This window comes from Ascaphus truei, unplaced genomic scaffold, assembly GCF_040206685.1.
Source record: "Ascaphus truei isolate aAscTru1 unplaced genomic scaffold, aAscTru1.hap1 HAP1_SCAFFOLD_432, whole genome shotgun sequence".
Classification (NCBI taxonomy): Eukaryota; Metazoa; Chordata; class Amphibia; order Anura; family Ascaphidae; genus Ascaphus; species Ascaphus truei.
The window spans coordinates 271604-343335 of record NW_027456763.1 but is presented as its reverse complement, the minus strand read 5'-3'; the positions used below and the strand labels follow the sequence as shown (position 1 = coordinate 343335).

At 45.9% G+C, this 71732-nt stretch overlaps 1 long non-coding RNA gene across 1 annotated transcript; it reads left to right on the top strand.

The window, feature by feature from the left end:
- The first annotated feature begins 24025 nt into the window (after positions 1-24025).
- LOC142484033 (uncharacterized) lies at positions 24026-32787 on the top strand. Its single transcript, XR_012797539.1, has 3 exons — positions 24026-24922; positions 26489-26599; positions 30316-32787. It is a non-coding gene; the product is annotated as an uncharacterized LOC142484033 (long non-coding RNA).
- Positions 32788-71732: the final 38945 nt, after the last annotated feature.

The following is a 71732-nucleotide window of genomic DNA, read 5'->3' as shown; positions in this document are numbered from 1 at the left end:
GATTAAAAATCCCTTTTTGTGGCTGATATGTAAATAGGATGAGGATTATTTGGATCTATTGCCATATATCATCATATCATGACTCTCAGAGTAATAACAGCAGGTCTGTAATTGATTTGTATGTGGCTAGCTAGCAAACAAATTGGTCTTGCAGTATATTACTGCAGATCTGTCAGGTTGGCCAGAATCACTGCGGATATCAGAAAATAATAAAATTTTATTAATTCTACATAGATAATTAAAAACACATATACATTATTAAAAATCCCTTTTTGTGGCTGATATGTAAATAGGATGAGGATTATTTGAATCTATTGCCATATATCATCATATCATGACTCTCAGAGTAATAACAGCAGGTCTGTAATTGATTTGCATGTGGCTAGCTAGCAAACAAATTGGTCTTGCAGTATATTACTGCAGATCTGTCAGGTTGGCCAGAATCACTGCGGATATCAGAAAATAATAACATTTTATTAATTCTACATAGATAATTAAAAACACATATACATTATTAAAAATCCCTTTTTGTGGCTGATATGTAAATAGGATGAGGATTATTTGGATCTCTTGCCATATATCATCATATCATGACTCTCAGAGTAATAACAGCAGGTCTGTAATTGATTTGTATGTGGCTAGCTAGCAAACAAATGTTGGCAAAAATCACAGTTTGAGATCATATCATAACTCACAGAGTAATAACAGCAGGTCTGTAAATGTTTTGTATGTTATTAACTCGCAGATAGATACTTGCAAAATTCACCATTCAAACCACAATCACTGTCTAACATATATACTGGTATTGCTGCTCTGAATAGATAATTTACAGGGCAACTCTTCTGATCAAATCTTTTTTGATCAACTGATAAACATTTACAGTATTTACAATCTTTATCAGAACTCTTATAGAGACAATAAAAAGTGGATATATATACACACACACACACACACACACACACACACACACACACACACACACACATTACAGTATGTGGGTGTGTATGTGTGTATATTATCTCTAGGGGTAGTTGCTCTGGGCTATTTCATACACAAGAGCCCCACAAACAGGGGTGGTTGAGCCTTTCAGGTACAGACACATCTCAAATAAACACTGATACCTTATGAATATTTCTCTATTAAACAGAAAGTAATCAGCAGCTTTGTGCTTTTTCAGTAACAGACCCTCTTTAATCACAGAAGATTCCCAGAGATAAAAAAATAAAGCAACTTACTGTATTTGAGACACACACCACTCGGTTAAACACTTTGAATTAAAGCCCAGGCCCATCTGACATCACATGATCAGTGACCAATTAGAGAATTTGTAGCAGACAAAAAAACTACAGTGCCCATGAAGCTTTGCTGCAAACTCATCCTGGAGTTCAAGAGTTTACAATGATTGATGTCTTACAACTGGGAGTGAGACAAATTGTAACAAAAACTAAATGTATCTATTCTGCTTATTGTAATGTCAGTGTGTGTGTCTGAGGTCCAGGGATATGTCATTTAATTGTGTGTGTGTGTGTGTGTGTGTATGTGTGTGTGTCATCTTAAATCAATCTATTCTTAACAAATAAAAATATTTTACATGTACTAATTCTCTAATTTCTTTTAATTCACTATGAATTGACTGAATTATTTTAGTATTTTTCTCTCCGCTCTTAATTATTGCTTAATTATATATTTTTTCATGTTTGTGGTTATGAATCCACACATTAGGAAGTATAGACAGTTGCTTTCTTTCTTTCTTGCTTTCTTGCTCTCTTGCACTCTTGCACTCTTGCACTCTTGCACTCTTGCACTCTTGCACTCTTGCACTCTTGTGGAGAGGGAGTGGCTCAGTGAGTAAAAGACACTGAGTGGCACTGAGAGTTTGAAGCCTGGGGCCTGGTTCAATTCCTGGTGTCAGATCCTTGTGACCTTGGGCAAGTCACTTTATCTCCCTGTGCCTCAGGCACCAAAAACATAGATTGTAAGCTCCATGGGGCAGGGACCTATATTATATTATTATAAATTATATTATTATATTATTGAGCATTTCCCATTTTAAATGCAAAATTACTAACTAATATGTTTTTCTCCTTGTGCTATGAAATGCCTTATTTGAATCCAAAACTCATTGTATGAGGATAGACGCCATTGATTTTTCTTTCATTATTGCACATATGAATGTACAGCTGCAGCAGCAGCGGCCTTTATTCGAACACTTCACGCTGTGTATACTTCAGAATACCCATGTAGTGGCACGTGAGCTCTTCCAACCTTCCCGCCTTATCACCCACTATCACTGCTTACTGAATAGCAGTAGGCATTAAGTGCTTGATAAGTGGCTTATGAACGCTTACTGCATAGGCGTGTGTGTGTGTCTGTGTCTATCTGAGGTACTGAGATACAGTAGGTCATTTAATTGTGTGTGTGTGCATGTACAAACTAAAAAAAAGTAACAGTGTTATTATAGCAATTACCAGTGTTACAAATATAGAAGTGCAAATAGCTAAAATGTAAGGAATCTACCGTTTTTTTTAAAAAAGGGGGGGACTATTCCATTGTGCATTTCACTTAATGTGACTTATTACCTTGCAATTAGATTTCTAGATATCTCTTGTATTTTCTAGGGTTACTCTTTGGGAGTATGTGTGAGAGCAAGAGACGGGTTGAGTGAAAGAAATAGAGTGGGAGTCAGGGTGAAAAAATGGAGAGAAGGGAAAGTGAGAGAGAAGGGAATGTGAGATAGAAGGGAAAATGAGAGAGAAGGGAGAGGGAGAGAGAAGGGAGAGGGAGAGAGAGCAGAGGTAAAGAGTGGTGTTTAAAGCGGGGGCAGTTTTAGTCGGGGAAGTAAGGCAAGGGTCATATCGAGAGAGATAAAGGGGGAGTGAGTGATAAAGGGAGAGAGAAAGGGGGAGAGAATGAGCTCTTAAAACAGGACTGCTTTAATGTTTTTAAAGCCTAAGAAATCAGATCAACATACACTGAAAATGAAGGATTTTTTAAAACCGATCGAATTGGCAGAACCAGACTGAAACAGCTTCGTACAAAGCCTTTTTAGATACAGATTGGACATGCGAGAAGGGCTTGCAGCATAGCAAACCATGCCAATTCGCATCTACTGTAGAGTGCTCTTTCGAAGTGATTTGTCTCACTTCAGAGTTTCTAGACTAGGCCGCAAAATCCTTTACGGTGTACAGGAAAAAAGAGACATAAAATACCAAGTCTATTTCAAAACAATGAATGCAACTTAAAGACTCAACATATCTGGCTGATGAATGCAAGGGTTAAACCTGGGAATACTATATTTTCAGTGTGACATGACCCTATTAAGATGCATTTCTCAAGGTTTACAAGTTACTGTATGGTTATTTTGCTGTTTAAAGTTTTTCTACCTTTTTTTGTTTAATTTCTTGAAATTACCTATGTACTGGTAGGAAGATAAATGTTTGAACAGGGGTTCTCAACTCCAGTACTCAAGCCTGTCCAACAGGTCAGGTTTTCAGGATATCCCACCTTAAGCACATGTGGTTCCATCAGGGGCTCAGTTTTCAACCAAGCCTCTGATTGAGCCAAGATATATGACACATATTACTAATGCAGGAATAAGTCATCAGAAATAGGCCCCTTGTTCAAAACAATATAACCATTTTCTCCTGGGATGTTGGAAGCATTAATATGCCTGATGACGCCATATGCTGGGCACAATGACCGAGATAGCAGCTGAGAGAAAGAGCAGAGAATGTAATAGTGTTTAAAATTGTTTCCCAATAGCTCAGATATAGCGATCAGTGAAAGAACAGTGTCCCATCAGCCGTGGCTGGACTGGATGTCTTGCTCACAAGTGCTATGTAATGTGGAAAAATGTTGCACACCAAAAATCAAAATAAATCTGAGATACTAATACCAGTGGGAGTCCGAGTGAAAAAATGGAGAGAAGGGAGAGTGAGAGAGAAGGGAGCGAGAAGGGAGTGGGAGAGGGAGAAGAGGTAGAGAGAGGTGATTAAAGATTGATTAGTTTGAGTCAGGGGAAGTGAGGCAAGGGTCATATAGAAGGAGATAAAGGGGGAGTGAGTGATAAAGGGAGAGAGAAAAGTTGAGAGATAAAGGGGGAGAGAATGAGCACTAAAAACAGGACTGCTATAACGTCTTGAAAGCCTAAGAAATCAGATCAACATACATAGACCTGAAAATGGAGGATTTTTTAAACCGATCGAATTGGCAGAACCAGACTGAAACAGCTTCTTATCAGCCGTCTACCACTGAGATGTATATTCTTTCAGTGGTAGAGAATGTATCATACCCTCCATTAGCAGTGTCTGATTACAATGGCTGCAGTGAAAGAAGTTAGGGTTAGGGTATCCTGAAAACCTGGCCTGTTTGCGGCTCTCGAGGACTGGAACTGTGCAGGCCTGGCTTACAGCATAGCAAAGTAGGCCAATTCACATAAAGAGAGCTATTTAGAAGTGGTTTGCCTCACTTCAGAGTTACTAGAATAGGCCACAAAATCCTTTGCGGTGTACAGGAAAAAAGAGGCATAACATACCAAGGCTGCCATCTTTTAATATTACAAGGTTACTAGATGCTCTGCAGAATTTTATAAATGCAGTAATTAATTGAAGCCAACTAAAGTGTCACTAATTTTAAATATCTTGGCATTTGGTTTCACTCCCATTTAAAATTTGAGTTGCATATTGATAATCTGACATCCAAAATCATTGCCAAACTGGGTGTACTTTATAGGAACAAATCCTCCCTAGGCCAAGGTGCATGATGGGTTAACTTTTGTATCTTACAGACATGCTTAAATGTAGTTAGTACTGCATTGCTGTGAACAGGACACATAGTGGAAAGTTACCTTAATTAAGAGAAACTCTCCAGAGTTGTATGGGAGTCTCCTGGGCCCTCCCCTAGGTCATGCTTATAGTGCCAGCAACGCGACTGGCGAAGTGACGGGTGACGTCACCTGCGAAAGTTATAATTTAACTTTCGGGGATGTCGCTGGCGACATGGGCATTGATTGGTTCAGAGGCTGTCACATGTGGCGACAGCCTCTGAAAAATCTGATTTCCCCAGCTCCAAATTTTGAGTCGCCAGCGTTACTCCCGTCGCGTCGCACTTACTATAAGCGCTGCCTAACTGGGATGTATACTGAATGCCTGGATGTGTTCTCTGACACATTTGTACAGCAGAGAAATGTGCCAGACTCAACTGTGGCAAAGCTGATAGTATACTCAGGACTGCGTGCAGTAAAAATTGATCACATAATAGCAACTATTGGGAGTCCCCTGGTTGTTGATGACATCATGAGCGCTATCCTGAGTGTCATAGAATGCTGAAATATATCCAAAGCTATGTATCCAATAAATTGAGCAGAAAGAGATAGGGGAAACTGTCCAAGCATTGCTGGAGTCAGAGGTAATATGGACCGCAGCCAGTTTGTTCAACTATCTGGGCTGTGGAAATACCAGATGGGTAGTGTAGGGTGGCTGTGCACTGTAGAACCCTAAACACAGTAGTGCCACTGTTGGTCGCTGTCATCGCTGACGTAGTTACTTTGGTGGAACATATGCTGTGAAGTATGTATATACAATTATACCAAGGTACAAAAATAGGAGAATGAGAAAAGGAACATAGAGTAGTACGTCTTTGGCTAAGAGAAGAAGAAACCACTTGATTGTCTCTCTCTCTCTCTCTCTCTTTTTATATATATATAAAAATATAAAAAAGTGTAAAATGGGGGGGTTTGCGAGGTGTGAAATAGGCCTTGCAACACTACCATTTGAGTAAAAGTTGTGCCCTAAAAAAAATGTCATGGTAGGTGTGCTATGGGGTAGGGAGGGGGGCCTGATCCTTGCATTTGTCCTGGGCCCCAAGATTTCTGCTGGCGGCCCTACTGACAAGGGATTCCTCAAATTGGGCCCAGCAGAAGCTACTTCCCAAGCAAGCAATTGCCTTTTTATATTATTTGTTCTGCTTTTTACTATTATCAGTATATATATGTAACATCGCCAAAAGAAGGGTCGTGCGGTCACTGCTGTATTTCATCTCCTGTCTGCACCGCTGATAAGAGGCATAGAGGAATTTGTGAGGGCGGACCCTCGCTCTCGCAGAGGGGAGGGGTTTGATGTCTGTCTGTCTGTGTGTGTGTGTGTGTGAGAGGGAGAGAGAGAGTGTGTGTGTAAGAGGGAGAGTGTGTGTGTGTGTGTGTGTGTGTGTGTGTGTGTGTGTGTGTGTGTGTGTGTGTGTGTGTGTGTGTGTGTGTGTGTGTCACCCACCCTGTTTCCCTCTGTCTCACTTTCTGTCGCCCTCTGTCTCACTTTCTGTCACCCTCTGTCTCACTTTCTGTCACCCTCTGTTTCCCCCTGTCACCCTCTGTCTCACCCTGTCACCCTCTGTCTCACCCTGTCACCCTGTGTCACACCATGTCACCCATTTTCTCCCTGTCAACCTCTGTATCTCTCGGTATCACCCTGTCATTCTCTGTCTCACCCTGTCACCCTCTGCCTCACCCTGTCACCCTCTGCCTCACCCTATCTCACACACTCTCTGTGTCTCACACACTCTCTGTGTCTCACACACTCTCTGTGTCTCACACACTCTCTGTGTCACACACACACGCACACTCTCTCTGTGTCACACACACACTCTTAACAAGGACTAATTGTAGTATAATGTAATACAATAAATAAACATGTCAAAAACGAATGTTGTTCTTACTAGGAATTTATTCAATTTTTTTTAAAGCGGGCCTGGGGCGGGGCTAGGTGATGAGTAGATTTTTTTGTTCAGCGAGTAGATTTTTGGGTGATTTGTCAACCACAATATATATATATATATATGTAAGGGGGCCACTCCCGGCTTCCCTGATGTTCCTTTGCCCCTTGCCTTACCCCTGTGGCAGTGGGGGAAGGGGATGGCGACTTTTCCCAGTTGGCGCTGCTATCTGTGCCGGCGCCGTCGGGGGCCCTGATGCTCGAGCATGCGCAGATAGCCACAGCGGCCATGTTGTGTTTGGTGCGAGGTTCGCGCAATACGCAGAGGTTGGCAAGGGTAGTGGTGGCCATTACAAGTGTACAGGAGATCTGGTAGGTTGCGCAGGTGCAGTTATGTGTAGCGGTGGCCACTACAGCTTTGCACAGGTGCAGTAGAGACCGCGCACACAGTCCCCATAGGAAAGAGGTTCTGAGTGGACTACATCCCCCAGCAGCCTCTGGTGAATGCCCTATGTTCCCTGTCACCTGCAACCAACCAGCCACTGAGACTTGCAGATTCTCTGCAGCAGGGAATTTGATACATTGTTTTGTGCAGTCAGGAAGCAGACTGGGAAGCACGTGAGTGAGTGAGACTTAGGGGACAAAGGGGGAAAGAAGGTGGGCAGAGAGCTGCGAGATTCTGCCCTAGGCCAGAAATCCCCAGGCTAGAGTTGAGGCCCTGACTTCCCACTAGTGAGGGTGGGTGGTCACAGGGACAGGCCCTAGTACAGGAACCTGTCACTTTAGAGAGAGAGAGAAGTGAAGGAAGCAGAGACTGTCGCAGCACCATTACAGAGGTTTAGGATCAGACCTCTTCAAGCACAGCAGCAACCAACCGGGTGGGATCGCCCTGGAAGGTAACCCTGACGTATCTTCACCGTCGGATCCTTTGCGAAGTCTGTTTGCAGGTCCTAGCGCTGGAGCGCTCGGCAGGTAACATCCATAAGTGCACCAACTATAAATCAGTACATAGTGGCTGTGCAGTCACACACACACATACCTTATTTTGGGGGTGGGGTTGTGGTGTGGGGAGTTGGACATGGTGTGGGTACACGGTGAGGGGTTGCATCCTGCGAGACACGTGAGTTACTGTGTCTCCTAGAAGAGAGACACTTAATGTATGACATGCATAGTTATGTTACTGTTAGAAAAGTCACTGTTCTTTTATATGCTGTGTGCGTGATATTATATTATTGTCCTGTGAGGAACAACTCCCGCTCTGCTTGGAGCCATCACAGGTGGAGGCGCTGCACCATATAGTATTGTTCAGGAGGATACACCCCAGGCTCTCATTGGCGGAGGCTCAGGCCTCCTGTGAGCCTCACAGGTAAAGCACCACACTGGTAATACATATAGCTCCCCTCACATGCACCCTATCTGCGATTGGGTGGGGGAATATGGGTTACATATATATATTATATATATATAGTACCGACACACTTTATTCGAGTGTGGCCGGTACCGCAAGCCGGGAGATTTCCCGGCTTGCTAGTGGCCGCCCCTCGGCGTGCCGCGCGTCATAGACGCGCGGTCACGCGTCTTCGGGAGCGTGCGCCCCCTGCACGCGCGTCCAGGGGCTCCCCGAGGGAGCCCTGGTGTCCCGCGATCGCGGGACAGCGGCAGGGGGTTCCGGGGGACCCGGCGGACCCGGCAGCGGTAGGGAGAGCGCCCCGATCGGAGGGCGCTCTTCCGCTGCTTCGGCGCGCGCCCGTCACTCTCGGGCGCGCGCCAGGCTACTGCTGCGGCCAAGAACGGGCAAATGCTCGAATAAACTTGGCCGCAGCAGTATATATATATACTTATTATTAGGCTATAACTGCAGCACTGATTATTGTGCTACCTAGTTCTTGTTGGTTCTTAATAGATTGCTATGAGGGATATTGTTATATGCACTTATGATATAATACACCTCATTTAGCAATCAGGACGCCACACTCCATATATTTTAGCACCCTCCCCATCAGTTACATATGTTGCTGGTACCATGGTTTTTTACCTCACTACTTCTTATTGGGACTCACACTGGTACTGTCATTTAGCGCATGAATATTTATTTTGTTCTAACAAAATTAACACAGTATAGGAAAATATGCATTTGTCAGAGGGAAAGGCCAATAATCTGGAGTCAGGTCACCCTAATGTATATTAAAAATAAACACAGGCCTGTCTGATACTCCCTGATATTATAAAGTAAAGAGGCCACTCTATAATAAATATTTACACAGGCCTTTTTAAGTCTGTCCCTAATAATCTGTAATCAGGAGGTCATTATAAGTGTTAAAACAGTAGTGGTACTGTGATATTAAAGTGACAATCCCATACAAGTTTAATTCAGCCCAAATCCACACAATAATGTTAATAAATGCATTATAAATATCACATGACCATATGTATACTGACTTAGTTCATGGCTGTGTTATTACATCATTACATGTGTAATTAAATCCGTGACATTCTCAGGCTCCCCCCTTCTGTGACAATCATACAGCCGGGCCGTTACATTGCAGCACACTAATCCCGCCCCTAGTGACATCACCTGATCAGTAACCAGTCAGAGAAGCTAGCAGGCAAAGAACTACATTTCCCACAATGCACCTCGTGGAGTGTGGCTAGCAGCTACACCTTCTCTCACTAGTTTGTCTCCTGCGAGCTTCCGTACACAGCGTCTTGTTAGAGTGGGGCGTGGACATGTGTAAACTTCAATGGTGGGAAAATGAGACAGTTTTAGCTGCTAGCTGAGCAGTGGTACAGCGCTCTGTAGAAGGCGCTCTCAGTCGGGTGAGTGATTTTTCAATGTGTGTGTTTATTTCATTTCTCATTTTACTTTCACTTTAAGTACTGCATGCTTACTTTTTTCTTTGGGCATTTAGAGATTTAAGTGCTCTGTGAGCCGAGTCCTCCATTGAAGGAGGAGCTATGAGGCCAACCTATCACAGCTACTGTACCATCTTCAGTTGCTTTCAGTATACTGATTAATCCACGGCACAGAATATGCAACTTCAAATACATCTATCAACTGTCTATATGTTAAGCCCCCGGACAAGCAAGTGGTGAAACATGCATGTCAGGACTTGTCTGTCTCATCTAGGATGTGGTGGTGATCTCAGCTGTTTCTCCTTCTCTAGGCTGAATCTTGCAGTCTGTGCTCCAAGCAACCCTGGGAGCATGTGCTGAGACTCACTCTCCCTGAACCTACGAGCAGTTAAGCTGTGGATATATGCTATCACTCTGCTGGACACTTTGCTGTACACTCAGGACTGGTCTAAGTACTTTTGCTACCTATTTTGGCTTGTTAGTTATATCTGCCAATTTTTTGCTCATCTGTGTGTTTCATATCTATAGGCTTGGATCATATTACTAACTTATATAATTAACTTATTCATTTCATTGCTTGTTAGTTATACACTAGTTTCATACAAGCACTTCACACAGGGGGCTTCAACTTAGGTAGTACTTGACCGGCCGGTCTGAGTGTTCTCATTTCCATATATTTCTTGCCTCTACACTTTATTTACACACTTTGTACTTATTACTGCAGTGTAGCATTTTTCCCCACACATTAAGGTTCAGTTTATAACAGCTTTGTAGGTCACCACTGCTCCTCATTTTAACCATTTATGTGTATGTGATTAATAAACCTTTATTGATACAATTTGTGTATGTTAGAGTGCTATTCAGGGGATTCTTTTTTTCTGTGTTAGTTTTCATATATATATGTGTGTGTGTGTGTGTGTGTGTGTGTGTGTGTGTGTATATATGTATATATTTATGTATATATATTTGTGTGTGTGTGACCTTGGGCAAGTCACTTCATATCCTCTGTGCCTCAGGCACCAATGTCATAGATTGTAAGCTCTATGGGGCAGGGACTTGTGTCTGCAAAATGTCTCTGTATAGCGCTACGTAAAACTAGCAGCGCTTTAAAAGAACATGCTGTTATTATTATTATATATAAATGTGTATGTATTTATTTATATAGCACTATTAATGTATATAGCGTTTCACAGTAGTAATACATGTGAAAATCCTATAAATAACAAATACAAATATCAGGTCATGGGAATAAGTGATTTGGACATAAAAGTAACATTTCGGAAGTGTGGACAACTAATACATCTTGTAGATTGCCTTTACAGTGTGATGTCATTGATTCAGTAGATTGTGTGCAGACCAGGACTGCAGTACAGTGTCACTCACATGGATGACTTGCGTGGTAGAAGCTCAAGAACAAGGATGTCAAACTCCAGTCCTCGAGGGCAGCAAACAGGCCAGGTTTTCAGGATATCCCTACTGAAAACCTGGCCTGTTTGGGACCCTCGAGGACTGGAGTTTGACATGCATGCTCTAGACGGAGCACAGCTGTGGGTGGGAGGTGGATTTGCTTTGCATCAAATGGTTTGGAGCAAGGTTTATTGTATGTATTATCATAATAACAATGCAATGCTTAACTTTTATTTCAGGAGGGATGACTGCAGAACAGAAGTGAATATTGAAGCCATGTGTTCCTTTTCTTGCAAAAGAGAAAATTTGAAGGACAGTTGAACAGAATGAAAATTACTACACAGAGACAGATAAGCAATGTGTATATTTCTCATTTACCATTTAGTATTTGTCGTTTTATTGACTCCACACAATCCAGCTGCTACGGGTTTCACATTGAACATTTTCATCTCTACTCTACCCCTTCCTGTGATCTGAACCATGCAAGTTTTCATTGATTCAATACATCATGAGTAGAGTGTGGCTACAGTATGAAGTAAAGACCCAAGGACCACATCTACTACCATTCATAACAAGAACATGTGCAGTAGCGCACAGCTGCAGTTCTATGTGATTGTTATGAAAGGTTGAGGTGGTTCAATTCTATGAATCTGGAGTGGGATGGATCCTGTTTGCATCACATGGTTTCATCTAGGCCAGTAGATTATATAACTCTCAGTACAGGTTACACATGGCATCAGTATTAGTGATGTAAAGAGGAGGAAAGCTTCAATGTGGAGTACAAAGCCAAGTAATGTTGAAGTTACTCCTTTTACCATTTACTTGGTCAGTCTGTACTGTCTACTCCCCACACAGCTGCTAAGGGTCTTCCATTTTAAATACTTTCACCTCCTATTCTGCACTGCTTTGCTGCCCATTATTTAGAAATGCGTTCCAGTCATGTTTACCACTCTGAATCTCTCTGCAGTCATTGATTCAGCACATCATGGGTAGAGCATGGCTACAGATACAGCAAGCTATTATTATTTTACCGGCTGATCACCCATAATATTGCATTAAAACATAGAATATCACTTAATTTCCAAAAGATTCAGTGATGCTGATAATGCAGAATCTCACAACATTTCCCATCATAATGCCATAATGCACCAGAGGAAGAAATAATCCTTGCTATATCTGTACATTGTGTGACGTATTACCTCCATGACCATTGATAGCAAGTACATCTTCTGTATAGAGCGGCTGTGTTATGATGCAGTTATTGATCATCATTGACATAATCACAAGAATCTTATGCAAAGGGAAATTGTCCGCAGCGAAGTGAGATGTGTGCCTGTTTTAAGTCCTCCAGCTTAACGCCCCTACACCTCCCACTACACAGACATACTTACTTATGCATACACTGACATCTGGCATACCTACACACACCCCAGGGCCACTTCCTTCCCCTGATGTCAGGGAGAGGATGGGCATGCAGAGTGCAGTAAGTCTCCACGTTACTCTGGCCAACAGTCTTGGCCTACCCCCAGCATCTGTCACCCACAACATCTGTTCCCTCCTTGTAAAGTGCTGAACTATCTCACCTGGGTCAGTGCTATAGCTGATCACAGTGCCCGATCATGATGTCACTGTGACAGGCAGCAGTGCAGATTGACCGGTCAATCAATGCAGTGCCGCACCATATGCACTAAATGAGATTTCCGTGCCCCCTGTCAGGTTACTCCCTGGGCAGTGACCCTGCTCACCCCCTCCCCTAGTTCCACCTCTGACCACAATTATCTCTCTTGGAGAGTGTAGCAAATTGGTGTTGGTGGAATCTCACCTCTGCCATGCATGGTCACAATCTGGGCACAGGACCCAAATAGTGGGCAATGTGGCACTTCTTACAGTAGAGAATAAGTAACTATATTCTTTACTTGTGTATTAAGGACCTTATTTGCATTAAAATTCAGTCCCCATGGGACCAAGACTTTCTGGCTTACTGAACAAAGTGGAATTATTTCGTAGAGGGTGGAGAATTGTATTTTATCTGAAATTACCCCCTCTGCACAAAATACAAACAATTATACACATACATGTACCTTGTGGAAGTTGTTGCCCTCTATCTTCCTGTGGTCTCTCCCTGTTTCTCACCGTGCCTCCTCCCATTTCCTTGCACCTCTGCGTCTCCGCATATATCCCTATACTCAGAGCCGGCTCCGGTCAGTGACATGGGATGCCCAAATATGAGCATATCCATACATGGGCATCCATGCCACTGACCGGAGCCCACTCTGTTGCGGATATGGAGAGAGACTGGGAGATTTACATCCCCTTATAATTCATATGGTGCATAGTACCGGCACGTATTGTTTTACCGTTACTGTGTACCTTCCTACTTTCACACTGGTACAGTATGTGCTGCAGTGGGACTGAGAGGGATATATTGGTAACACATAGTTATTGTTGGGGGAATTCAATCCATTTTGAAAATAGTAATGCAATGTTTTATACTTTTTTTTTTTTGCAGTAATGAAGAATGAAAAAGTTCTGTTAAAATTGAATTGGAGGTGAACTGGAATCATCATCAACTCTGCACCAGTGTGAATTGATGTTCTTTAATGTTCTGATAAGGTACATGCAACATCTCTTCCTCAACCCCTACACCACTCTCTGCCTCTTGCCTCTCTCTCTCCACCTCCCTGCTAAGCGTATTAACCCATCTAATGTAATCCACATTCCATGTCTCACTTTACTCTTCACTTCTCACGTGCCCTCTGGAATGTCTGCTCTCTGACTAACAAGGTCTATTTGTACATGACCTCTTCTGCTCTCATCATCCACCACTTCTCATTCCCCTCACCCCTGTCCTACTAGATACCTCAGCTTAATTGAACTCTCTCCTCTGACATCTACCCTTATCTCTAACCTCTCCTCACTTTCTGCTTAAACTAACTATCTTGTTAACTTTTACAATGCTATCATCTCCTCCTCCTCCCTCCTCCTCCCTCCTCCCTCCTCCATTATATATTTATATGCCCCTTCTAGGCTCTGACACACTCATCCCTCTAAGGCCATGATTATCATGGGCACATGCTTGGTCATCCACAGTGCGTGCGAGCGATGCAGAGCCGCCTCGGACCTCAGTGCAGGGATTGCTGCATACCCCAGCATCTGTCACCCACAAACAATACACACACTAATACTCCCCACAATACACACTATAATACCTCCTCAATTCTAATCTCTCCAATAATATTATAGCTCCAAACACAATATACACAACACCCTTACACAAGATACACAATCTAGTACTCTCCTCTGCACCTCTACACACAATATAATACTCCCACACACACAATATACACACTACCCTCCTACCCCCATAAAATACAACCAATAATACACACACACTTTGTGGATGTTGGGACCAGCTCCCGGCATGCACCAGTGAAAGAGAGAGGCCAGCAGAAGCTCGGAAGAACTCCCTCTCTCCATCCGTGCCTCCCTCCGTTTCCCATCTTCTCCCTGTCTCTCTCCCTCCCTTTCCTTGCATCTCCCTGCGTCTTTACGTATACCCAGTCAGTGACGGCTCTGGTCACGTGATGCCTTAATATGGGCTTATCCATATATGTTCATCCACGTCACTAATGTGATGCCCGCACTGTTGCGGAGCTGGTACTTACGACGCGCACTTATTGTTTTATCAGTACTGCGTACCTGACTCTACCGGCCTACTTTCAACACTAGTACAATAAGTGCTTCACTACGAGTGAGTGGGGAATATTGGCATCACACAGTCACTGTTGAATATGCCATTCAATCCATTTTGAAAATAGTAATGCAATGTGGTTTTGTTTTGTTTGCTTTTTGCAGTAATGAAGAATGGATAAGTTATATTAAAATTAAATTGGAGGGGAACTGGATTCAGCATTTCATCATGAACTCTGCACTTGTGAGAATTTACCTTCTTGAATGCCCTGACAGGTACACGCAACTTTAAGACTATAATCTGCTGTGCAAGCTTTCGTGCTATACCTCCCCCTCAGGTTTTGATTTATACATTTGCTCCCTCAAGTCATGTCCTCTAATATTTGAAAGCTCTCTCCTAGCATTTTCTCTCTACCACAGAACGTCATCCCAATGTAACCTCTCTCTTGTTCTCTCTGCTTGCTGTTTCCTCACTCCTCTGTTAAACTTTTCTAATTTCTCTAACTTCCACACTCCTGCTTTTATCCACATGTTCTCTTTCCTTCCCCTACCTTTGCATGTGTCTACACACTGCACCATTTGTACAGACCTCTATTGCAGCTATTTCTGCACTGCTCAATGAAAAGCACTCTTTAATATCCTATTCTCTGTGCCCCCTCTCTCTGCGCCCCCTCTTTTGGCGCCTCCTCTCTCTGCGCCCCCTCTCTCTGCGCCTATCTGTCTCATTCTCTCTACGTCCCTCTCTCTCTACATAGAGCTATCTCTGTCTCTCTCTACACCTATCTCTGTGTCTCCTTCTATGTTTGCTGATGTGTGGGATATCTCTTATAATCTTGAACCTGCTCATATACACATCGGGCCTCCCTGCCTCTGCCTCCCTGCTAAGAGTGTTAACCTATCTAATGTAATCCACATTCCTTTCCTTACTTTTCTCTTCCCTTCTCCTGTGCCCTCTGGAATGTCCACTCTTACTAACAAGGGTCTAGTTGTACATGACCTCTTCTGCTCTCATCATTCACAATCAGTCATTCCCCTCACCCCATCTTACCTGTCCCACTGATTTTCCTCTGCTTAATTAAACTCTCCTCTGATATCTACTCTAACCTCTCTGCTCTCTCTCTCTCTTTCTGCTTAAACTGACAATCTTATTAACTCTTACAATGCTATCCTCTATATGCCCCTTCAAGCTCTGACACACTCGTCCCTCTAACCCACACCCTTGGCTAAATTCCCAAACATGTTCATCACACTTCCACTCGCTGTTCTTAATGCCTATGAAGGAAATCTCACACTTGATGTTTGATTTTTCTACAGTAAAAATGTCTCCAGTCCTGTATAAAGCTGCTCTCTGGGGCCAAACCACACTACTTTTTTTTCCATATTCATCAACACACAAATTTAATTTACGCTGTCTTTTTTCCCCTGTATTTGACTCCCTCCACTAACCTTCTTCTCACACTTGCCATCCTTCCTTCACTTCTCCTCAAGCATTTGACTACTTCAGAGGCAAGGTGGATGCCACCCACAAGGAGATTCCTTCTGTCCCTTCCCCCTTCTCTCCTTCTACCTAATTCTCCTTCTGCATTTGACTCCTTTTCTTCTCTTACAGAGCTGGAAGCTAATCATCTTCTCTTCTCCCTCTACCACATGCCCTCTAGATCGTATCCCCTCACACCTTACTGCATCTCTTAGTCCCCACTCTCACCCACATCTTCAATTCCTCCCTATTCTCTGGCTCTTTACCCTCTTACTTTAAGCCTGTAGTGGTCACCCTTTTCTCAGAAACAACCTACACCCTATACTAACCCTATACTAACTACCGCCCTGTATCCCTCCTGCTGTTTGTCTCCTAATTGCTAGAATGTCAACATTCTTAAATCACATTCCCTCCTGGATCCTTTACAACCTGCCTTTCGTACAGCTCGTTCTACAGACTGTGCTTAAAGCAAATTCCCAAGGTCACTTTTCCCTACTAATCCTACTTGATCTATCTGCTGCGTTTGATGCTCTCAATCACTCTCCTCCTTCATATTCTAAACTCTCTCTTGGTATCCGTAACACAGTTCTATCCTGGTTTTCATCATAACTTTCCTGTCACACATTCTCCATCTCTGTTGCTAACATGTCTTCGTCTTCTATTGATCTGTCTGTGGGTATACATCAGGGCTCTGTTCTGAGATCTCTCTTTCTCTCTACATACTATCATTTGGTGACCTCATCAACTCTTTGTGACAATCCTATAAATAACAAATACAAATATCAGGTCATGGGAATAAGTGATTTGGACATAAAAGTAACATTTCGGAAGTGTGGACAACTAATACATCTTGTAGATTGCCTTTACAGTGTGATGTCATTGATTCAGTAGATTGTGTGCAGACCAGGACTGCAGTACAGTGTCACTCACATGGATGACTTGCGTGGTAGAAGCTCAAGAACAAGGATGTCAAACTCCAGTCCTCGAGGGCAGCAAACAGGCCAGGTTTTCAGGATATCCCTACTGAAAACCTGGCCTGTTTGGGACCCTCGAGGACTGGAGTTTGACATGCATGCTCTAGAAGGAGCACAGCTGTGGGTGGGAGGTGGATTTGCTTTGCATCAAATGGTTTGGAGCAAGGTTTATTGTATGTATTATCATAATAACAATGCAATGCTTAACTTTTATTTCAGGAGGGATGACTGCAGAACAGAAGTGAATATTGAAGCCATGTGTTCCTTTTCTTGCAAAAGAGAAAATTTGAAGGACAGTTGAAGAGAAGGAAAATTACTACACAGAGACAGATAAGCAATGTGTATATTTCTCATTTACCATTTAGTATTTGTCGTTTTATTGACTCCACACAATCCGGCTGCTACGGGTTTCACATTGAATATTTTCATCTCTACTCTACCCCTTCCTGTGATCTGAACCATGCAAGTTTTCGTTGATTCAATACATCATGAGTAGAGGGTGGCTACAGTATGAAGTAAAGACCCAAGGACCACATCTACTACCATTCATAACAAGAACATGTGCAGTAGCGCACAGCTGCAGTTCTATGTGATTGTTATGAAAGGTTGAGGTGGTTCAATTCTATGAATCTGGAGTGGGATGGATCCTGTTTGCATCATATGGTTTCATCTAGGCCAGTAGATTATATAACTCTCAGTACAGGTTACACATGGCATCAGTATTAGTGATTTAAAGAGGAGGAAAGCTTCAATGTGGAGAACAAAGCCAAGTAATGTTGAAGTTACTCCTTTTACCATTTACTTGGTCAGTCTGTACTGTCTACTCCCCACACAGCTGCTAAGGGTCTTCCATTTTAAATACTTTCACCTCCTATTCTGCACTGCTTTGCTGCCCATTATTCAGAGATGCGTTCCAGTCATGTTTAGCACTCTGAATCTCTCTGCAGTCATTGGTTCAGCACATCATGGGTAGAGCATGGCTACAGATACAGCAAGCTATTATTATTTTACCGGCTGATCACCCATAATATTGCATTAAAACATAGAATATCACTTAATTTCCAAAAGATTCAGTGATGCTGATAATGCAGAATCTCACAACATTTCCCATCATAATGCCATAATGCACCAGAGGAAGAAATAATCCTTGCTATATCTGTACATTGTGTGACGTATTACCTCCATGACCATTGATAGCAAGTACATCTTCTGTATAGAGCGGCTGTGTTATGATGCAGTTATTGATCATCATTGACATAATCACAAGAATCTTATGCAAAGGGAAATTGTCCGCAGCGAAGTGAGATTTCAGCCCCCAAACGTCTGTAATATTAATGCAATGTCTTACTTTTGTTGCAGTGAACACTGAAGAGACGGATCTACTACAACACTGTACAGGATGAGCATACGCTACAAGCAGCAAAATGATCTTGCAGTTGACAGTATGTTGTTCTGGTAATGTGCACAATTATTATTTATGGGCTACACACCACAGTGCTGGACATATTCTGTTAACTTCAACTCTACTCCTAACATGGAGATGTCTTCCTGGTGTTACTGATTCAGTACATCATATGCACAGTGTGGTTATGATATGATGGATTGATTTAATGAACCCACCAACCAATGATGACATCTGCATCATCTTCTGTAAAGTGCAGCTACAGCATGATATTATCAGCATTTGGTGCGGTATAATCAGAGGTATCTATGTGCTTTTGTGCCTGTTTTAAGTCCTCCAGCTTAACGCCCCTACACCTCCCACTACACAGGCACACTGACATCTGGCATACCTACACACACCCCAGGGCCACTTCCTTCCCCTGATGTCAGGGAGAGGATGGGCATGCAGAGTGCAGTAAGTCTCCACGTTACTCTGGCCAACAGTCTTGGCCTACCTCCAGCATCTGTCACCCACAACATCTGTTCCCTCCTTGTAAAGTGCTGAACTATCTCACCTGGGTCAGTGCTATAGCTGATCACAGTGCCCGATCAGGATGTCACTGTGACAGGCAGCAGTGCAGATTGACCGGTCAATCAATGCAGTGCCGCAACATATGCACTAAATGAGATTTCCGTGCCCCCAGTCAGGTTACTCCCTGGGCAGTGACCCTGCTCACACCCTCCCCTAGTTCCACCTCTGATCACAATTATCTCTCTTGGAGAGTGTAGCAAATTGGAGTTGGGGGAATCTCACCTCTGCCATGCATGGTCACAATCTGGGCACAGGACCCAAATAGTGGGCAATGTGGCACTTCTTACAGTAGAGAATAAGTAACTTTATTCTTTACTTGTGTATTAAGGACCTTATTTGCATTAAATTCAGTCCACATGGGACCAAGACTTTCTGGCTTACTGAACAAAGTGGAATTGTTTCGTAGAGGGTGGAGAATTGTATTTTATCTGAAATTACCCCCTCTGCACAAAATACAAACAATTATACCCATACAAGTACCTTGTGGAAGTTGTTGCCCTCTATCTTCCTGTGGTCTCTCCCTGTTTCTCACCGTGCCTCCTCCCATTTCCTTGCACCTGTGCGTCTCCGCATATATCCCTATACTCAGAGCCGGCTCCGGTCAGTGACATGGGATGCCCAAATATGAGCATACCCATATATGGGCATCCATGCCACTGACCGGAGCCCGCTCTGTTGCGGATATGGAGAGAGACTGGGAGATTTACATCCCCTTATAATTCATATGGTGCATAGTACCGGCACGTATTGTTTTACCGGTACTGTGTACCTTCTTACTTTCACACTGGTACAGTATGTGCTGCAGTGGGACTGAGAGGGATATATTGGTAACACATAGTCATTGGTGGGGGAATTCAATCCATTTTGAAAATAGTAATGCATTGTTTTTTACTTTTTTTTTTGCAGTAATGAAGAATGAAAAAGTTCTGTTAAAATTGAATTGGACGTGAACTGGATTCAGCATTTCATCATCAACTCTGCACCAGTGTGAATTGACGTTCTTTAATGTTCTGACAAGGTACATGCAACATCTCTTCCTCTACCCCTACACCACCCTCTGCCTCTTGCCTCTCTCTCCACCTCCCTGCTAAGCGTATTAACCCATCTAATGTAATCCACATTCCTTGTCTCACTTTACTCTTCCCTTCTCACGTGCCCTCTGGAATGTCTGCTCTACGACTAACATGGTCTATTTGTACATGACCTCTTCTGCTCTCATCATCCACCACTTCTCATTCCCCTCACCCCTGTCCTACTCGATACCTCAGCTTAATTGAACTCTCTCCTCTGACATCTACCCTTATCTCTAACCTCTCCTCACTTTCTGCTTAAACTAGCTATCTTGTTAACTCTTACAATGCTATCATCTCCTCCTCCCTCCTCCTCCATCATCTATATGCCCCTTCTAGGCTCTGACACACTCATCCCTCTAAGGCCGTGATTATCATGGGCACACGCTTGGTTGTCCACAGTGCGTGCGAGCGATGCAGGGCCTCCCCGTCGCCTCGGACCTCAGTGCAGGGATTGCTGGAGCGACAGGCATGCGCTAACTTTGCCATCTGTTGCGTGCTTACTATAGACGCAGCCTAACCCATGCATTGGTTTAATTCACAAGCACGCTCTCATCACACTTCATCACATCACACTGCTGCTCTTAACACCTATGGAGGAAATCTCACAGTCTGATTTTCTACACTAAACCTTTGTCCTGTTCTGTAAAACTCTGCTCCTTTTTTTAAGGTCAAACACTACTTTTTCCTCACTCATCAACACTCCAATTTCATTCACACTGTCTTCTATGTATTTGAGTCCCACCACTGACTTTCTCCTCCCACTTAACATCCATCCTTTATTTCTCCTCAAGCCTTTGCTCACTTGAGGCAAGGTGGATGCCATCCACAAGTAGATTCGTTCTCTCCCTTCCCCCTCTCTCTTTTTCTATCTAGATCTCATTGCACTCTTGACTCCTTTTCTCCTGTCACAAAGCTGGAACCTGATCTTCTCTTCTCCCTCTACCACATGCCCTCTCAATCCTATATTCTCACTCTCACCCACATCTTCAATTCCTCCATATCCTTTGGCTCTTTCAACTCTTCCTTTTAAGCATGCAGTGGTCACCCCTATTCTCAAAAATAACCTTGACCTTGTGTGAATTTCTAACTATCGCCCTGTATCCGTCCTACCATTTGCCTCCTAATTGCTAGAACGTCTTGTGATCTCCCGTTTGATCAACATTCTTAAATCACATGCTCCTCTGGGCCCTTCACAATCTGCCTTTCCCAATGTAACCAATTATGTACATAAAGAAAATTCCCAAGGTCCATTTTACTTACTAATCCTGCTTGATCTCTCTTCTGCTTTTGATACTGTCAATCACTCTTCTCATTCATATTCTAAACTCTTTCTTCGTATCCGCAGCAAACTTATATCCTGGTTTTCATCATACTTCTCCATCACACATTCTCCATCTCTGTTGCTAACGTGTCTTTGTCTCCTGTTGTTTTGTCTGTTGGTATACCTCAGGACTCTGTTCTGGGACCTCTCTCACTACATACTATCACTAGTTGACCTTATCAACTATTTTGGCCCTTGATATCATCTCTATGCAGATGATACACACACCTATCCACCCTACCGTCACTCCTGCAATTTAGTTCCTAGTTTCGGGTCGCCTCCTGGCTATATCCTCCATGGATGACACTCTTCTGCCTTAAACCTAATGTCTAAAACTGAGAACCTCATATTTCCCCCTAAATCTGGCCTAATATCACCTTTCTCCATCGCAGTAAACAGTACTACCATCATCCTGTCATGAAAGCACATTGCCTAGGAGTAACATTTGACTCTTCCCTTTCCATCTTCATTCACGACACTGGCTAAAGTTTGTCGATTCTTTCTCTGTAATATTTCCAAGATTTGCCCTTTTCTCTGTCAATCTACTGCTAAAACGCCAATGCATGCCCTTATCGTATGGGTTAACATACTGCTAACAGGGCTCCCTGCTTCACAACTTTCTCATTTGCAATCTATCCAAAACTCTGCTGCTTGAATAATTTCCCTTTCTCCCACAACAGTATCTGCTCATCTCCTCCTCCTCCTTAAATCCCTCTCCTTGCTTCCCATCAAGTTTCAGATCACCTACAAAGTTCTCCTCCTTACCTTTTTGTTAAGGTTCTCTATTAGTGGTGTACCGAGTACCCGGCGTTACCCGACACATTTCCAGCTACCCGGACATTACTCGAAACCGGCCACTGAGAAGTGGACTTGGCCGGGTAATACCCGGCGTCGGGTAATGTCAGGGCAGCTGGAAATAATCTTTTATACTTACCTTTCCTAAGACATCTAGGATCAGCAGCAGCAGTCCTCTGATGTTGGCAGCATCAGAGGTGTCTTCACCTGGCGGGGGGAGCTGCAGGAATCACTTCCACAGCACCGAAGCAGGTAAGCTGTGTCTGTGAGCCTGCAGCTCCCCCGCCGGCTGAAGACACCACAGATGCTGCCACCGTCACAGGACTGCTGCTGATCCTAGATGTCACCGCCACCCGGAAGGTAAGTGCCAAACAGTGTACCCGACCGGGTAGAACCTTTCATTTTGGCCGGGTACCCGTTACCCATTTTTTTATAGTTGAGGACCCAGTCCAACACTATTCTCTATTCATCTGCTCCTTCCTACATATCATCTTTGGTCTCGTTATGCCCTTCCTCGTCTCCTAAGCTCTACTAATAACTGTCTCCATTATACTTCTTACACCTCTACTGCGCACTCGCTCTCTTGCCTGAAACCCTTTCCCATCAATTTACCTGTGAAACTCACACACACTCAGTATATGCCAACATACCCTCTTCCACCCACATTTAAGATCAACCTTAAAATTCACAACTTAAATGAAGCATTTCAATAGTTTTTACTCGTTGCTACTGTCACTCATTCAGTCACTAACTATTGTTCCCAAGAAGTGCTTTATACTACAAGTACCCACCATTAAGGACAAGCATTGTCATCTACTGCACTTGTTCCCCCACCTGTTGTCTCTCTGTAAGTCTCCTTACATTTCTCTTAGATTGTAAACTACCCAGGACAGGGATTTACTTTCCTATTGTCTGTTTTTGTTTGTTGAACTTATTGTATAATAATTTCCTGTACTTTTTGGTCTCTCTTGTAAAGCGCTGAGTACACAATGGGTGGTATATAAATAGAGATATATGCAGAGTCTAGAGACAAGGCACACGTGTATAGGTAGCTACAGTTTATCCGGGACCGTATGCATCCTTGAAGTGCCTGTCCCAGTTATTTTCTATTGATTGCAATGTAGGAGTGTCTGTCCTGTCTTATTTTTTTTATTATTATTATTATTATTATATATACAAAGATATATACAAAGATTGTTTCCTGTCGTTAGCATGACATTGTGTGACACAGTGTGATGTCATTGATTCAGTAGATTGTGTGCAGACCGGGACTGCAGTACAGTTTCACTGACATGAATAACTTGTGTGGTAGAAGCTCTAGAAGGAGCACAGCTGTGGGAGGGAGGTGGATTTGCTTTGTATCACATGGTTTGGAGCAAGGTTCATTGTATGTATCGTCAATAATAATTATAATAATAATAATGCAATGCTTAACTTTTTTATTTCAAGAGGAAAGACTGCAGAACAGAAGTGAATATTGAAGCCATGTGTTCATTTTCTTGCAAAATAGAAAATTGAAGGACAGTTGAAGAGGAGGAAAATGACTACACAGAGACAGATAAGCAATGTGTATATTTCTCATTTAGTATTTGTCGTTTTATTGACTCCAAAAAATCCGGCTGCTAAGGGTTTCGCATTGGACATATTCACCTCTACTCCACCCCTTCCTGTGATCTGTACCATGCAGATTTTTGTTGATTCAATACATCATGAATAGAGTGTGGCTACAGTATGAAGTACTGACCCAAGGACCACATCTACTACCATTCATAACAAGAACATGTGCAGTAGCGCACTGCTGCAGTTCTATGTTATTGCTATGAAAGGTTGAGGTGGTGCAATCATATGAATCTTGAGTGGGAGGGATCCTGTTTGCATCATTTAATTTGATCTAGGCCAGTAGAGTATATAACTCTCAGTACAGGTTACATATGGCATCAGTATTAGTGATTTAAAGAACAGAAAAACAGGAGTGGAGAACAAAACCAAGTAATGTTGAAGTTACTACTTTTTACTATTTACTTGGTCAGTCTGTACTGTCTACTCCCCACACAGCTGCTAAGGGTTTCCATTTGAGATACATTCACCTTCTACTCTGCACTACTGTGCTACCCTCTATTCAGAGATGAGTTCAAGTCATGTTTACCACTCTAAATCGCTCTGCAGTCATTGATTCAGCACATCATGGGTAGAGCATGGCTATAGATACAGCAAGCTTTATTTTACCCTAATATTGCATTAAAAAATAGAATATCACTCAGTTTCCTACAGATTTACTGATGCTGATAATGCAGAATCTCACCCTCCCATCATAATACACCAGAGGAAGAAATAATCCTTGCTATATATGTACATTGTGTGACATATTGCCTCCATGACCATTGATGGCAAATACATATTCTGTATAGAGCAGCTGTGTTATGATGTAGTTGTTATTGATCATCATTGAGATATAATCACAAGAATCTTATGCAAAGGGAAACTGTCATTAGCATAGTGGGATTTCAGCCCCCAAACTTCTGTAATATTAATGCAATGTCTTACTTTTATTGCAGTGAACACCGAAGAGACGGATCTACTACAACACTGCACAGGACAAGAGTATACACTACAAGCAGCAAAATGATCATGCAGTTGACAATATGTTGTTCTGGTAATGTGCACAATTATTATGTATGGGCTCCACACCACAGTGCTGGACATATTTTGTTAACTTCAACACTACCCCTACCATGGAGATGTCTTCCTGTGATTGGTGTTACTGATTCAGTACATCATATGCATAGTGTGGCTATTATATGATGGATTGATTTAATGAACCCACCAAACACTGATGACATCTGTATCATCTTCTGTAAAGTGCATCTACAGCAGGATATTATCAGCATTTGGGGTGATATAATCAGAGGCATCTATGTGCTTTTGTGCTGGGTAAAGTCCTCCAGCTGAACCGCCCCCCGCCCCCCACCCCCCTACACCTCCTGCCACACAGGCAAACTTACTTACACACACAGCACACTTACTTATGCACACTGACACTTGGCATACCTACACACACACACCCCACAGCCACTGGCATGCATGCAGAGTCCTGGGCATGCAGGATGGGCATGCAGAGTACAGAATATCTCCACCTTGCTCTGGCCCGTACTCTTGGCCTACCCCCAGCATCTGTCACCCACAACCTCTGTTCCCTCCCTGTAAATTGCTGCACTAACACACCTTGGTCAGCGCTGCAACCGATCACAGCACCGGATCATGTCACTGTGATAGGAAGCAGTGCTAATTGACCGGTCAATCAATGCCACGTGGCAACATACGCACCAAAAGAGATTTCCATGCCCCCTGACAGGCTACTCCCTGGGCAGTGACCCTGCTCATCTTCCACCTCTGATCACAATATTCTCTCTTGGAGAGTGTAGCAAATTGGAGTTGGGGGAATTTCACCTCTGCAGTGCATGTAGAGTCCTGTATGCAGAGTACAGAAAGTCTCCACCTTAGTCTGGCCCGTACTCTTGGCCTACCCACAGCATCTGTCACCCACAAATAATACATACACTAATACTCCCCACAATACACACTTTAATACCTCCTCAATAATAATCTCCCCAATAATATTATAGTCTTAAACACAATATACACAATACCCCCTAACACAAGATACCCAATCTAACACTCTCCTCTGCACCTCAACATAATATACACACTATAATACCCTACACACAATATAATACTCCCACACACACACAATATACACACTATCCTCCTACCGCCATAAAACACAACCAATAATACACACACACTTTGTGGATGTTGGGACCAGCTCCTTGCATGCACCAGTGAAAGAGAGAGGCCTGCCATCCGTGCCTCCCTCCGTTTCCCATCTTCTCCCTGTCTCTCTCCCTCCCTTTCTTTGCATCTCCCTGCATCTTTGCGTATACCCAGTCAGTGACGGCTCCGGTCACGTGATGCCTTAATATGGGCTTATCCATATATCTGTTGCAGAGATGGAGAGAGACCTGGAGATTTTACATTTCCTTATAATTCATATTGGTACTTAGTACGGGCACTTATTGTTTTATCAGTACTGGGTACCTGACCGTACTGGCCTACGAGTGAGAAGGCAATATTGGCATCACACAGTTACTGTTGAATATGTCATTCAATCCATTTTGAAAATAGTAATGCAATGTGGTTTTGTTTTGTTTGCTTTTTGCAGTAATGAAGAATGAAAAAGTTATATTAAAATTAAATTGGAGGGGAACTGGATTCAGCATTTCTTCATGAACTCTGCACTTGTGAGCATTGACCTTCTTGAGTGCCCTGACAGGTACACGCAACTTTAAGACTATAATCTTCATCAACTGCTGTGCAAGCTTTCGTGCTATACCTCCCCCTCCGGTTTTGATTTATACATTTGCTCTCTCAATTCATGTCCTCTAATATCTGGAGGCTCTCTCCTAGCATTTCTCTCTACCACAGCACGTCATCCCAATGTAACCTCTCTCTTGTTCTTTCTGTTTACTGTTTCCTCACTCCTCTGTAAAACTTTTCTAATTTCTCTAACTTCCACACTCCTGCTTTTATCCACATGTTCTATACACTTTCCTTCCCCTACCTTTGCATGTGTCTACACAAAGCACCATTTGTACAGACCTCTATTGCAGCTATTTCTGCACTGCTCAATGAAATGCACTCCTGCACATCCTATTCTCTTCCACCTTCCCTCATTCTCTACGCCCCCCTCTCAAAGCCCCCTCTCTCTATGTCTCCTCTCTCTACGCCTATCTGTCTCATTCTCTTGACGCCCTTCTCTCTCTACATATCCCTATCTCTGTCTCTCTCTACACCTATCTCTGTGTCTCCTTCTATGCTCGCTGATGTTGGGGGATATCTCTTATAATCTTGGACCGGCTCATATACACATCAGGCCTCCCTACTAAGAGTGTTAACCTATCTAATGTAATCCACATTCCTTTCCTTACTTTTCTCTTCCCTTCTCCTGTGCCCTCTGGAATGTCCACTCTTACTAACAAGGCAAGGCTCTAGTTGTACATAACCTCTTCTGCTCTCATCAGTCACAATCAGTCATTCCCCTCACCGCATCTTACCTGTCCCACTGATTTGCCTCTGCTTAATTAAACTCTCCTCTGACATCTACTCTAACCTCTCTTCTCTCTTCTCTCTCTTTCTTTCTGCTTAAACTAACAATCTTATTAACTCTTACAATGCTATCCTCCTATCTATATGCCCCCTATAGGCTCTGACACACTCATCCCTCTAACCCACACCTTTGGCTAAATTCCCAAACACACTCATCACACTTCCACTCGCTGTTCTTAATACCTACGGAGGAAATCTCACACTTTGTTTGATTTTTCTACAGTAAAAATGTCTCCTGTCCTGTATAAAGCTGCTCTCTAGGGCTAAATACACTACTTTTTTCCACACTCATCAACACTCAAATTTAATTTACGCTGTTTTTTTTCTCTGTATTTGACTCCCTCCACTGACCTTCTCCTCCCACTTGCCATCCTTCCTTCACTTCTCCTCAAGCATTTGACTACTTCAGAGGCAAGGTGGATGCCACCCAAAAGGAGATTCCTTCTGTCCCTTCCCCCTTCTCTCCTTCTTCCCAAATCTCCTTCTGCACTTGACTCCTTTTCTTCTCTTACAGAGCTGGAAGCTAATCATCTTCTATTCTCCCTCTACCACATGCCCTCTAGATCGTATCCCCTCACACCTTACTGCATCTCTTAGTCCCCACTCTCACCCACATCTTCAATTTCTCCCTATTCTCTGGATTTTTGCCCTCTTACTTTAAGCCTGTAGCGGTCACCCTTTTGTCAGAAACAAACTACACCCTATGTGCCTTACTAACTACCGCTCTGTATCCCTCATGCTGTTTGCCTTCTAATTGCTAGTGTCAACATTCTTAAATCACATGCCCTCCTGGATCCTTTACAACCTGCCTTTCGTACAGCACGTTCTACAGACTGTGCTTAAAGCTAATTCCCAAGGTTTTTCCCTACTAATCCGACTTGATCTATCGGCTGCGTTTGATGCTCTCAATCACTCTCCTCCTTCATATTCTAAACTCTCTCTTGGTATCAGTAACAAAGTTCTATCCTGGTTTTCATCATAACTTTCCTGTCACACATTCTCCATCTCTGTTGCTAACATGTCTTCATCTTCTATTGATCTGTCTGTGGGTATACATCAGGGCTCTGTTCTGAGATCTCTCTTTCTCTCTACATACTATCATTTGGTGACTTCATCAATGCTTTTGGCCTTAGATATAATCTCTATGCGGATGATACACACACAAATCTATCCACCCCTGTTCTCACTCCTGCAATCCAGTCCCTACTCTTGGGTTGTCTCCTGGCTATATGCTCATGGATGGCACTCCACTGCCTTAAACTTAATGTCTAACACTGGGCTCATATTATCCCCTTTCTCCATCACAGTAAACAGTACTACCATCTATCTTGTCATCAAACATGTTGCATAGGAGTAACATTTGGCTCTTCAATTCCATCTCCATTCACATGCACGGCTATGGGTAAAATGTGTTGCCTCTTTCTCTGTAATATTGCCAAGATCTTCCCTTTCCCCTCTCAACCTACTGCTAAAACTCCAATGTATACTGTTATCCTATAGGTTATTTTAACATACTACTAACAGGCCTCCATGCTTCACAACTTTCTCCTATGCAAAACTCTGCTGCTTGAATTATCTCACTTTCTCCCACAACAGTCTCTGCTCATCTCCTTAAATCCCTGTCCTGGCATCCCATCAAGTTTTTGTATCACCTACAAAGTTCTCCTCCTTACCTTTTTGTTAAGGCTCTCCATTAATCTGCTCCTTCTTGCATATCATCTTTGATCTCTCGTTATGCCCTTGCTTGTCTCTTGCACTATAACCATAACTGTCTCCTGTAAACTTCTTTCACCTCTACTGTTCTCTCACTTGCCTGAAACCATTTTCCATCACTGCACCGTACATGTGAAACTTCCTCACACTCAGTATATGCCAACATAACCTCTTCCACCCACATGTAAGACCAATCTTAAAATTCACGACTTAAATCAAGCATTTAAAAAACTTTGACTCGTGGCTACTGTCCCACACCCACAGTCACTGCTAACAACTATTGTTCCCAAGATGTGCTTTCTACTAATTGTACCCACCATTAAGGACAAGCATTGTCATCTACTGCACTTCTTCCCCCAACTGCTGCCTCTCTTTAAGTCTTCTAACATTTCTATTAGATTGTAAAGTTCCCAGGGCAAGGATTTACTTTCCTATAATCTGTTTTTATTTGTCGCACTTATTTTTTAATTATTTTTCCCCTCTCCCCTAATGATATACATACACTGGCGACACACTTTATTCGAGCTTGGCTAGTCCCACGAATTCGGGTATACTCGGGTGTATTGAGGTTTGTGACTGTTTTCTGCCCGAGTACATGGAGTTATTTTCCAAGCAGGGATTGAAGCATTTTATTCCCGCTGGCTGCAACACTGCACAGTATATATATATATACTGCATTACAATTCATGAATTTATGCCATCTGGTAGACACGCGAAGCATTGCAGCCTATTAAATCCTAATCATTATCATTTAACAGATCAGCCGCCCATCAGCCAGGCATGAACCCAGGCTGGGAAGGCAAATGCAACGGGGCTTGTCAGAGGTGAGGAGTGGCGCATTCCAGGTATCTGCCAGGTACATACCGGGTATTTGCTCGAATAAAGTGTGTCGGTGCAGTATAGGTTTTCCTGTCATTTGCATGACAGAGTTATTATGGTTAACTATTGCATCATGTAGACTGCCTTTTCAGTGTGATGTAATTGATTCAGTACTTTGTGTGCAGACTGTGACTGCAGTACAGTGTCACGAACATTAATGACTTGTGTGGTAGAAGCTCTAGAAGGAACACAGCTATGGGAGGGAGGTGGATTTACTTTGGATCACATGGTTTGGCGCAAGGTTCATTGTATGTATGATCATAACCATGCAATGCTTAACTTTTATTTCAGGAGGGAAGAACAGTGAATATTGAAGCCATGTGTTTCTTTTCTGTCAGAAGAGAAATTTTGAAAGACAGTTGAAGAGGAGGAAAATGACTACACAGAGACAGATAAGCAATGTGTATATTTCTCATTTAGTATTTGTCGTTTTGTTGACTCCACACAATCCAGCTGCTAAGGGTTTCGCATTGGACATATTCCCCTCTACTCTACCCTTCCTGTGATCTGTACCATGCAGGTTTTTGTTGATTCAATACATCATGAGTAGAGTGTGGCTGCTGTATGAAGTATTGACCCAAGGACCACATCTACTACCATTCATAACAAGAACATGTGCAGTAGCGCACTGCTGTAGTTCTATGTGTTTTATTAAAGGTTGAAGTGGTGCAATCATATGAATCTGGAGTGGGATGAATCCTGTTTGCATCATATGGTTTCATCTAGGCCAGTAGAGTATATCTCTCAGTACAGGTTACACATGGCATCAGTAGTAGTGATTTAAAGAACAGAAAAAACAAGAGAAACTTCAATGTTGATAACAAAGCCAAGTAATGTTGAAGATACTCCTTTAACTATTTATTTGATCAGTCTGTACTGTCTACTCCCCACACAGCTACTAAGTCTTCCATTTGAGATACATTCACCTCCTACTCTGCACTGCTGTTCTGTCCTCTATTCAGAGATGAGTTCCAGTCATGTTTACCACTCTGAATCACTCTGCAGTCATTGATTCAGCACATCATGGGTAGAGCATGGCTACAGATACAGTAAGCTTTATTTTACCGGCTGATCATCCATAATATTGCATTAAAACATAGAATATTACTCAGTTTCCAAAAGATTCAGTGATGCTAATAATGCAGAATCTTACAACACATCCCATCATAATGCACCAGAGGAAGAAATAATCCTTGGTACACTACCGACACGTTTTATTGAAGCACGGCTAGCACCGCAAGCCGGGCGATGCCCCGGCGTGCTAGCCGCACTCCCTCAGCGTGCCGCGCATCACCGATGCACGGTCACGCGTCATCGGGTGCCTGCGCCCCCTGCACGCGCGTCCAGGGCTCCCCGAGGGAGCACTGGTGTCCCGCGATGTGGGGGACAGCGGCAGGGGGTTCCGGGGGACCCGACGGACCCGGCAGCGGAAGGGAGAAAGCCCCGATCGGAGGGCGCTCCTCCGCTGCTTCGGCGTGCGCCCGGCACCCTCCGGCGCGCGCCAGGTTACTGCTGCGGCCAAGAACGGGCAAATGCTCGAATAAACTCGGCCGCAGCAGTATATCTGTACATTGTGTGACGTTTGGCCTCCATGACCATTGATAGCAAATACATATTTTGTATTGAGCGGCTGTGTTATGATGTAGTTGTTATTGATCATCATTGAGATATAATCACAAGAATCTTATGCAAAGGGAAAATGTCTGCAGCATAGTGGGATTTCAGCTCCCAAACTTCTGTAATATTAATGCAATGTCTTACTTTTATTGCAGTGAACACTGAAGAGACGGATCTACGACAACACTGCACAGGACAAGAGCAAACACTACAAGCAGCAAAATGATCTTGCAGTTGCAAGTATGTTCTGTAATGTGCACAATTATTATTTATGGGCTACACACCACAGTGCTGGACATATTCTGTTAACTTCTACCCCTACCATGGAGATGTCTTCCTGTGATTGATTCAGTACATCATATGCACAGTGTGGCTATGATATGATGGATGGATTTAATGAACCCACCACCCACTGACATCTGCATCATCTTCTGTAAAGTGCAGCAGGATATTATCAGCATTTGGGGTGGTATAATCTGGGGCATCTATGTGCTTTTGTGCCTGGATAAGTTCCTCCAGCTGAACCACCCCCCTATACCTGCCACACAGGCATACTTACAGAGCACACTTACTTATGCACACTGACACTTGGAATACACACACACACACACACACACACACACAGACACTGTCATGCATGCAGTGTCCTGTATGCAGAGTACAGAAAGTCTCCACCTTACTCTGGCCCGTACTCATGGCCTATCCCCAGCATCTGTCATCCACAACCTCTGTTCCCTCCCTGTAAAGTGCTGCACTAACACACCTGGGTCAGCGCTGCAGCTGATCACAGTGCCGGATCATGATGTCAATGGGATAGGCAGCAGAGCTGATTGACAAGTCAATCAATGCAGCTCCGCAATATATGCACCAAAAGAGATTTCTGTACCCCCTGTCAGGCTACTCCCTGGGCAGCGACCCTTCTCACCCCTCTCATTCCACCTCTGATCACAATAATCTCTCTTGGAGTGTGTAGCAAATTGGAGTTGGGGGAATCTCACCTCTGTAGTGCATGGTCACAATCTGGGCACTGTACCCAAATATTGGGCAATGTGGCACGTCTTACAGTAGAGAATAGAATAAGTAACTATATTCTTTACTTGTGTATTAAGGAACTTATTTGCAATAAAAATTCAGTCCACCTGGGACCAAGACTTTCTGGTTTTCTGAACAAAGTGGAATTGTTTTCCTATAATTTTATATTCTCTGAAATGTAACATCACAATAAAGTACTCCTATTTTTTTCCTTTGTGCTTTTTTATGGACTATTCCTTTATGTATTTCACTTAATGGGACTAATTACCTTACGATTAGATTTCACTTGTATTTTCTTGGGTTACTCTTTGGAATTTCTCTCTGTGTTCATTTATACTATCTTATTTAGAGCAGTCTTTGCCATTGGACCCCATTTCTTGCCAGAGAGATCTGTAACACAGAGTATTGAAGAGAGTACAGAACAGTGGTGAAGTAGATTTTTATGCTTCTAGGCAGCCTCCCTTCTCACCATGTATTCTGCCCCCGACGGTCTCTTGCACTGCTCCCTCCTACACCCACTCTCCTCACTCTTCCCTCCCCTCCCCGCTATCACTCAATGACCCCCTCTCATTCAATCCTGCTCCCTTACTCCCCCCTCACTCATTCTTCCTTCTGCACACACAATCCTCCCGAATATCACTCCCAAACAACACACACACTAATTCTCCCCACAATACACACTATAATACCTCCTTGTGACGATAGCTTCCACAGGCTTATTAATATTACACAAAAATAATTGGGTTTGAACGGAACGAGGCTTAAGATATAATAAATTGTATTTATTCCTTAGAATATAGGTGAACACAACAGATAATACAGTAACGAACAAGAAGTACACTTACTTAAGGGTTGGGGAATGAGAAGTATGATGTAGCATTTCTTTCAGCAGTGAGGAAATCATTCAGGTGATATCAGGTAACCATATCAGCAAACGAAGACAAAGGATATATGGGTGGACAGCAGTTTATAAACCATTCTCCTTCTATTCTTAACCTTAAGCACAGGGGATTGGTTTACAATTACCTCCAGCCACTCACTAACGTGGGAAAGCATTCTGACCCATGCCCCCCTGCTAGTTGGCACATGCGCAGTAGAACTCTGGGGGTCTCATTTCTGAAGCCCCACATTTACGTCAGGAATGCCAGACAGTCTACCATTTGGAGTTCTGGCAGGAAAACCTTTGTTGAAAGGTGTTAACTGGAACACTTAAGACCTGCCCTGGTTTGGGCTTCGGATAAACAGTGAGGGTGATAAAACTCTTTGAACAGCACTTAAATCCTAGACATAGCGGCGTCCCCAGGGCCATCTGCTACCTTATGGCCCAAAAGAATCTCTTCTGGGTCTTTGTCCATACCTTAAGATACACTATTAAGCATAAAACATAAACGTATTAAAATATCCGGTTCCGTTAGGTTTAGCAGGTCCAAACTTCCCAGTTCGCATTGCCAGAACTGGGACACCATATGGTCCAAAAAGCGACTTGCTACGACCTAAGAAACCGGAGTTACACCAATGCACATTAAATCATTTTAATACAAAAATCTCCATTGAAAAAGAAATCTCAGCTTTTCACTAAATCCCCATTGAAAACAACGGGCAGCTCCGCCATAGACTTTCAATGGTAAATCGCCGCCATTGAAGTCAATGGGGGTTTTCTGCCATTGAAGTTTATGGGAAAAGTCCCGAACTTCAAGGGGGTCCATACTCCGTCGGGTTGGTCCAAGCGGGTCAAGGATGGTTCTGCAGCGATGCCGGAGCAGTGGCTACAGATACCCCAAACCCTGATCCGCTGAACCCTCCGGAACCGGAGATATGGATTCCTAAAATTCAGCATTTCTCACTTAGTCATTTTTCTGAGCCGTTTCTGCCGCCGCCGGCAAAGCCTATGGCGCGACCCGCTCTATCTGGTTCGACCCTTATCGGGGGTCCAGGATTCGGGGACCCGGTGGTGGTCGAGTGGGGGGACGCTTAGGAACTAGGGGCAAAAAGAATTTTATCCCTAGGTGCCCTAAAACAGTTTATTTCCCCGCTAATTGACGTTGAACTTGACCCAGTGATTTTAGCTCTTTTGAAGGACATTGTATCCGCTTTGCGGTTTGCGGTCTGGACGGCAGCCAACTAGGTTACCTCGAGGCATCTCCATTGAAGTCAATGAGCCCATTGACTTTCAATGGGAAACAGCCGCTCTCCCTCTCGGACGCCACCTGCTGGTCACTACAGGAAACAGGACGAAAACAGCACAAATTCCTATTGAAATGCATTGAGCCCTAATGGCGGCCAATGGGGACCTGCAAAATGGTGCCCGAAAAGGCGGGAAACTTACACAAAGAGCTATAATCATTAAAGAATTATTAACCCTTGTGCTCCCGGATGGATTCTAGTGTGTGTGTGATGCAAACACTGAGTAACCAGACATTACAATGGAACAGGGGAAAATACATTTACATGTCATAACAAGGGTTACATCACATTTCTGGACCTCAGCCCAGTTAACCCCTTGTCTCCCTGGTGCGGTCAGGGGTGGCCAAATGGGGTGCAACCCCTTTAATACCGGGCCACCCCCTCTCTCCCTCTACACCTCCCCTTCTTAATGCGTGTCCTGTGGCCCACTGGCCCTGACGGGGAGTGGGGCACTGCTGGCACCATTAATGAATTCAGTCTCAGAGGGATAGTCCTGGCGTGAAAGTCCATCAGCATTGCTGTTTTCACTACCCTTTTTGTGCTGAATGGTGAATTCAAATTCTTGCAAAGCCAAGCTCCATCTCAGCAGTTTGGCATTTTCCCCTGATACCCTCTGTAGCCAGCTCAGGGGATTGTGGTCGGTAATGACCGTGAAAGCCCTCCCATAGACATAGGGCTGGAGCTTTTTGAGTGCCCACACAATGGCCAAGCACTCCTTTTCAATGGTGGCATATGCCACCTCCCTGGGGAGCAGTTTGCGACTGAGATACACCACAGGGTGCTCTTTGCCGTCGTCCCCCACCTGGCTCAACACAGCCCCCACACCAAAGTCTGAGGCATCAGTCTGAATAAGAAAATGCTTGGTATAATCTGGGGCAGCCAGGATGGGGGCCTCAGCAAGCGCAGCTTTCAGTGCCTGGAAAGCAGTTTCACAGCAGGAGACCAGGTAATAAGCACAGGCAGTTGCTTCTTAGTCAGATCAGTCAGGGGTTTGGCCACGGCGCTGTACTGTGGGACAAATTTCCTGTAGTACCCTGCGGTGCCCAAAAAGGCCATGACCTGTTTCTTGGTTTTTGGAACAGGCCACTGAACTATGGCTTCTACCTTGGCTGGCCCTGGCTTGAAATGCCCTCCACCCACCCTGTGCCCTAAGTACAGGACTTCTGCCATACCTACCATACACTTAGTGGGTTTTAAGGTAAGCCCAGCCTCCCTGATTCTATCCAGCACCGCAGCTACATGTCCTATGTGGGATTCCCAGGAATTACTAAAGACAGCAATGTCATCTAAGTAAGCCCTGGCATAGCTCTGCATCCCTTCCAGTAACCTATTGACCAGGCGTTGGAAGGTAGCCGGGGCATTCTTCATCCCAAATGGCATCACCAAAAACTCATAGAGGCCACTTGGAGTGAAGAATGCTGACTTCTCCCTAGCCTCCAGGGTCAGGGGAATCTGCCAGTAGCCTTTGCTCAGATCCATGGTGGTCAGATACTTTGCCCCCGCGAGTTCATCTAGTAACTCATCCATGCGGGGCATGGGGTAAGCATCTGACACCGTCCCAGCGTTGAGCAACCGGTAGTACACACAAAACCGGGTGGTTTTGTCCTTCTTAGGCACTAGGACTACTGGACTTGCCCAAGGGCTCTGGGACGGAGTAATTACCCCTAGGGTCAGCATCTCCTCAATCTCTCTCTCCATACTTGTCTTGACCTCTGCTGACACTCTATAAGCGTGCTTATGCAGAGGCTGCAGGTCCCCTGTGTGTACTGGGTGTTTGGTGAGATGTGTGGTCCCTGGCATGTCAGTGAAGAGGGCGCTATACTGAGCTAGCATGTCCCTGGCTTCTCCCTTCTGCCTAGCACTCAACTGTGCCCCGATCTCTACCTGCTCAACAGTGTTTCCTTGCTTTGCCTCCCCTAGGAGATCAGGCAGAGCATTGCTCGCCGGATCCTCCAGCAGTGGGCTACAAATGGCCATTACTGCTCCCATACTCGGTGCTCTGTATTCCTTTAACATATTAATGTGATATGTCTTGTGCCTCTCAGGCGCTACCTGTACAACATAGTTGCACTCATTCACCTTTCGGATAACCGGGTACGGTCCCGACCAGGCAGCCATCAGCTTGTTCTCCCGAGTGGGTTTGAGAACAAGCACCTGCTGTCCTGGGATGAATTCTCTGCTACGGCCTGCTGGTCATACCATTGCTTCTGCTTGGTCTGAGCAGCCCTGAGGTGGTCCTGGGCCACCCCCATAAGCATCTCTAACCGGTCTCTGAGATCTTCTACATACTGGATCACTGAAGCATCAGTAGCAGTAGTCTTCCCCTCCCATCCCTCACGGAAGAGGTCCAGAGGTCCACGTACCCTGCGGCCATATAGTAGCTCGAAGGGGGAGAAGCCTGTAGATTCTTGCGGTACCTCTCGGTATGCAAACAGCAAGTGCTGCAGGTGAATCTCCCAGTCTTTCCCCTCCGCCTCTATAAAGGTCCGAAGCATCTGCTTCAGGGTACCATTAAACCTCTCACATAATCCGTTTGTTTGGGGATGGTAAGGGGTAGTGCGCTGGTGCTGTACACCGCAGGCATCCCAGAGACAATGTAACAGTTCACTCATGAACTGCGACCCCTGATCAGTTAGGATCTCACTAGGGAAACCTACCCTAGCAAAAATGTTCAGCAAAGCTGCTGCCACTGTCTTGGCACTTATGGTGCCCAGCGCTACCGCCTCAGGGTACCGGGTGGCAAAATCCACCACCGTGAGGATGTAGCACTTCCCTGACCTGCTAGGAATCATGAGGGGTCCTATCAGGTCCATCGCTACCTTCTGGAAGGGTTCCCCTATTATCGGTAGGGGTCTCAGGGGTGCCTTCACACGGTCGCCCGCCTTACCTACTCGCTGGCAGGCATCACAGGAGCGGCAGAAATCAGCCGCATCCCTGGATGCCCCCGGCCAGAAATAATGCTGCAATAACCGGGCTCGCGTTCTGGTGACCCCCTGATGTCCCGCTAACGGAATAGAGTGAGCTACCCATAACAATTGCTGTCGGTACCCCTGGGGTACTACTAGCTGTCGCTTACCGGTCAATCCCTTCTCTATTCTCGGGTTCCCTTCTTCTCTGTATAGGAGTCCCTTATGCCATAGGCAGCGCTCAGTGCCCTCCCCTGCCTGAGATTCGGATGCCCGAAGTCTCACGCCGGCCAGGGTAGGGTCTGCCTTCACTGCCTCCCTAAACTGGGCTCCTAAATCTGCCCCCCCCCCCAGTCATGTCATTGTCAGGGGAAGGGGACACGGTAAGGGGGAACAGTAAGTCAGCCTGTGGTTGCAACTGATCCTGGCTTACCTCCCTGGGCTCCTCTGTGCCCTCCGCTAACGTTGGTCCCAAAGGCTGGGGGACTGGGGTGGCCACCGCCGACATTGCCGCGGTCTGGCTCCGGGTAACCGCCGCCACTGCAGCGGGCTGGGGCACACGGTCGTAGGTGCAGGTCATCGGTCCCAGGTCATTGCCCAAAAGAATTTCAGCATCCAAACCTGGTAAAACCCCCACCTCCCGCACACCCTTGCCCACCCCCCAATCCAAAAAAATGCGGGCCACCTGCAGGAAACGTGGCTCTCCGTCAGCCACAGTGATCTGTATCCCAGGGCCTGGGATCAATTCCTCTGGCCGGACCATATCAGGTCGGACCAGGGTCACTGCAGCTCCTGAATCAAGTAAGCCAACTGCTTGCCGGTCACCGACTGTGACCGGGGTGAGATGCTTGCTCCTGCCGTCCGTCTGCTGCAGGTCTGCGCTGTGATGTCCTCCGCTCCTGGCTGTAGGCACTGAAGAAACCGGGGTAGGGGTGACATGGGACGTCTCGCTGGGAGTTGTTTCCATGACCGGTCCTGGTTCTTTGGTGGAAGCCACCCGCACGCGGGCTACCGGCTTTGCAGCTGGGGTGCGTTGCCCTCGATAGGGTCCGTTGGAACGCAGGGGTTCCGGGCAATCTGGTCTGATGTGACCAGTGCTGTTGCAATTGTAGCACCGGCGCTCATGCCGGAGCTCTCCCGCCTTCTGTGACCCGCTGCCCGCAGGCGGCTTTTGGGTCCACTGGGGGGTACTCACAGCTTTCTTGGCCGGCGCCGGTGGGGTTACCGCTTTGGCTGGTACCTTGGCGGTCATCTGGGACCGGCTGACCACATAGTCATCTGCCATCCTCGCCGCCTCGGTGTAGGTCTTGGGCTTTTTATCATACACAAAAGCCCTCACCGCCGGCGGGCACTGCTGCATGAGCTGCTCCTGAAAGATGAGGTCCAGCAGGCGTTGGTAAGTCTTGGCCTCAGAGCCCTCCACCCAGTGTAACCCATACAAAGCCATGCGGGTCACATAAGTGACATAGGTCTCCTGAGGGTGCCTCTCCTCCAGCCGGAACTTACCCCGGTAAGCTTCAGGGGTAAAACCATGCTGAAACAGCAAAAGTTCTTTCAGGTGGTCATAGTCATCAGCAAACTCCTCTGTAAGCGCCATCAAAGTCTGTTTAGCCAAGCTGGAGAGTAGCGGGTCCAGGCGTGCAACCCTATGCTGGGGAAGCACCCCGTACCGCCGGCACTGCATTTCAAAGTTCCTTAGAAACATGTCAATCCGATCAGTGCCCTCCACATACTTGGTGAGACTGTGCTTGTCCAGTTGGAGTCCATCTCTGGGGGGTCGGACCGGGGGGCAATAAGCGGGTCTGTTCATTGCCATAGAGATAAACATTAGGGTTAGGGTTAGGGTTATAGGGGAATACGAAAATTTAGGAATGTGACTCATTTGGGTACTAACCAATCAGAGAAGAGTTAGGGTTGAAAGTTAGGGTTGAAAGTTAGGTTTGAAAGTTAGGGTTGACACTTAGGATTATTTTTCTATTTTTGTTTGGCCCAGGGTTATAGGGGAATACGAAAATTTAGGTATGTGACTCATTTGGGTACTAACCAATCAGAGAAGAGTTAGGGTTGAAAGTTAGGGTTGAAAGTTAGGGTTGAAAGTTAGGGTTGACACTTAGGATTATTTTTCTATTTTTGTTTGGCCCAGGGTTATAGGGGAATACGAAAATTTAGGTATGTGACTCATTTGGGTACTAACCAATCAGAGAAGAGTTAGGGTTGAAAGTTAGGGTTGAAAGTTAGGGTTGAAAGTTAGGGTTGAAAGTTAGGGTTGACACTTAGGATTATTTTTCTATTTTTGTTTGGCCCAGGGTTATAGGGGAATACGAAAATTTAGGTATGTGACTCATTTGGGTACTAACCAATCAGAGAAGAGTTAGGGTTGAAAGTTAGGGTTGAAAGTTAGGGTTGAAAGTTAGGGTTGAAAGTTAGGGTTGACAGTTAGGATTATTTTTCTATTTTTGTTTGGCCCAGGGTTATAGGGGAATACGAAAATTTAGGTATGTGACTCATTTGGGTACTAACCAATCAGAGAAGAGTTAGGGTTGAAAGTTAGGGTTGAAAGTTAGGGTTGAAAGTTAGGGTTAGGGTTAGGGTTAGGGTTATAGGGGAATACGAAAATTTAGGTATGTGACTCATTTGGGTACTAACCAATCAGAGAAGAGTTAGGGTTGAAAGTTAGGGTTGAAAGTTAGGGTTGACACTTAGGATTATTTTTCTATTTTTGTTTGGCCCAGGGTTATAGGGGAATACGAAAATTTAGGTATGTGACTCATTTGGGTACTAACCAATCAGAGAAGAGTTAGGGTTGAAAGTTAGGGTTGAAAGTTAGGGTTGAAAGTTAGGGTTGAAAGTTAGGATTATTTTTCTATTTTTGTTTGGCCCAGGGTTATAGGGGAATACGAAAATTTAGGTATGTGACTCATTTGGGTACTAACCAATCAGAGAAGAGTTAGGGTTGAAAGTTAGGGTTGAAAGTTAGGGTTGAAAGTTAGGATTATTTTTCTATTTTTGTTTGGCCCAGGGTTATAGGGGAATACGAAAATTTAGGTATGTGACTCATTTGGGTACTAACCAATCAGAGAAGAGTTAGGGTTGAAAGTTAGGGTTGAAAGTTAGGGTTGAAAGTTAGGGTTGACACTTAGGAATATTTTTCTATTTTTGTTTGGCCCAGGGTTATAGGGGAATACGAAAATTTAGGTATGTGACTCATTTGGGTACTAACCAATCAGAGAAGAGTTAGGGTTGAAAGTTAGGGTTGAAAGTTAGGGTTGAAAGTTAGGGTTGACACTTAGGATTATTTTTCTATTTTTGTTTGGCCCAGGGTTATAGGGGAATACGAAAATTTAGGTATGTGACTCATTTGGGTACTAACCAATCAGAGAAGAGTTAGGGTTGAAAGTTAGGGTTGAAAGTTAGGGTTGAAAGTTAGGGTTGACACTTAGGATTATTTTTCTATTTTTGTTTGGCCCAGGGTTATAGGGGAATACGAAAATTTAGGTATGTGACTCATTTGGGTACTAACCAATCAGAGAAGAGTTAGGGTTGAAAGTTAGGGTTGAAAGTTAGGGTTGAAAGTTAGGGTTGACACTTAGGAATATTTTTCTATTTTTGTTTGGCCCAGGGTTATAGGGGAATACGAAAATTTAGGTATGTGACTCATTTGGGTACTAACCAATCAGAGAAGAGTTAGGGTTGAAAGTTAGGGTTGAAAGTTAGGGTTGAAAGTTAGGGTTGACACTTAGGATTATTTTTCTATTTTTGTTTGGCCCAGGGTTATAGGGGAATACGAAAATTTAGGTATGTGACTCATTTGGGTACTAACCAATCAGAGAAGAGTTAGGGTTGAAAGTTAGGGTTGAAAGTTAGGGTTGAAAGTTAGGGTTGAAAGTTAGGGTTGACACTTAGGATTATTTTTCTATTTTTGTTTGGCCCAGGGTTATAGGGGAATACGAAAATTTAGGTATGTGACTCATTTGGGTACTAACCAATCAGAGAAGAGTTAGGGTTGAAAGTTAGGGTTGAAAGTTAGGGTTGAAAGTTAGGGTTAGGGTTAGGGTTAGGGTTGAAAGTTAGGGTTAGGGTTAGGGTTAGGGTTAGGGTTAGGGTTATAGGGGAATACGAAAATTTAGGTATGTGACTCATTTGGGTACTAACCAATCAGAGAAGAGTTAGGGTTGAAAGTTAGGGTTGAAAGTTAGGGTTGAAAGTTAGGGTTGACACTTAGGATTATTTTTCTATTTTTGTTTGGCCCAGGGTTATAGGGGAATACGAAAATTTAGGTATGTGACTCATTTGGGTACTAACCAATCAGAGAAGAGTTAGGGTTGAAAGTTAGGGTTGAAAGTTAGGGTTGAAAGTTAGGGTTGAAAGTTAGGATTATTTTTCTATTTTTGTTTGGCCCAGGGTTATAGGGGAATACGAAAATTTAGGTATGTGACTCATTTGGGTACTAACCAATCAGAGAAGAGTTAGGGTTGAAAGTTAGGGTTGAAAGTTAGGGTTGAAAGTTAGGGTTGAAAGTTAGGGTTGAAAGTTAGGATTATTTTTCTATTTTTGTTTGGCCCAGGGTTATAGGGGAATACGAAAATTTAGGGTTAGGGTTAGGGTTAGGGTTATAGGGGAATACGAAAATTTAGGTATGTGACTCATTTGGGTACTAACCAATCAGAGAAGAGTTAGGGTTGAAAGTTAGGGTTGAAAGTTAGGGTTGAAAGTTAGGATTATTTTTCTATTTTTGTTTGGCCCAGGGTTATAGGGGAATACGAAAATTTAGGTATGTGACTCATTTGGGTACTAACCAATCAGAGAAGAGTTAGGGTTGAAAGTTAGGGTTAGGGTTAGGGTTAGGGTTAGGGTTAGGGTTAGGGTTATAGGGGAATACGAAATGTGACTCATTTGGGTACTAACCAATCAGAGAAGAGTTAGGGTTGAAAGTTAGGGTTGAAAGTTAGGGTTGAAAGTTAGGGTTGAAAGTTAGGGTTGAAAGTTAGGGTTGACACTTAGGATTATTTTTCTATTTTTTTTTGGCCCAGGGTTATAGGGGAATACGAAAATTTAGGTATGTGACTCATTTGGGTACTAACCAATCAGAGAAGAGTTAGGGTTGAAAGTTAGGGTTGAAAGTTAGGGTTGAAAGTTAGGGTTGAAAGTTAGGGTTGAAAATTAGGGTTGAAAGTTAGGGTTGACACTTAGGATTATTTTTCTATTTTTGTTTGGCCCAGGGTTATAGGGGAATACGAAAATTTAGGTATGTGACTCATTTGGGTACTAACCAATCAGAGAAGAGTTAGGGTTGAAAGTTAGGGTTGAAAGTTAGGGTTAGTTAGGGTTAGGGTTAGGGTTAGGGTTAGGGTTAGGGTTAGGGTTATAGGGGAATACGAAAATTTAGGTATGTGACTCATTTGGGTACTAACCAATCAGAGAAGAGTTAGGGTTGAAAGTTAGGGTTGAAAGTTAGGGTTGACACTTAGGATTATTAGGGTTAGGGTTAGGGTTAGGGTTAGGGTTAGGGTTAGGGTTATAGGGGAATACGAAAATTTAGGTATGTGACTCATTTGGGTACTAACCAATCAGAGAAGAGTTAGGGTTGAAAGTTAGGGTTGAAAGTTAGGGTTGAAAGTTAGGGTTGAAAGTTAGGGTTGACACTTAGGATTATTTTTCTATTTTTGTTTGGCCCAGGGTTATAGGGGAATACGAAAATTTAGGTATGTGACTCATTTGGGTTAGGGTTAGGGTTAGGGTTAGGGTTAGGGTTAGGGTTAGGGTTAGGGTTAGGGTTAGGGTTATAGGGGAATACGAAAATTTAGGTATGTGACTCATTTGGGTACTAACCAATCAGAGAAGAGTTAGGGTTGAAAGTTAGGGTTGAAAGTTAGGGTTGAAAGTTAGGGTTGAAAGTTAGGGTTGACACTTAGGATTATTTTTCTATTTTTGTTTGGCCCAGGGTTATAGGGGAATACGAAAATTTAGGTATGTGACTCATTTGGGTACTAACCAATCAGAGAAGAGTTAGGGTTGAAAGTTAGGGTTGAAAGTTAGGGTTGAAAGTTAGGGTTGAAAGTTAGGGTTGAAAGTTAGGGTTGAAAGTTAGGGTTGACACTTAGGATTATTTTTCTATTTTTGTTTGGCCCAGGGTTATAGGGGAATACGAAAATGTAGGTATGTGACTCATTTGGGTACTAACCAATCAGAGAAGAGTTAGGGTTGAAAGTTAGGGTTGAAAGTTAGGGTTGAAAGTTAGGGTTGACACTTAGGATTATTTTTCTATTTTTGTTTGGCCCAGGGTTATAGGGGAATACGAAAATTTAGGTATGTGACTCATTTGGGTACTAACCAATCAGAGAAAAGTTAGGGTTGAAAGTTAGGGTTGAAAGTTAGGGTTGACACTTAGGATTATTTTTCTATTTTTGTTTGGCCCAGGGTTATAGGGGAATACGAAAATTTAGGTATGTGACTCATTTGGGTACTAACCAATCAGAGAAGAGTTAGGGTTGAAAGTTAGGGTTGAAAGTTAGGGTTGAAAGTTAGGGTTGAAAGTTAGGGTTGAAAGTTAGGGTTGAAAGTTAGGGTTGAAAGTTAGGGTTGACACTTAGGATTATTTTTCTATTTTTGTTTGGCCCAGGGTTATAGGGGAATACGAAAATTTAGGTATGTGACTCATTTGGGTACTAACCAATCAGAGAAGAGTTAGGGTTGAAAGTTAGGGTTGAAAGTTAGGGTTGAAAGTTAGGGTTGAAAGTTAGGGTTGAAAGTTAGGGTTGAAAGTTAGGGTTGACACTTAGGATTATTTTTCTATTTTTGTTTGGCCCAGGGTTATAGGGGAATACGAAAATTTAGGTATGTGACTCATTTGGGTACTAACCAATCAGAGAAGAGTTAGGGTTGAAAGTTAGGGTTGAAAGTTAGGGTTGAAAGTTAGGGTTGACACTTAGGATTATTTTTCTATTTTTGTTTGGCCCAGGGTTATAGGGGAATACGAAAATTTAGGTATGTGACTCATTTGGGTACTAACCAATCAGAGAAGAGTTAGGGTTGAAAGTTAGGGTTGAAAGTTAGGGTTGAAAGTTAGGGTTGAAAGTTAGGGTTGACACTTAGGATTATTTTTCTATTTTTGTTTGGCCCAGGGTTATAGGGGAATACGAAAATTTAGGTATGTGACTCATTTGGGTACTAACCAATCAGAGAAGAGTTAGGGTTGAAAGTTAGGGTTGAAAGTTAGGGTTGAAAGTTAGGGTTGAAAGTTAGGGTTGACACTTAGGATTATTTTTCTATTTTTGTTTGGCCCAGGGTTATAGGGGAATACGAAAATTTAGGTATGTGACTCATTTGGGTACTAACCAATCAGAGAAGAGTTAGGGTTGAAAGTTAGGGTTGAAAGTTAGGGTTGAAAGTTAGGGTTGAAAGTTAGGGTTGACACTTAGGATTATTTTTCTATTTTTGTTTGGCCCAGGGTTATAGGGGAATACGAAAATTTAGGTATGTGACTCATTTGGGTACTAACCAATCAGAGAAGAGTTAGGGTTGAAAGTTAGGGTTGAAAGTTAGGGTTGAAAGTTAGGGTTGAAAGTTAGGGTTGAAAGTTAGGATTATTTTTCTATTTTTGTTTGGCCCAGGGTTATAGGGGAATACGAAAATTTAGGTATGTGACTCATTTGGGTACTAACCAATCAGAGAAGAGTTAGGGTTAGCGTTGAAAGTTAGGGTTAGGGTTGACCCTTACGATTATTTTTGTGTTTGTGTTTGGTGAAAAAAGAATAGAACATTTTTAGTTATGTGACTCATTTAGGTACTTGGCCAATGAGAGTTAAGTTCTGAACAATTTAGGGAGGGTGTGGTTTGGGGTTGAAAGTGTGGTAAGAAAAAGTGTAAGTGGGTAAGCACGTGAGGGAGGTTGTGGGTAGGTGGGTGAGGGAGGTTTAGGGATGTATGGTGGGTGTGGGTAAGGAGGTTGAAGGTTTTTGAGGGAAGGTGGATGATGAAGAGAGTGGGTAGGTGGTGTTGAAGGTGGATTAGGGAGGGTGAGTAAATGTGTCTGGGAGGGTGAGGATGAAGGTGGGTGAAAAAAGTGTGGGTCAGTTCAGGTATGGGTGAGTGGGCAAGGGTGAGGCTGGGTATTGGTGTGCAGGTAAGGGTGGTGAAGGTGAATTTTAATATGGATGATGAGGGTAGAAGGTGGGTGAGGGAGGTTGGGTGAAGGAGGGTGTGGGAAGGTGATGTTGAAGGTGGGTGAGGGATGGTTAATATGGGTATAGGAGGCTTTGTAGGTAAGGTTGAGGCCAGTAAGGTAGAGTGAACGTGGGTGAGGGAGGGTGAGGATTAAGGTGGAAGAGGGAGGGTGTGTTTAAGTGGGGTTAAAGGTTGGTGAATGTAGGTGAGGTAGGGGGATGAGTGAAGGTGTGGGTGAGTGAAGGTGTTGGTGAGGGGGCAATGGTGGGTGGGTGAAGGTGGATGAGTGTGAGGGTGAAGGTGGATGAGGTGGTGGGTGATAGTGAACATGGGTCAAGAGCGGGTGAGGGAGGGCATGGAATCAGTCTGTGAGCCTGCCCTTTCTATTTTGTTGTATATATTCTATTCCCTATCCAATTGACATGTTGCATTTATATGCAGTTAGTCATTCAAAAATTTGAAAACTCTTGCATTCGTTGCATGTTAGCGAGAGGCACCCTTAGAGGTAAAGAGCTAGCTTTTACCTCACTACTAAGTACTTGGACATTGAGGACTAGATCCGTTTTGTACAGAGCGGAGCTTCTCCTCTGCCGTATGCTAGGAGTGAAGAAGCACTACTGTCTATCGTCCGTAAAGGGGTATGCTTTCTTCCCCCAATTTACAGTCGAGCTAGCGCTGCAGATGGGACAGTAGCGAAGAGTTCACTGCCTGACTCTAAAAGGGCACACTCGTGTAAAGGGAGAGAAATCAACTCAAAGCTTTATATCCTGAGAGATAAAAGCAATGCATTGTGTAGGTGTACTCACTTACCTCAACTACTTACCTCCTTGTTAGTATGTCCTTTGTGAACATCATCTTGATAGACGAACTTACCTATTTTCATACTGCAAATAAATTTTACCCAAGATAAGTGAAAAAATATAATGCAATCCCCTTTAGAGCAATGCAGTTGAGGACCCTCTTTCACTGATGGACTAAATAAACAATGCTTAGACTGAGTGAGAGAGGGGTTTGTGAGAGAGAGGGGAGAGTGGTAGTCCTTGAAAGAGAGAGAGAAAGAAAGGACATTTGTGAGAGTAAAATACAGGTGATTTAGAAGGAGCAGGGATGCTAGTCAGGGAGAGTAATAGAGAGCAGGGAGAGAAAGAGAGGGTGTGAGAAAGAAAAAGAGAGAGAGAGAAGTGGAAGAAAGAAATGTGTGTGAGAGCAAGAGACGGGTTGAAGTGAAAGAGATAGAGTGGGAGTAAGAGAGAAAAAAATTGAGAGAAGGGAGAGGGAGAGAGAAGGGAGGGGGAGAGAGAGAGAGAAGGGAGTGGAGAGAGAGAGAAGGGAGAGGGAGAGCGAAGGAAAGGGGAGGGGAAAGGAAAAGGGAGAGAATGGAGAGATAAGGAAAAGGGAGAGAGCATGGAGAGGGAGAGAGAAGGGAGAGGGAGAGAGGAGAGAGAGAAGGGAGAGTGAGAGAAGGGAGAGGGAGAGACAGAGAGAAGGAAGAGGGTGAGAGAGAAGGGAAAGGGAGAGAGAGAGAGAAGGGAGAGGGAGAGAGAGAGGTAGAGGGAATGACGAGGGAGTTATAAGGGAGAGGGAGAGAGAAGGGAGGGGGAGAGAGAGAGAGAAGGGAGTGGAGAGAGAGAGAGAAGGGAGAGGGAGAGCGAAGGAAAGGGGAGGGGAAAGGAAAAGGGAGAGAATGGAAAGATAAGGAAAAGGGAGAGAGCATGGAAAGGGAGAGAGAAGTAAGAGGGAGAGAGAAGGAAGAGGGAGAGAGAAGGTATAGGGAGAGAGAAGGGAGAGGGAGATAGAAGGGGGTGACAAGGGAGAGAGGAGGGAGAGAGAAGGGAGAGGGAGAGAGAAGGAAAAGGGAGGGAAAAGGAAAAGGGAGAGAGAATGGAAAGGGAGAGAGAAGGAAGATGGAGAGAGAAGGAAGATGGAGAGAGAAGGAAGATGGAGAGAGAAGGAAGATGGGGAGAGAAGGAAGAGGGAGAGGGAAGGAAGAGGGAGAGAGAATGGAGAGACAAGGGAGAGGTAGAAACAAGGGAGAGGGAGCGACAAGGGATAGGGAGAGAGAAGGAAGAGGGAGAGAGAGAAGGGATAGGGAGAGAGAGAAGGGATAGGGAGAGAGAGAAGGGATAGGGAGAGAGAGAAGGTAGATGTAGAGAGAAGGGAGATGGAGAAAGAAGGAAGATGGAGAAGGGAGAGAGAGAGAAGGGAGAGAGAGAGAGTGATGAGGGAGGGACAAGGAAAAGGGATTGAGAAGGGAGAGGGAGAGAGAAGGTAGAGGGAGAGAGGAGAGAGAGAAGGGAGAGAGAGAAGGGAGAGGGAGAGGGAAGGAAGAGGGAGAGAGAAGGAAGAGGGAGAGAGAAGGAAGAGGGAGAGAGAATGGAGAGACAAGGGAGAGGTAGAAACAAGGGAGAGGGAGCGACAAGGGATAGGGAGAGAGAAGGAAGAGGGAGAGAGAAGGAAGAGGGAGAGAGAGAAGGAAGAGGGAGAGAGAGAAGGAAGAGGGAGAGAGAGAAGGGATACGGAGAGAGAGAAGGTAGATGTAGAGAGAAGGGAGATGGAGAAGAAGGAAGATGGAGAAGGAGAGAGAGAGAGAGAGAGAGAGAGAGAGAGAGAGAGAGAGAGAGAGAGAGATGAGGGAGTGACAAGGAAAATGGAGAGAGAAGGGAGAGTGAGAGAGAAGGGAGAGGGAGAGAGGAGAGAGAAGGGAGAGAGAGAAGAGAGAGGGAGAGACAGAGAGAAGGAAGAGGGTGAGAGAGAAAGGAATGGTTGAGAGAGAGAAGGGAGAGGGAGAGGGAATGACGAGGGAGTTATAAGGGAGAGGGAGAGAGAAGGGAGGGGGAGAGAGAGAAGGGAGTGGAGAGAGAGAGAAGGGAGAGGGAGAGCGAAGGAAAGGGTAGGGGAAAGGAAAAGGGAGAGAATGGAGAGATAAGGAAAAGGGAGATAGCATGGAAAGGGAGAGAGACGGAAGAGGGAGAGAGAAGGAAGAGGGAGAGAGAAGGGATAGGGAGAGAGAAGGGAGAGAAAGGCAGAGGGATAGAGAAGGGAGTGAGAAAAGGGAGAGAGAAAGAAAAGGGAGAGAGAAGGGAAAAGGAGAGAGAAGGAAAAGGGAGAGAGAAGGAAAAGGGAGAGAGAAGGAAAGGGAGAGGGAAGGAAAAGGGAGAGAGAATGGAGAGACAAGGGAGAGGGAGAGACAAGGAAAGGGAGAGAGAAGGGATAGGGAGAGAGAAGGGAGAGGGAGAGAGGAGGGGGTGACAAGGGAGAGAGGAGGGAGAGAGAAGGGAGAGGGAGAGAGAAGGAAAAGGGAGCGGAAAGGAAAAGGGAGAGAGAATGGAAAGGGAGAGAGAAGGAAGATGGAGAGAGAAGGAAGATGGAGAGAGAAGGAAGATGGAGAGAGAAGGAAGAGGGAGAGAGAATGGAGAGACAAGGGAGAGGTAGAAACAAGGCAGAGGGAGCGACAAGGGATAGGGAGAGAGAAGGAAGAGGGAGAGAGAAAAGGGATAGGGAGAGAGAGAAGGGATACGGAGAGAGAGAAGGGATACGGAGAGAGAGAAGGGATACGGAGAGAGAGAAGGTAGATGTAGAGAGAAGGGAGATGGAGAAAGAAGGAAGATGGAGAAGGGAGAGAGAGAAGGGAGAGGGAGAGAGAGAGGTAGAGGGAATGACGAGGGAGTTATAAGGGAGAGGGAGAGAGAAGGGAGGGGGAGAGAGAGAGAGAAGGGAGTGGAGAGAGAGAGAAGGGAGAGGGAGAGCGAAGGAAAGGGGAGGGGAAAGGAAAAGGGAGAGAATGGAGAGATAAGGAAAAGGGAGAGAGCATGGAGAGGGAGAGAGAAGGGAGAGGGAGAGAGGAGAGAGAGAAGGGAGAGTGAGAGAAGGGAGAGGGAGAGACAGAGAGAAGGAAGAGGGTGAGAGAGAAGGGAAAGGGAGAGAGAGAGAGAAGGGAGAGGGAGAGAGAGAGGTAGAGGGAATGACGAGGGAGTTATAAGGGAGAGGGAGAGAGAAGGGAGGGGGAGAGAGAGAGAGAAGGGAGTGGAGAGAGAGAGAGAAGGGAGAGGGAGAGCGAAGGAAAGGGGAGGGGAAAGGAAAAGGGAGAGAATGGAGAGATAAGGAAAAGGGAGAGAGCATGGAAAGGGAGAGAGAAGTAAGAGGGAGAGAGAAGGAAGAGGGAGAGAGAAGGTATAGGGAGAGAGAAGGGAGAGGGAGATAGAAGGGGGTGACAAGGGAGAGAGGAGGGAGAGAGAAGGGAGAGGGAGAGAGAAGGAAAAGGGAGGGAAAAGGAAAAGGGAGAGAGAATGGAAAGGGAGAGAGAAGGAAGATGGAGAGAGAAGGAAGATGGAGAGAGAAGGAAGATGGAGAGAGAAGGAAGATGGGGAGAGAAGGAAGAGGGAGAGGGAAGGAAGAGGGAGAGAGAATGGAGAGACAAGGGAGAGGTAGAAACAAGGGAGAGGGAGCGACAAGGGATAGGGAGAGAGAAGGAAGAGGGAGAGAGAGAAGGGATAGGGAGAGAGAGAAGGGATAGGGAGAGAGAGAAGGGATACGGAGAGAGAGAAGGTAGATGTAGAGAGAAGGGAGATGGAGAAAGAAGGAAGATGGAGAAGGGAGAGAGAGAGAAGGGAGAGAGAGAGAGTGATGAGGGAGTGACAAGGAAAAGGGATTGAGAAGGGAGAGGGAGAGAGAAGGTAGAGGGAGAGAGGAGAGAGAGAAGGGAGAGAGAGAAGGGAGAGGGAGAGGGAGAGAGAAGGAAGAGGGTGAGAGAGAAGGGAAAGGGAGAGAGAGAGAAGGGAGAGGGAGAGGGAATGACGAGGGAGTTATAAGGGAGAGGGAGAGAGAAGGGAGGGGGAGAGAGAGAAGGGAGTGGAGAGAGAGAGAAGGGAGAGGGAGAGCGAAGGAAAGGGTAGGGGAAAGGAAAAGGGAGAGAATGGAGAGATAAGGAAAAGGGAGATAGCATGGAAAGGGAGAGAGACGGAAGAGGGAGAGAGAAGGAAGAGGGAGAGAGAAGGGATAGGGAGAGAGAAGGGAGAGAAAGGCAGAGGGATAGAGAAGGGAGTGAGAAAAGGGAGAGAGAAAGAAAAGGGAGAGAGAAGGGAAAAGGAGAGAGAAGGAAAAGGGAGAGAGAAGGAAAAGGGAGAGAGAAGGAAAGGGAGAGGGAAGGAAAAGGGAGAGAGAATGGAGAGACAAGGGAGAGGGAGAGACAAGGAAAGGGAGAGAGAAGGGATAGGGAGAGAGAAGGGAGAGGGAGAGAGGAGGGGGTGACAAGGGAGAGAGGAGGGAGAGAGAAGGGAGAGGGAGAGAGAAGGAAAAGGGAGCGGAAAGGAAAAGGGAGAGAGAATGGAAAGGGAGAGAGAAGGAAGATGGAGAGAGAAGGAAGATGGAGAGAGAAGGAAGATGGAGAGAGAAGGAAGAGGGAGAGGGAAGGAAGAGGGAGAGGGAAGGAAGAGGGAGAGAGAATGGAGAGACAAGGGAGAGGTAGAAACAAGGCAGAGGGAGCGACAAGGGATAGGGAGAGAGAAGGAAGAGGGAGAGAGAAAAGGGATAGGGAGAGAGAGAAGGGATACGGAGAGAGAGAAGGGATACGGAGAGAGAGAAGGGATACGGAGAGAGAGAAGGTAGATGTAGAGAGAAGGGAGATGGAGAAAGAAGGAAGATGGAGAAGGGAGAGAGAGAGAAGGGAGAGAGAGAGAGAGAGAGAGAGAGAGAGTGATGAGGGAGTGACAAGGAAAAGGGAGAGAGAAGGGAGAGAGAAGGGAGAGGGAGAGAGGAGAGAGAGAAGGGAGAGAGAGAGAAGGGAGAGGGAGAGACAGAGAGAAGGAAGAGGGTGAGAGAGAAGGGAAAGGGAGAGAGAGAGAAGGGAGAGAGAGAAGGGAGAGGGAGAGAGAGAGGTAGAGGGAATGACGAGGGAGTTATAAGGGAGAGGGAGAGAGAAGGGAGGGGGAGAGAGAGAGAGAAGGGAGTGGAGAGAGAGAGAAGGGAGAGGGAGAGCGAAGGAAAGGGGAGGGGAAAGGAAAAGGGAGAGAATGGAGAGATAAGGAAAAGGGAGAGAGCATGGAGAGGGAGAGAGAAGGGAGAGGGAGAGAGGAGAGAGAGAAGGGAGAGTGAGAGAAGGGAGAGGGAGAGACAGAGAGAAGGAAGAGGGTGAGTGAGAAGGGAAAGGGAGAGAGAGAGAGAAGGGAGAGGGAGAGAGAGAGGTAGAGGGAATGACGAGGGAGTTATAAGGGAGAGGGAGAGAGAAGGGAGGGGGAGAGAGAGAGAGAAGGGAGTGGAGAGAGAGAGAGAAGGGAGAGGGAGAGCGAAGGAAAGGGGAGGGGAAAGGAAAAGGGAGAGAATGGAAAGATAAGGAAAAGGGAGAGAGCATGGAAAGGGAGAGAGAAGGAAGAGGGAGAGAGAAGGAAGAGGGAGAGAGAAGGTATAGGGAGAGAGAAGGGAGAGGGAGATAGAAGGGGGTGACAAGGGAGAGAGGAGGGAGAGAGAAGGGAGAGGGAGAGAGAAGGAAAAGGGAGGGAAAAGGAAAATGGAAAGAGAGAATGGAAAGGGAGAGAGAAGGAAGATGGAGAGAGAAGGAAGATGGAGAGAGAAGGAAGATGGAGAGAGAAGGAAGATGGGGAGAGAAGGAAGAGGGAGAGGGAAGGAAGAGGGAGAGAGAATGGAGAGACAAGGGAGAGGTAGAAACAAGGGAGAGGGAGCGACAAGGGATAGGGAGAGAGAAGGAAGAGGGAGAGAGAGAAGGGATAGGGAGAGAGAGAAGGGATAGGGAGAGAGAGAAGGGATAGGGAGAGAGAGAAGGGATAGGGAGAGAGAGAAGGTAGATGTAGAGAGAAGGGAGATGGAGAAAGAAGGAAGATGGAGAAGGGAGAGAGAGAGAAGGGAGAGAGAGAGAGTGATGAGGGAGTGACAAGGAAAAGGGATTGAGAAGGGAGAGGGAGAGAGAAGGTAGAGGGAGAGAGGAGAGAGAGAAGGGAGAAGGAGAGGGAAGGAAGAGGGAGAGAGAAGGAAGAGGGAGAGAGAAGGAAGAGGGAGAGAGAAGGAAGAGGGAGAGAGAATGGAGAGACAAGGGAGAGGTAGAAACAAGGGAGAGGGAGCGACAAGGGATAGGGAGAGAGAAGGAAGAGGGAGAGAGAAGGAAGAGGGAGAGAGAGAAGGAAGAGGGAGAGAGAGAAGGAAGAGGGAGAGAGAGAAGGGATACGGAGAGAGAGAAGGTAGATGTAGAGAGAAGGGAGATGGAGAAGAAGGAAGATGGAGAAGGGAGAGAGAGAGAGAGAGAGAGAGAGAGAGAGAGAGATGAGGGAGTGACAAGGAAAATGGAGAGAGATTGGAAAGGGAGAGAGAAGGAAGAGGGAGAGAGAAGGAAGAGGGAGAGAGAAGGAAGAGGGAGAGAGAAGGAAGAGGGAGAGAGAATGGATAGGGAGAGAGAAGGGAGAGAGAAGGCAGAGGGATAGAGAAGGGAGTGAGAAAAGGGAGAGAGAAGGGAGAGAGAAAGAAAAGGGAGAGAGAAGGAAAAGGGAGAGAGAAGGAAAAGGGAGAGAGAAGGAAAAGGGAGAGAGAAGGAAAGGGAGATAGAAGGAAAAGGGAGAGAGAAGGAGAAGGGATAGAGAATGGAGAGACAAGGGAGAGGGAGAGACAAGGAAAGGGAGAGAGAAGGGATAGGGAGAGAGAAGGGAGAGGGAGAGAGAAGAGGGTGACAAGGGAGAGAGGAGGGAGAGAGAATGGAGAGGGAGAGAGAAGGAAAAGGGAGGGGAAAGGAAAAGGGAGAGAGAATGGAAAGGGAGAGAGAAGGAAGAGGGAGGGAGAAGGAAGAGGGAGAGAGAAGGAAGAGGGAGAGAGAAGGAAGAGGGAGAGAGAAGGAAGAGGGAGAGAGAAGGAAGAGGGAGAGAGAAGGAAGAGGGAGAGAGAAGGAAGAGGGAGAGAGAAGGAAGAGGGAGAGAGAAGGAAGAGGGAGAGAGAAGGAAGAGGGAGAGAGAATGGAGAGACAAGGGAGAGGTAGAAACAAGGGAGAGGGAGCGACAAGGGATAGGGAGCGACAAGGGATAGGGAGAGAGAAGAAAGAGGGAGAGAGAGAAGGGATAGGGAGAGAGAGAAGGGATAGGGAGAGAGAGAAGGTAGATGTAGAGAGAAGGGAGATGGAGAAGAAGGAAGATGGAGAAGGGAGAGAGAGAGAGAGAGAGAGAGAGAAGGGAGAGAGAGAGAGTGATGAGGGAGTGACAAGGAAAAGGGAGAGAGAAGGGAGAGGGAGAGAGAAGGGAGAGGGAGAGAGGAGAGAGAAGGGAGAGAGAGAGAAGAGAGAGGGAGAGACAGAGAGAAGGAAGAGGGTGAGAGAGAAAGGAATGGTTGAGAGAGAGAGAAGGGAGAGGGAGAGGGAATGACGAGGGAGTTATAAGGGAGAGGGAGAGAGAAGGGAGGGGGAGAGAGAGAGAAGGAAATGGAGAGAGAGAGAAGGGAGAAGGAGAGCGAAGGAAAGGGGAGGGGAAAGGAAAAGGGAGAGAATGGAGAGATAAGGAAAAGGGAGAGAGCATGGAAAGGGAGAGAGAAGGAAGAGGGAGAGAGAAGGAAGAGGGAGAGAGAAGGGATAGGGAGAGAGAAGGGAGAGAAAGGCAGAGGGATAGAGAAGGAAGAGGGAGAGAGAAGGGATAGGGAGAGAGAAGGGAGAGAAAGGCAGAGGGATAGAGAAGGGAGTGAGAAAAGGGAGAGAGAAAGAAAAGGGAGAGAGAAGGGAAAAGGAGAGAGAAGGAAAAGGGAGAGAGAAGGAAAGGGAGAGAGAAGGAAAAGGGAGGGAGAATGGAGAGACAAGGGAGAGGGAGAGACAAGGAAAGGGAGAGAGAAGGGATAGGGAGAGAGAAGGGAGAGGGTGGGAGAAGGGGGTGACAAGGGAGAGAGGAGGGAAAGAGAAGGGAGAGGGAGAGAGAAGGAAAAGGGAGGGGAAAGGAAAAGGGAGAGAGAATGGAGAGACGAGGGAGAGGTAGAAACAAGGCAGAGGGAGCGACAAGGGATAGGGAGAGAGAAGGAAGAGGGAGAGATAAAAGGGATAGGGAGAGAGAGAAGGGATACAGAGAGAGAGAAGGTAGATGTAGAGAGAAGGGAGATGGAGAAAGAAGGAAGATGGAGAAGGGAGAGAGAGAGAGAAGGGAGAGAGAGAGAGAGAGAGAAGGGAGAGAGAGTGATGAGGGAGTGACAAGGAAAAGGGAGAGAGAAGGGAGAGGGAGAGAGGCGAGAGAGAAGGGAGAGAGAGAGAAGGGAGAGGGAGAGAGAAGGAAGAGGGTGAGAGAGAAGGGAATGGGAGAGAGAGAGAAGGGAGAGGGAATGACGAGGGAGTTATAAGGGAGAGGGAGAGAGAAGGGAGGGGGAGAGAGAGAGAGAAGGGAGAGAGAAGGGAGAGGGAGAGGTTGAGAAGAGAGAGAGAGAGAAGGGAAAGGGAGAGAGAGAAGGGAGGTCAGGTGTTCAGGATATCCAAGCTTCAACACAGATGCTTTAATCAGTCCCTGCTTCAGCACAGGTGGCTCAATCAGGGTCTCTGTCTTCAAACAAGCCTCTGTTTGAGCCACTTGTGCTGAAGCTGTAAAATTGTGCTGAAGCTGTAAAATCCTGAAATTCAGACCAGTTTGGGGGATTAAGGACTTGAGTTGAGCAGCCATGTGTTCAAATTCTATGATACCTATTATTTACATTTGCATCTAGAGTGCTCTTTAGAAGCGGTTTGTCTCACTTAAGAGTGATTAGAATAGGCCGCAAAATCTTTTGCTGTGTACAGGAAAAAAGAGGCATAACAAACCAAGGCTGCCATCTCTTTATATCACAAGGTTACTCAGCAAACATAACAGAAAAACACAGAGAATACACAGAACAATGCAAAGAGCCACCCACAAACAGAACTGGTTGATGATAAACCAATGAATACCAAATTTCAAACCACAGAAACATTAACATTCACAGTATTTACAATCTTTAACAGAACTCTTATGGAGACAATAAAGGGGGTAGGTGCTCTGGGGAATTTCATACACAAGAGCCCCACAAACAGGGCTGGTTGATGATAAACCAATGAATACCATATTTAAAACCACATAAACATTACAAGTTACAGTACTTACAATCTTTATCAGAACTCTTATAGACAATAAATGTGGATATAAACACACACATTACAGTATGTGGGTGTATATGTGTACATTATCTCTAGGGGTAGGTGCTCTGGGCTATTTCACACAAAAGAGCCCCACAAACAGGGCTGGTTGATGATAAACCAATTAATACCATATTTCAAACTGCATAAACATTACAAGTTACAGTACTTACAATCTTTATCAGTACCCTTGTAGACAATAAATGTGGATATACACACACACACACACACACACACATTACAGTATGTGGGTGTGTATGTGTACATTATCTCTAGGGGTAGGTGCTATGGACTATTTCATACACAAGAGCCACCCACAACCAGGGCTGGTTGATGATAAACCAATGAATACCATATTTCTAACCGCATAAACATTACAAGTTACAGTACTTACAATCTTTATCAGAACTCTTATAGTCAATAAATGTGGATATGGAGAAGGGAGAGAGAAAGAAAAGGGAGAGAGAAGGGAAAGGGAGAGAGAAGGAAAAGGGAGAGAGAAGGAAAGGGAGATAGAAGGAAAAGGGAGAGAGAAGGAAAAGGAAGAGAGAATGGAGAGACAAGGGAGAGGGAGAGACAAGGAAAGGGAGAGAGAAGGGAGAGGGAGAGAGAATGGAGTGACGAGGGAGAGAGAAGGGAGAGAGAAAGAGAGAGAAGGAAAAGGGAGGGGAAAGGAAAAGGGAGAGAGAATGGAAAGGGAGAGAGAAGGAAGAGGGAGAGAGAAGGAAGATGGAGAGAGAAGGAAGATGGAGAGAGAAGGAAGAGGGAGAGAGAAGGAAGAGGGAGAGAGAATGGAGAGACAAGGGAGAGGTAGAAACAAGGGAGAGGGAGTGACAAGGGATAGGGAGAGAGAAGGAAGAGGGAGAGAGAGAAGGGAGAGAGATAGAGAAGTTAGAGAAAGAGAGTGATGAGGGAGTGACAAGGAAAGGGGAGAGAGGAGGGAGAGGGAGAGAGAAGGAAGAGGGAGAGAGGAGAGAGAGAAGGGAGAGAGAGAGAAGGGAGAGGGATAGACAGAGAGAAGGAAGAGGGTGAGAGAGAAGGGAAAGGGAGAGAGAGGAGGGAGAGGGAGAGAGTAGAGGGAATGATGAGGGAGTTATAAGGGAGAGGGAGAGAGAAGGGAGGGGGAGAGAGAGAGAGAAGGGAGTAGAGAGAGAGAGAAGGGAGAGGGAAAGCAAAGGAAAGGGGAGGGGAAAGGAAAAGGGAGAGAATGGAGAGACAAGGAAAAGGGAGAGAGATTGGAAAGGGAGAGAGAAGGAAGAGGGAGAGAGAAAGAAGAGGGAGAGAGAAGGAAGAGGGAGAGAGAAGGGATAGGGAGAGAGAAGGCAGAGGGATAGAGAAGGGAGTGAGAAAAGGGAGAGAGAAGGGAGAGAGAAAGAAAAGGGAGAGAGAAGGAAAAGGGAGAGAGAAGGAAAAGGGAGAGAGAAGGAAAGGGAGAGAGAAGGAAAAGGGAGATAGAAGGAAAAGGGAGAGAGAATGGAGAGACAAGGGAGAGGGAGAGACAAGGAAAGGGAGAGAGAAGGGATAGGGAGAGAGAAGGGAGAGGGAGAGAGAAGGGGGTGACAAGGGAGAGAGGAGGGAGAGAGAAGGGAGAGGGAGAGAGAAGGAAAAGGGAGGGGAAAGGAAAAGGGAGAGAGAATGGAAAGGGAGAGAGAAGGAAGAGGGAGGGAGAAGGAAGATGGAGAGAGAAGGAAGATGGAGAGAGAAGGAAGATGGAGAGAGAAGGAAGATGGAGAGAGAAGGAAGAGGGAGAGAAAAGGAAGAGGGAGAGAGAAGGAAGAGGGAGAGAGAATGGAGAGACAAGGGAGAGGTAGAAACAAGGGAGAGGGAGCGACAAGGGATAGGGAGAGAGAAGGAAGAGGGAGAGAGAGAAGGGATAGGGAGAGAGAGAAGGGATAGGGAGAGAGAGAAGGGATACGGAGAGAGAGAAGGTAGATGTAGAGAGAAGGGAGATGGAGAAGGAAGATGGAGAAGGGAGAGAGAGAGAGAGAGAGAGAGAGAGAGAGAAGGGAGAGAGAGTGATGAGGGAGTGACAAGGAAAAAGGAGAGAGAAGGAGAGAGAAGGAAAAGGGAGGGGAAAGGAAAAGGGAGAGAGAATGGAAAGGGAGAGAGAAGGAAGAGGGAGAGAGAAGGAAGATGGAGAGAGAAGGAAGATGGAGAGAGAAGAAAGAGGGAGAGAGAAGGAAGAGGGAGAGAGAATGGAGAGACAAGGGAGAGGTAGAAACAAGGGAGAGGGAGCGACAAGGGATAGGGAGAGAGAAGGAAGAGGGAGAGAGAGAAGGGAGAGAGAGAGAGAAGGGAGAGAAAGAGAGTGATGAGGGAGTGACAAGGAAAAGGGAGAGAGAAGGGAGAGGGAGAGAGAAGGGAGAGAGAGAAGGGAGAGAGAGAAGGGAGAAGGAAGAGGGTGAGAGAGAAGGGAAAGGGAGAGAGAGAGAAGGGAGAGAGAGAGGTAGAGGGAATGATGAGGGAGTTATAAGGGAGAGGGAGAGAGAAGGGAGGGGGAGAGAGAGAGAGAAGGGAGTGGAGAGAGAGAGAAGGGAGAGGGAGAGCGAAGGAAAGGGGAGGGGAAAGGAAAAGGGAGAGAATGGAGAGACAAGGAAAAGGGAGAGAGATTGGAAAGGGAGAGAGAAGGAAGAGGGAGAGAGAAGGAAGAGGGAGAGAGAAGGAAGAGGGAGAGAGAAGGGATAGGGAGAGAGAAGGGAGAGAGAAGGCAGAGGGATAGAGAAGGGAGTGAGAAAAGGGAGAGAGAAGGGAGAGAGAAAGAAAAGGGAGAGAGAAGGGAAAGGGAGAGAGAAGGAAAAGGGAGAGAAGGAAAGGGAGATAGAAGGAAAAGGGAGAGAGAAGGAAAAGGGAGAGAGAATGGAGAGACAAGGGAGAGGGAGAGACAAGGAAAGGGAGAAAGAAGGGATATGGAGAGAGAAGGGAGAGGGAGAGAGAAGGAAAAGGGAGGGGAAAGGAAAAGGGAGAGAGAATGGAAAGGGAGAGAGAAGGAAGAGGGAGAGAGAAGGAAGAGGGAGAGAGAAGGAAGATGGAGTGACAAGGGATAGGGAGAGAGAAGGAAGAGGGAGAGAGAGAAGGAAGAGGGAGAGAGAGAAGGGATAGGGAGAGAGAAGGGATATGGAGAGAGAGAAGGTAGATGTAGAGAGAAGGGAGATGGAGAAAGAAGGAAGATGGAGAAGGGAGAGAGAGAGAAGGGAGAGAGAGAGAGAGAGAGAGAGAGAAGGGAGAGAGAATGGAGAGAGTGATGAGGGAGTGACAAGGTAAAGGGAGAGAGAAGGGAGAGACAGAGAGAAGAGAGAGAAGGGAGAGAGAGAAGGGAGAGGGAGAGACAGAGAGAAGGAAGAGGGTGAGAGAGAAGGGAGAGGGAGAGAGAGAGAAGGGAGAGGGAGAGGGAGAGGGAATGACAAGGGAGTGATAAGGGAGAGGGAGAGAGAAGGGAGGGGGAGAGAGAGAGAAGGGAGGGGAGAGAGAGAGAAGGGAGAGGGAGAGAGAGAGAAGGGAGAGGAAGAGAGAAGGGAGAGGGAGAGAGAGAGAAGGGAGAGGGAGAGGTTGAGAAGGGAGAGATAGAGAGAAGGGAGATGGAGAGAGAGAAGGGAGGTCAGGTGTTCAGGATATCCAAGCTTCAACACAGTTGCTTTAATCAGTCCCTGCTTCAGCACAGGTGGCTCAATCAGGGTCTCTGTCTTCAAACAAGCCTCTGTTTGAGCCACTTGTGCTGAAGCTGTAAAATTGTGCTGAAGCTGTAAAATCCTGAAATTCAGACCTGTTTGGGGGATTAAGGACTTGAGTTGAGCAGCCATGTGTTCAAATTCTATGATACCTATTATTTACATTTGCATCTAGAGTGCTCTTTAGAAGCGGTTTGTCTCACTTCAGAGTGATTAGAATAGGCCGCAAAATCTTTTGCGGTATACAGGAAAAAAGAGGCATAACAAACCAAGGCTGCCATCTCTTTATATCACAAGGTTACTCAGCAAACATAACAGAAAAACACAGAGAATACACAGAACAATGCAAAGAGCCACCCACAAACAGAACTGGTTGATGATAAACCAATGAATACCAAATTTCAAACCACAGAAACATTAACATTCACAGTATTTACAATCTTTAACAGAACTCTTATGGAGACAATAAAGGGGGTAGGTGCTCTGGGGAATTTCATACACAAGAGCCCCACAAACAGGGCTGGTTGATGATAAACCAATGAATACCATATTTAAAACCACATAAACATTACAAGTTACAGTACTTACAATCTTTATCAGAACTCTTATAGACAATAAATGTGGATATAAACACACACATTACAGTATGTGGGTGTATATGTGTACATTATCTCTAGGGGTAGGTGCTCTGGGCTATTTCACACAAAAGAGCCCCACAAACAGGGCTGGTTGATGATAAACCAATTAATACCATATTTCAAACTGCATAAACATTACAAGTTACAGTACTTACAATCTTTATCAGTACCCTTGTAGACAATAAATGTGGATATATACACACACACACACACACACATTACAGTATGTGGGTGTGTATGTGTACATTATCTCTAGGGGTAGGTGCTATGGACTATTTCATACACAAGAGCCACCCACAACCAGGGCTGGTTGATGATAAACCAATGAATACCATATTTCTAACCGCATAAACATTACAAGTTACAGTACTTACAATCTTTATCAGAACTCTTATAGTCAATAAATGTGGATATGGAGAAGGAAGAGAGAAAGAAAAGGGAGAGAGAAGGGAAAGGGAGAGAGAAGGAAAAGGGAGAGAGAAGGGAAAGGGAGATAGAAGGAAAAGGGAGAGAGAAGGAAAAGGAAGAGAGAATGGAGAGACAAGGGAGAGGGAGAGACAAGGAAAGGGAGAGAGAAGGGACAGGGAGAGAGAAGGGAGAGGGAGAGAGAATGGAGTGACAAGGGAGAGAGGAGGGAGAGAGAAGGGAGAGAGAAAGAGAGAGAAGGAAAAGGGAGGGGAAAGGAAAAGGGAGAGAGAATGGAAAGGGAGGGAGAAGGAAGTGGGAGAGAGAAGGAAGATGGAGAGAGAAGGAAGATGGAGAGAGAAGGAAGATGGAGAGAGAAGGAAGATGGAGAGAGAAGGAAGATGGAGAGAGAAGGAAGAGGGAGAGAGAAGGAAGAGGGAGAGAAAATGAAGAGGGAGAGAGAAGGAAGAGGGAGAGAGAATGGAGAGACAAGGGAGAGGTAGAAACAAGGGAGAGGGAGTGACAAGGGATAGGGAGAGAGAAGGAAGAGGGAGAGAGAGAAGGGAGAGAGATAGAGAAGTTAGAGAAAGAGAGTGATGAGGGAGTGACAAGGAAAAGGGAGAGAGGAGGGAGAGGGAGAGAGAAGGAAGAGGGAGAGAGGAGAGAGAGAAGGGAGAGAGAGAGAGAAGGGAGAGGGATAGACAGAGAGAAGGAAGAGGGTGAGAGAGAAGGGAAAGGGAGAGAGAGGAGGGAGAGGGAGAGAGAGTAGTGGGAATGATGAGGGAGTTATAAGGGAGAGGGAGAGAGAAGGGAGGGGGAGAGAGAGAGAGAGAAGGGAGTAGAGAGAGAGAGAAGGGAGAGGGAGAGCGAAGGAAAGGGGAGGGGAAAGGAAAAGGGAGAGAATGGAGAGACAAGGAAAAGGGAGAGAGATTGGAAAGGGAGAGAGATTGGAAAGGGAGAGAGAAGGAAGAGGGAGAGAGAAGGGATAGGGAGAGAGAAGGGAGAGAGAAGACAGAGGGATAGAGAAGGGAGTGAGAAAAGGGAGAGAGAAGGGAGAGAGAAAGAAAAGGGAGAGAGAAGGGAAAGGGAGAGAGAAGGAAAAGGGAGAGAGAAGGAAAGGGAGAGAGAATGGAGAGACAAGGGAGAGGGAGAGACAAGGAAAGGGAGAGAGAAGGGATAGGGAGAGAGAAGGGAGAGGGAGAGAGAAGGGGGTGACAAGGGAGAGAGGGGGGAGAGAGAAGGGAGAGGGAGAGAGAAGGAAAAGGGAGGGGAAAGGAAAAGGGAGAGAGAAGGAAGAGGGAGAGAGAAGGAAGAGGGAGAGATAAGGTAGAGGGAGAGATAAGGAAGAGGGAGAGAGAAGGAAGAGGGAGAGAGAAGGAAGAGGGAGAGAGAAGGAAGAGGGAGAGAGAAGGAAGAGGGAGAGAGAAGGAAGAGGGAGAGAGAAGGAAGAGGGAGAGAGAAGGAAGAGGGAGAGAGAAGGAAGAGGGAGAGAGAAGGAAGAGGGAGAGAGAATGGAGAGACAAGGGAGAGGTAGAAACAAGGAGAGGGAGCGACAAGGGATACGGAGAGAGAGAAGGTAGATGTAGAGAGAAGGGAGATGGATAGAAGGAGGAGGAGAGAGAGAGAGAGAGAGAGAGAGAGAGAGAGAGAGAGGGAGAGGGGGAGAGGGGGAGAGGGGGAGAGGGGGAGAGGGGGAGAGGGGGAGAGGGGGAGAGGGGAGAGGGGGAGAGGGGGAGAGGGGAGAGGGGGAGAGGGGGAGAGGGGGAGAGGGAGAGAGGGGAGAGAGGGGAGAGAGGGGAGAGAGGGGAGAGAGGGGAGAGAGGGGAGAGAGAGGGAGAGAGAAGGGAGAGAGAAGGGAGAGAGAAGGGAGAGAGAAGGGAGAGAGAAGGGAGAGAGAAGGGCGAGAGAAGGGCGAGAGAAGGGCGAGAGAAGGGCGAGAGAAGGGCGAGAGAGAGAAGGGCGAGAGAGAGAGAAGGGCGAGAGAGAGAGAAGGGCGAGAGAGAGAGAAGGCGAGAGAGAGAGAAGGGCGAGAGAGAGAGAAGGGCGAGAGAGAGAGAAGGGCAGAGAGAGAGAGAAGGGCGAGAGAGAGAGAAGGCGAGAGAAGGGCAAGAGAGAGAGAAGGGGCGAGAGAAGGGCGAGAGAGAGAGGGGAGAGAGAAGGGCGAGAGAGAGAGGAGAGAGAGAAGGGCGAGAGAGAGAGGAGAGAGAGAAGGGCGAGAGAGAGAGAGGAGAGAGAGAAGGGCGAGAAAGAGAGGAGAGAGAGAAGGGCGAGAGAGAGAGGAGAGAGAGAAGGGCGAGAGAGAGAGAGGAGAGAGAAGGGCGAGAGAGAGAGAGGAGAGAGAAGGCGAGAGAGAGAGAGGAGAGAGAAGGGCTGAGAGAGAGAGGAGAGAGAAGGGCGAGAGAGAGAGAGGAGAGAGAAGGGCGAGAGAGAGAGAGGAGAGAGAAGGGCGAGAGAGAGAGAGGAGAGAGAAGGCGAGAGAGAGAGAGGAGAGAGAAGGGCGAGAGAGAGAGAGGAGAGAGAAGGGCGGAGAGAGAGAGAGGAGAGAGAAGGGCGAGAGAGAGGCTGAGAGAGAGAGAGGAGAGAGAAGGGCGAGAGAGAGAGAGGAGAGAGAAGGGCGAGAGAGAGAGAGGAGAGAGAAGGGCGAGAGAGAGAGAGAGAGAGAGAAGGGCGAGAGAGAGAGAGGAGAGAGAAGGGCGAGAGAGAGAGAGGAGAGAGAAGGGCGAGAGAGAGAGAGGAGAGAGAAGGGCGAGAGAGAGAGAGGAGAGAGAAGGGTGAGAGAGAGAGAGGAGAGAGAAGGGCAGAGAGAGAGAGAGGAGAGAGAAGGGCGAGAGAGAGAGAGGAGAGAGAAGGGCGAGAGAGAGAGAGGAGAGAGAAGGGCGAGAGAGAGAGAGGAGAGAGAAGGGCGAGAGAGAGAGAGGAGAGAGAAGGGCGAGAGAGAGAGAGGAGAGAGAAGGGCGAGAGAGAGAGAGGAGAGAGAAGGGCGAGAGAGAGAGAGGAGAGAGAAGGGCAAGAGAGAGAGGAGAGAGAAGGGCGAGAGAGAGAGAGGAGAGAGAAGGGCGAGAGAGAGAGGAGAGAGAAGGGCGAGAGAGAGAGGAGAGAGAGAAGGGCTGAGAGAGAGAGGAGAGAGAGAAGGGCGAGAGAGAGAGAGAGAGAGGAGAGAGAAGGGCGAGAGAGAGAGAGTAGAGAGAAGGGCGAGAGAGAGAGAGGAGAGAGAAGGGCGAGAGAGAGAGAGGAGAGAGAAGGGCGAGAGAGAGAGAGGAGAGAGAAGGGCGAGAGAGAGAGAGGAGAGAGAAGGGCGAGAGAGAGAGAGGAGAGAGAAGGGCGAGAGAGAGAGAGGAGAGAGAAGGGCGAGAGAGAGAGAGAGGAGAGAGAAGGCGAGGAGAGAGAGAGGAGAGAGAAGGCGAGAGAGAGAGAGAGAGGAGAGAGAAGGGCGAGAGAGAGAGAGAGAGGAGAGAGAAGGGCGAGAGAGAGAGAGAGGAGAGAGAAGGGCGAGAGAGAGAGAGAGAGAGAGGAGAGAGAAGGGCGAGAGAGAGAGAGAGAGGAGAGAGAAGGGCGAGAGAGAGAGAGAAGGAAGATGGAGAGAGAAGGAAGATGAGAGAGAAGAAGATGGAGAGAGAAGGAAGATGGAGAGAGAAGGAAGAGGGAGAGAGAAGGAAGAGGGAGAGAGAAGGAAGAGGGAGAGAGAAGAGAGGGAGAGAGAATGGAGAGACAAGGGAGAGGTAGAAACAAGGGAGAGGGAGTGACAAGGGATAGGAGAGAGAAGGAAGAGGGAGAGAGAGAAGGGAGAGAGATAGAGAAGTTAGAGAAAGAGAGTGATGAGGGAGTGACAGGAAAAGGGAGAGAGGAGGGAGAGGGAGAGAGAAGGAAGAGAGGGAGAGAGGAGAGAGAGAAGGAGAGAGAGAGAGAAGGGAGAGGGATAGACAGAGAGAAGAAGAGGGTGAGAGAGAAGGGAAAGGGAGAGAGAGGAGGGAGAGGGAGAGAGGTAGTGGGAATGATGAGGGAGTTATAAGGAGAGGAGAGAGAAGGGAGGGGAGAGAGAGAGAGAGAAGGGAGTAGAGAGAGAGAAGGGAGAGGGAGAGCGAAGGAAAGGGGAGGGGAAGGAAAAGGGAGAGAATGGAGAGACAAGGAAAAGGGAGAGAGATTGGAAAGGGAGAGAGATTGGAAAGGGAGAGAGGAAGGAAGAGGGAGAGAGAAGGGATAGGGAGAGAGAAGGGAGAGAGAAGACAGAGGGATAGAGAAGGGAGTGAGAAAGGGAGAGAGAAGGGAGAGAGAAAGAAAAGGGAGAGAGAAGGAAAGGGAGAGAGAAGGAAAAGGGAGAGAGAAGGAAAGGGAGAGAGAATGGAGAGACAAGGAGAGGAGAGACAAGGAAAGGGAGAGAGAAGGGATAGGAGAGAGAAGGGAGAGGGAGAGAGAAGGGGGTGACAAGGGAGAGAGGAGGGAGAGAGAAGGGAGAGGGAGAGAGAAGGAAAAGGGAGGGAAAGGAAGAGGAGAGAGAAGGAAGATGGAGAGAGAAGGAAGAGGGAGAGATAAGGTAGAGGGAGAGATAAGGTAGAGGGAGAGATAAGGAAGAGGGAGAGAGAAGGAAGAGGGAGAGAGAAGGAAGAGGGAGAGAGAAGGAAGAGGGAGAGAGAAGGAAGAGGAGAGAGAAGGAAGAGGAGAGAGAAGGAAGAGGAGAGAGAAGGAAGAGGGAGAGAGAAGGAAGAGGGAGAGAGAATGAGAGACAGGAGAGGGAGCGACAAGGGATACGGAGAGAGAGAAGGTAGCTGTAGAGAGAGGGAGATGGATAAGAGGAGGGAGAGAGAGAGAGAGAGAGAGAGAGAGGGAGAGAGGAGAGAGGGAGAGAGGGGAGAGGGGGAGAGGGGAGAGGGGAGAGGGGAGAGAGAAGGGAGAGAGAAGGGAGAGAGAAGGGCGAGAGAAGGGCGAGAGAAGGGCGAGAGAAGGGCGAGAGAAGGGCCGAGAGAGAGAAGGGCGAGAGAGAGAGAAGGGCGAGAGAGAGAGAAGGGCGAGAGAGAGAGAAGGGCGAGAGAGAGAGAAGGGCGAGAGAGAGAGAAGGGCGAGAGAGAGAGAAGGGCGAGAGAGAGAGAAGGGCGAGAGAGAGAGAAGGGCGAGAGAGAGAGAAGGGCGAGAGAGAGAGAAGGGCGAGAGAAGGGCGAGAGAGAGAGAAGGCGAGAGAAGGGCGAGAGAGAGAGGGAGAGAGAAGGGCGAGAGAGAGAGGAGAGAGAGAAGGGCGAGAGAGAGAGAGGAGAGAGAGAAGGGCGAGAGAGAGAGAGGAGAGAGAGAAGGGCGAGAGAGAGAGAGGAGAGAGAGAAGGGCGAGAGAGAGAGAGAGAGAGAGAGAAGGGCAAGAAAGAGAGGAGAGAGAAGGGCGAGAGAGAGAGGGGAGAGAGAAGGGCGAGAGAGAGAGAGGAGAGAGAAGGGCGAGAGAGAGAGAGGAGAGAGAAGGGCGAGAGAGAGAGAGGAGAGAGAAGGGCGAGAGAGAGAGAGGAGAGAGAAGGGCGAGAGAGAGAGAGGAGAGAGAAGGGCGAGAGAGAGAGAGGAGAGAGAAGGGCGGAGAGAGAGAGAGGAGAGAGAAGGGCGAGAGAGAGAGAGGAGAGAGAAGGGCGAGAGAGAGAGAGGAGAGAGAAGGGCGAGAGAGAGAGAGGAGAGAGAAGGGCGAGAGAGAGAGAGAGGAGAGAGAAGGGCGAGAGAGAGAGAGGAGAGAGAAGGGCGAGAGAGAGAGAGGAGAGAGAAGGGCGAGAGAGAGAGAGGAGAGAGAAGGGCGAGAGAGAGAGAGGAGAGAGAAGGGCGAGAGAGAGAGAGGAGAGAGAAGGGCGAGAGAGAGAGAGGAGAGAGAAGGGCGAGAGAGAGAGAGGAGAGAGAAGGGCGAGAGAGAGAGAGGAGAGAGAAGGGCGAGAGAGAGAGAGGAGAGAGAAGGGCGAGAGAGAGAGAGGAGAGAGAAGGGCGAGAGAGAGAGAGGAGAGAGAAGGGCGAGAGAGAGAGAGGAGAGAGAAGGGCGAGAGAGAGAGAGGAGAGAGAAGGGCGAGAGAGAGAGAGGAGAGAGAAGGGCGAGAGAGAGAGGAGAGAGAGAAGGGCGAGAGAGAGAGGAGAGAGAGAAGGGCGAGAGAGAGAGAGGAGAGAGAAGGCGAGAGAGAGAGAGGAGAGAGAAGGGCGAGAGAGAGAGAGGAGAGAGAAGGGCGAGAGAGAGAGAGGAGAGAGAAGGGCGAGAGAGAGAGAGGAGAGAGAAGGCGAGAGAGAGAGAGAGAGGAGAGAGAAGGGCGAGAGAGAGAGAGAGAGAGAGAGAGAGGAGAGAGAAGGGCGAGAGAGAGAGAGAGAGAGAGAGAGAGAGAGGAGAGAGAAGGCGAGAGAGAGAGAGTAGAGAGAAGGGCGAGAGAGAGAGAGGAGAGAGAAGGGCGAGAGAGAGAGAGGAGAGAGAAGGGCGAGAGAGAGAGAGGAGAGAGAAGGGCGAGAGAGAGAGAGGAGAGAGAAGGGCGAGAGAGAGAGAGGAGAGAGAAGGGCGAGAGAGAGAGAGGAGAGAGAAGGGCGAGAGAGAGAGAGGAGAGAGAAGGGCGAGAGAGAGAGAGGAGAGAGAAGGCGAGAGAGAGAGAGGAGAGAGAAGGGCGAGAGAGAGAGAGGAGAGAGAAGGGCGAGAGAGAGGAGAGAGAAGGGCGAGAGAGAGAGAGGAGAGAGAAGGGCGAGAGAGAGAGAGAGAGAGAGGAGAGAGAAGGGCGAGAGAGAGAGAGGAGAGAGAAGGGCGAGAGAGAGAGAGAGAGAGAGAGAGAGAGAGAGAGAGAGAGGAGAGAGAAGGGCGAGAGAGAGAGAGAGAGAGAGGAGAGAGAAGGGCGAGAGAGAGAGGAGAGAGAAGGGCGAGAGAGAGAGAGAGAGAGAGAGAGAAGGCGAGAGAGAGAGAGGGAGAGAGAAGGGCGAGAGAGAGAGAGGAGAGAGAAGGGCGAGAGAGAGAGAGGAGAGAGAAGGGCGAGAGAGAGAGAGGAGAGAGAAGGGCGAGAGAGAGAGAGGAGAGAGAAGGGCGAGAGAGAGAGAGGAGAGAGAAGGGCGAGAGAGAGAGAGGAGAGAGAAGGGCGAGAGAGAGAGAGGAGAGAGAAGGGCGAGAGAGAGAGAGGAGAGAGAAGGGCGAGAGAGAGAGGAGAGAGAAGGGCGAGAGAGAGAGAGGAGAGAGAAGGGAGAGAGAGAGAGAGAGAGAGAGGAGAGAGAAGGGCGAGAGAGAGAGAGGAGAGAGAAGGGCGAGAGAGAGAGAGAGAGAGAGAGAGAGAGAGAGAGAGAGAGAGGAGAGAGAAGGGCGAGAGAGAGAGAGAGAGAGAGGAGAGAGAAGGGCGAGAGAGAGAGGAGAGAGAAGGGCGAGAGAGAGAGAGAGAGGAGAGAGAAGGGCGAGAGAGAGAGAGGAGAGAGAAGGGCGAGAGAGAGAGAGGAGAGAGAAGGGCGAGAGAGAGAGAGGAGAGAGAAGGGCGAGAGAGAGAGAGGAGAGAGAAGGGCGAGAGAGAGAGAGAGGAGAGAGAAGGGCGAGAGAGAAGAGAGGAGAGAGAAGGGCGAGAGAGAGAGAGGAGAGAGAAGGGCGAGAGAGAGAGAGAGGAGAGAGAAGGCGAGAGAGAGAGAGGAGAGAGAAGGGCGAGAGAGAGAGAGGAGAGAGAAGCACGAGAGAGAGAGAGGAGAGAGAAGGGCGAGAGAGAGAGAGGAGAGAGAAGGGCGAGAGAGAGAGAGAGGAGAGAGAAGGGCGAGAGGAGAGAGAAGGGAGAGGGAGAGAGGAGAGAGAAGGGAGAGGGAGAGAGGAGAGAGAAGGAGAGGTTGAGAATGGAAAGAGAGAGAAGGGAAAGGGAGAGAGAGAAGGGAGGTCAGGTGTTCAGGATATCCAAGCTTCAACACAGATGCTTTAATCAGTCCCTGCTTCAGCACAGGTGGCTCAATCAGGGTCTCTGTCTTCAAACAAGCCTCTGTTTGAGCCACTTGTGCTGAAGCTGGAAAATCTGAAATTCAGACATGTTTCGTGGCTTAAGGACTTGAGTTGAGCAGCCATGTGTTCAAATTCTATTATACTTTTTATTTACATTTGCATCTAGAGTACTCTTTAGAAGCGTTTGTCTCACTTCAGAGTGGCTAGGATAGGCCGCAAAAGCCATTGAGATTTACAGGGAAAAAAAGAGGCATAACAAACTAAGGCTGCCATCTCTTTATATCACAAGGTTACTCAGCAAACTTAACAGAAAAAACACAGAGAATACACAGAACTATGCAAAGAGCCACCCACAAACAGGGCTGGTGATGATAAACCAATGAATACCATATTTCAAACCAAAGAAAAATTAACATGTACAGTATTTAAAGTACGTGAATGTGACCGCAATCACGTTATGAATAGGTATATAGGATCAAACGACAGGTGCTCAAGGGTATAGATATAATGTTTATCAGTGTTGATCAAAAAAGATTTGATCAGAAGAGTTCCCCTTATATACAGCACTCTATTGTCATTCGTATGGTAAAGGTAGACAACAATTGGTCTTGCAGTATATTACTGCAGATCTGTCAGGTTGGCCAGAATCACTGCGGATATCAGAAAATAATAAAATGTTATTAATTCTACATAGATAATTAAAAACACATATACATGATTAAAATCCCTTTTTGTGGCTGATATGTAAATAGGATGAGGATTATTTGGATCTATTGCCATATATCATCATATCATGACTCTCAGAGTAATAACAGCAGGTCTGTAATTGATTTGTATGTGGCTAGCTAGCAAACAAATTGGTCTTGCAGTATATTACTGCAGATCTGTCAGGTTGGCCAGAATCACTGCGGATATCAGAAAATAATAAAATTTTATTAATTCTACATAGATAATTAAAAACACATATACATTATTAAAAATCCCTTTTTGTGGCTGATATGTAAATAGGATGAGGATTATTTGAATCTATTGCCATATATCATCATATCATGACTCTCAGAGTAATAACAGCAGGTCTGTAATTGATTTGCATGTGGCTAGCTAGCAAACAAATTGGTCTTGCAGTATATTACTGCAGATCTGTCAGGTTGGCCAGAATCACTGCGGATATCAGAAAATAATAACATTTTATTAATTCTACATAGATAATTAAAAACACATATACATTATTAAAAATCCCTTTTTGTGGCTGATATGTAAATAGGATGAGGATTATTTGGATCTCTTGCCATATATCATCATATCATGACTCTCAGAGTAATAACAGCAGGTCTGTAATTGATTTGTATGTGGCTAGCTAGCAAACAAATGTTGGCAAAAATCACAGTTTGAGATCATATCATAACTCACAGAGTAATAACAGCAGGTCTGTAAATGTTTTGTATGTTATTAACTCGCAGATAGATACTTGCAAAATTCACCATTCAAACCACAATCACTGTCTAACATATATACTGGTATTGCTGCTCTGAATAGATAATTTACAGGGCAACTCTTCTGATCAAATCTTTTTTGATCAACTGATAAACATTTACAGTATTTACAATCTTTATCAGAACTCTTATAGAGACAATAAAAAGTGGATATATATACACACACACACACACACACACACACACACACACACACACACACACACACACACACACATTACAGTATGTGGGTGTGTATGTGTGTATATTATCTCTAGGGGTAGTTGCTCTGGGCTATTTCATACACAAGAGCCCCACAAACAGGGGTGGTTGAGCCTTTCAGGTACAGACACATCTCAAATAAACACTGATACCTTATGAATATTTCTCTATTAAACAGAAAGTAATCAGCAGCTTTGTGCTTTTTCAGTAACAGACCCTCTTTAATCACAGAAGATTCCCAGAGATAAAAAAATAAAGCAACTTACTGTATTTGAGACACACACCACTCGGTTAAACACTTTGAATTAAAGCCCAGGCCCATCTGACATCACATGATCAGTGACCAATTAGAGAATTTGTAGCAGACAAAAAAACTACAGTGCCCATGAAGCTTTGCTGCAAACTCATCCTGGAGTTCAAGAGTTTACAATGATTGATGTCTTACAACTGGGAGTGAGACAAATTGTAACAAAAACTAAATGTATCTATTCTGCTTATTGTAATGTCAGTGTGTGTGTCTGAGGTCCAGGGATATGTCATTTAATTGTGTGTGTTTGTGTGTGTGTGTATGTGTGTGTGTCATCTTAAATCAATCTATTCTTAACAAATAAAAATATTTTACATGTACTAATTCTCTAATTTCTTTTAATTCACTATGAATTGACTGAATTATTTTAGTATTTTTCTCTCCGCTCTTAATTATTGCTTAATTATATATTTTTTCATGTTTGTGGTTCTGAATCCACACATTAGGAAGTATAGACAGTTGCTTTCTTTCTTTCTTGCTTTCTTGCACTCTTGCACTCTTGCACTCTTGCACTCTTGCACTCTTGCACTCTTGTGGAGAGGGAGTGGCTCAGTGAGTAAAAGACACTGAGTGGCACTGAGAGTTTGAAGCCTGGGGCCTGGTTCAATTCCTGGTGTCAGATCCTTGTGACCTTGGGCAAGTCACTTTATCTCCCTGTGCCTCAGGCACCAAAAACATAGATTGTAAGCTCCATGGGGCAGGGACCTATATTATATTATTATAAATTATATTATTATATTATTGAGCATTTCCCATTTTAAATGCAAAATTACTAACTAATATGTTTTTCTCCTTGTGCTATGAAATGCCTTATTTGAATCCAAAACTCATTGTATGAGGATAGACGCCATTGATTTTTCTTTCATTATTGCACATATGAATGTACAGCTGCAGCAGCAGCGGCCTTTATTCGAACACTTCACGCTGTGTATACTTCAGAATACCCATGTAGTGGCACGTGATCTCTTCCAACCTTCCCGCCTTATCACCCACTATCACTGCTTACTGAATAGCAGTAGGCATTAAGTGCTTGATAAGTGGCTTATGAACGCTTACTGCATAGGCGTGTGTGTGTGTCTGTGTCTATCTGAGGTACTGAGATACAGTAGGT